The sequence below is a fragment of the Loxodonta africana genome, chromosome 21 (genome assembly GCF_030014295.1).
Source record: "Loxodonta africana isolate mLoxAfr1 chromosome 21, mLoxAfr1.hap2, whole genome shotgun sequence".
Lineage (NCBI taxonomy): Eukaryota > Metazoa > Chordata > Mammalia > Proboscidea > Elephantidae > Loxodonta > Loxodonta africana.
Window position 1 is genome coordinate 21,660,221 of NC_087362.1, and position 72,089 is coordinate 21,732,309.

Consider the following 72,089-nt stretch of genomic DNA (forward strand, 5'->3'; position numbering starts at 1 on the left):
CATTTTCTCTTCACATTTTAACACATGCTGATTTCACTATCTTTGTGTAAACTTAACTATGCCTTTATATGGATATTCTTTTAATACTTTATACTGGTATTATGTAATATGAACACCGAAGACTTTTGTGATAATCTAGCATATCACCAAAAACAAAATTCTGCAATTTAATTTTGAATGCAGTGTATTAATCACCTAGTCTTCAACCTGCTTGTCAGTTTAGCATACTGGGGTGGCTTGTATGTTGCTATGATGCTGGAAGCGATGCCACCAGTGTTTCAAATATCAGCAGTGCCACCCATGGTGGTCAGGTTTCGGTGAAGTTTCCAGAACAAGACCAAGGTAGGCTAGAAAGAAAGTCAAACTACTTCTAAAAATGAACTAATGAAAACGTTATGGATCACAACAGAACACTGTCCAATTGGCTTCCTTTGGACATGTTATCACGACGGATCAATTACTAGAGGACGATATCATGTTTGGTTAAATAGAGGGTCAATAAGTGTGTGGGAAACTCTCAGTGAGACAAATTGGCACAATAGCCGGAATAATGGACTTGAAAATGCTGGCAATTATGAGGATGACACAGGTCCAGCAGATGTTCTGTTGTTAGGCAACTGAAACAACATTCTTCAGTAAACACCACCTTACATTAGATCCCTTATATCACTAAACTGTTTGTAACTACGTGTTTGTCTCCTCCACTCTGCTGAAATGTAAGCAATTTAGCTGTAGGGTCTTTTTTTTCTTGTTCACTATTTGACACTCAGCCTTCAGAAGAGTGAGTGGCACATAATAGATAATTTGTATGGATTTATTGAGTGTCACAGATTAAATTATGTACCCCCAAAAATATGTATAACGTATGGGCTGGGCCATGATTCCTGGTATTGTGTGATTTTCCTATATGTTGTAAATCATGCCTCTATGATGTTAATGAGAGAGAATGGGCAGAAGCTGTGTTAGTGAGGCAGGACTCAATCTACAAGATTGGACTGTGTCCTGAGGCAATCTCTTGAGATATAAAAGAGAGAAGCAAGCAGAGAGACAGGGGGACCTCATACCACCCATAAAGCAGAACTGGGAACAAAGCCCATCATTTGGACCTGAGATTCCTGCCCTGAGGTGCTCCCAGACCAAGAGAAGATGGATGACGAGGAGATTCCTACAGAGCTGACAGAGAGAGAAGGCCTTCCTCTGGAACTGATGCCCTGAATTTGGACTTCTAGCTGACTAGACTGGAGAAAATAAATTTCTCTTTGTTAAAGCCATCCACTTGTGGTATTTCTGTTATAGCAGCACTAGATGACAAAGACATTAAGAGAATTAATACTGAATTGAATTCAGAAACTTCTTTTTAATTTAGTAATTTTCATACACTGACACCATTGTTAAATGTTTACCCCAGCTGTATCAGTGAATTAAACGCAAGTTTTCAAATATAAAATATCTTTTATGCTGAAACAATAAAGAGACAGACAGTGACAGAATGGATAAAAAAACATGATTCGTCTACATGCTGCCTACAAGAGAAACACCTTAGACTTAAAGATACAAACAAACTATAGCTCAAAGGATGGAAAAAATGTATCAAGAAAACAACCAAAAAAGTGCTGGAGTGGCAATATTAATTTCTGACAAAATAGACTTTAAAGTAAAATCCACCACAAATGATATGGAAGGGCACTATATAGTGATTAAAGGGTCAATATACCAGGAGGACATAATCATGACAAATATTTATGCACCCAATGACAGGGCTCCAAATTACATAAAACTAACTCTAACTGCATTGAAAAGAGATATGGACAGCTCCACAATAATAGTAGAAGACTTCAACACATCACTTTTGGTGAAGGGCAGAACATCCAGAAAGAAGCTCAATAAAGACACAGAAGATCTAAATGCCACAATCAACCAACTTGACCTCACAGACATATACAGAACACTCCACCCAACAGCAGCCAAGTAGACTTTCTTTTCCAACGCACTTTGAACATTCTCCAGAATAGACTGCATATTAGGCCATAAAGCAAGCCTTGACAGGATCCAAAACATCAAAATATGACAAAGCATCTTTTTCCAACCATAAAGCCATAAAATTAGAAATCAATAAGAGTCAAGGCAAAGAAAAAAAAAATATTAAACACATGGAAACTGAACAACACCTTGCTCAAAAACTACTGGGTTATAGAAGAAATTAAGGACAGAATAAAGAAATTCATAGAATCAAATGAGAATGAAAACACACCCTACCAGAAACTTTGGGACATAGCAAAAGCAGTGCTCAGAGGTCAATTTATACCAATAAATGCACACATCCAAAAAGAACAAAGCTCCAAAATCACAGAATTAACCCTACAACTGGAACAAATAGAAAGAGAACAGCAAAAGGAGCCATCGGGCACCAGAAGAAAGCAAATAATAAAAATTAGAAGAGAATTAAATGAAATAGAGAATCGAAAAAAATCAAGAGTTAACAAGACCAAAAGATGATTCTTTAAAAAGATCAATAAAATCAATAAGCAACTGGCCAAAATGACAAAAGAAAAACAGGAGAAGCAGCAAATAACTTGAATAGGAATTGAGATGGGTGATATCAAAACACACCCAACTGAAATTAAAAGAATCATATCAGATTACTAAGAAAAATTATACTCTAACAAATTTAAAAACCTAGAGGAAGTGGACAAATTTCTAGAAACTCACTACCTACCTAAACTAACACAGAGGTAGAGGAAATAAATAAACCTATAACAAAAGAAGAGATTGAAAAGGTAATTTAAAAACTCCTAAAAAAAGAAAAAGCCTTGGCCCTGACCTCTTCACTGGAGAATTCTACCAAACTATCAGAGAAGAGATAATACCACTACTACTAAAGGTATCTCAGAGCATAGAAATGGATGGAATACTCCCAAATTCATTCTATGAAGTCAGGATAGCCCTTATACCAAACGAGGTAAAGACACCACAAAAAAAAAAGAAAGAAAATTACAGTCCAATATCCCTCATGAACTTATACGCAAAAATCCTCAACAAAATTCTAGCCAACAGAATTCAACAACATACCAAAAAAATAATTCACCATGACCAAGTGGGATTCATACCGGGTATTCAGGGATGATCCAACATTAGAAAAACAATCAATGTAATCCAACCACGTAAATAAAGCAAAAGAAAAGAAGCATGCGATCTTATCAATTGATGCAGAAAAGGCATTTGACAAAGTTCAACACCGATTCATGATAAAAACTCTCAGGAAAATAAGAATAGAAGGAAACTTCCTCAACACAATAAAGGGCATTTATACAAAGCCAACAGCCAACATCATCCTAAATGGAGAGAGTCTGAAAGCATTCCCCTTAAGATCAGAAACCTGACAAGGATACACTTCATCACCACTTTTATTCAATATTGTGCTTGTTTTCCTAGCCAGAGCAATTAGAATAGAAAAAGAAATAAAGGGCATACAAATTGGTAAGGAAGAAGTAAGAAGATCTCTTTTTGCAGATGATATGACCTCACACACAGAAAATCCTAAAGAAGCCACAGGAAAACTACTGGAACAAACAGATGATTTCAGCAAAATATCAGAATACAAGTTAAACATGCAAAAATCGGTTGGAATCCTCTACGCCAACAAAGAGAATGTTGAAGAGGAAATCACCAAATCAATACCATTTACAACAGCCCCTAAGAGGATAAAATACTTAGGAATAAATCTAACAAGAGACGTGAAAGACCTATACAAAGAAAACTACAATATACTACAGCAATAGACGAAAAGAGACCTATATAAATGGAAAAAACGTACCTTGCTCATTGATAGGAAGACTCAACATTGTGAAAATATCTATTCTACCCAAAGCGATCTAAGATACAATGCAATCTCGATCCAAATTCCAATGGCATTTTTTAATGAGATGGAGAAACAAATCACCAACTTTATATGGAAAGGGAAAAGACCTCGGATAAGTAAAGCATTATTGAAAAAGGACAAAGTGGGAGGCCTCGCACTACCTGATTTTAGACCCTATTATTTTTTATATTGCCACAGCAGTCAAAACAGCCTGGTACTTGTACAACAACAGGTACATAGACCAATGAAACAGAATTGAAAATCCAAACAAAAATTTATCCACCTATGAGCAGCTGATATTTGGCAAAAGCCCAAAGTCTGTTAAATGGGGAAAAAAAAGACAGTCTTTTTAACAAATGGTGCTGGCATAACTGGATATCCATCTGCAAAAAAATGAAATAGGAACCACACCTCAGAGCATGCACAAAAACTAACTCAAAATGGATCAAAGACCTAAACATAAAATCTAAAATGATACAGATCATGGAAGAAAAAATAGGGACAATGCTAGGAGCCCTAATACATGGCATAAACAGTATACAAAGCATTATTAACAGTGCACAAACACCAGGAGAGAAACTAGATAACTGGGAGCTCCAAAAGAATAGAAAGACAACCCACAGACTGGGAAAAAAAATTTTGGCTATGACAAATCGGATCAGTATCTAATCTGTAAAATCTACAAGGTACTGAAAAGTCTCAACAACAAAAAGACAAATAACCCAATTAAAAAGTGGGCAAAGAATATGGACAGGCACTTCACTAAAGAAGAATTCAGGCAGCTAACAGATACATGAGGAAAGGCTCATGATCATCAGCTATTAGAGAAATGCAAATCATAACTACAGTGAGACACCATCTCACGCCAACAAGGCTGGCATTAATCGAAAAACACGAAATAATAAATGTTGGAGAGGTTGTGGAGGGACTGGAACACTTATACTCTGCTGCTGGGAATGTAAAATGGTGCAACCACTTTGGAAATTGATTTAGTGCTTCCTTAAAAAGCTAGAAATAGGGAGCCAAAATGGGGGAATAGACAGATGCTTCCGGTAAGCACTCTTTACAATAACCCCCCCCCAAAAAAAGTCAAACAAGCATATTTGTGACAAGCTGGGAGCCCTGAGCTTTAAAGGCAAGCTTAGAAAATGAACTGAGGAGCAGGGAGAGGAGGAGACAGTTCAGAAGTGGAGAGGAGTTACCAGACCTGAATTGTGGGGAGCCCTCAGGCACCATTCCTGAAGCCGCGGCAGCGGACTTGTACTAGTGTTTGGCCACAGTTTCCTCAGGGAGAAGCAACCAACCACACAGCTTACTCGCACCTCTGGAACCTGAGAAGAACGGTGCTCTCGGCAAAAGCTAAGTACTTGCGTATATTTTACTGTGCTCCCCACCTCCAAGCTGGCTTCAGCAGCTGAATTCCCTGGGCCTGAGATAGGCCCTGTTGAACACCTAGATAAATCCTCCTGGCCTTCGAGAAGGAAAAAATTTGCAATTGCAGGAAAACATAATTTGCCAGCTCCACTAACCGAGGGAGCTCAGGACAGAAGCTTCTCCTGTCCAGAAATAAACGGTCCGTAGACTTTGAGCACCTTTCCCCTCTGCATGGACGTGTGGGCCTATTTCAAGAGAGTAGACCCTTGTTGGCAGACTCCCACCGTTTCAGCTGTGCAGTGGAGAGGTGGGTGTTTGATGTTTGACATTGCTTTGCCTATTAAACAAGGTCCTTACCTACACACATCGGGGACCCAAGGACTGATAGCTCCACTCAGGTTACCCAGCCACGTGCAACAGGAGTCCAAGGAAAACAGGTGCCTCCAAGTCCTTATAACCAAAAACATTGGGTGCTCATGGTCCGTCTGCAGAACCCACCCACGTGCAAGTTCTAGGGAACAGGGACGTGCTTTCCTCAGAGACAATTGGGAGTCAGTTCTTAGCCCCCTGCCTTGTTCAGAGCATGACCCCCTGCTGCAATCAGATACTGGTATGTATGCAAACAACCCCTGCCCCTCTAAGACTGTAGGACAGAGCCTGCACCACACACTTGATGGTCAGCTACCTGGACACCTGAGGTGAATTCATAAAGAAAAGTGAATGGACTCCTAGAGAGATATACCTGATAACAGCTCTAGACATCTGAGGACAGGGCGTCAGAGCTCCAAAGGTGAAAATAATCAAGCTAGCTCACTCAAGCAACCCATTTGAGTATATCAAAACAAAAAAAGCAAGAAGCTATGACACAGTAAGCAAGCATAAACTGATACAATAACTTATAGATGGCTCGGAGACAACAGTCAATATCAAGTCACATAAAGAAACAGACCATGACCACCTCAACAAGCTCTCAGAACAAAGAATCCAGGGATCGTCTAGATGAAAGTGCATTCCAGGAATTACCAGAGCCAGAGTATGAAAGATTAATATACACAACCCTTTAAGACATCAGGAAGGAAATGAGGCAATATGCAGAACAAGCCAAGGAACACACAGATAAAGCAATTGAAGAAATTAGAAAGATTATTCAAGAACATAATGAAAAAATTAATGAGCTGGAAAAATCCATAGACAGACAGCAATCAGAAATTCAGAAGATTAACAATAAAATTCAGAAGTAGACAACTCAATAGAAAGTCAGAGGAGCAGAACTGATAAATTAGAAGCTAGAATTTCTGAAATCAAAGATAAATCACTTGGCACTAATATATTTGAAGAAAAATCAGATTAGAAAAACGAAGAAACCTTAAGAATCATGTGGGACTCTACCAAAAGAAATAACCTATGAGTGATTGGAGTACCAGAACAGGGAGGGATAACAGAAAATACAGAGAGAATTGTTGAAGATCTGTTGGCAGAAAACTTCCTTAATATTGTGAAAGATGAGAAGATATCTATCCAAAATGCTCATCGAATTCCACACAAGGTAGGTGTTAAAAGAAAGTCACCAAGACATACTATAATCAACTTGCCAAAATCAAAGATAAAGAGAGAATTTTAAGAGCAGCTAGGGATAAATGAAAAGTCACCTACAAAGGAGAGCCAATAAGAATAAGCTTGGACTACTCGGCAGAAACCATGCAGGCAAGAAGGCAATGGGATGATATTCAAAAAATTGAAGGAAAAAAATTGCGATCCAAGAATCATATATCGAGTAAAACTGTCTCTTAAATATGAAGGTGAAATTAGGACATTTCCAGATAAACAGAAGTTTAGGGAATTTGTAAAAACCAAACCAAAACTCCAAGAAACACTAAAGGAAGTTCTTTGGTTAGAAAATCAATAATACCAGGTATCAACTCAAGACTAGAAAACTGGACAGAGCAATCAGAAGTCAACTCAGACAGGGAAATCAAAAAAACAAAGCAAGATTTAAAAAAAAAAGTTCAAAACAGGTTAACAATGATGTTATCATATAAAAGAAGACAACAATAAAACAATAAAGAGGGACTAAGAAATATAATTGTAGATCTTCCATATGGAGAGGAAGATACGAAGATACAAAGAAATAAAAGTTAGATTTAAATTTAGAAAGATAGGGGTAAATAATAAGGTAACCACAAAGGAGACAAACTATCTACACATCAAAACAAAACACAAGAAAAAAAATAGAGATTCAGCAGAAATAAAATCAACAACAACAAATATGAGGAAAGGACAATATATAAAGAAAATCTACTCAGCACATAAAATCAAGTGGGAAAAAGAAGCTGTCAACACACAAAAAAAGACATCAAAATGATAGCACTAAATTCATACCTATCCATAATTACCCTGAATGTAAATGGACTAAATGCACCAATAAAGAGACAGTGGCAGAGCTAATTAAAAAACAAGATCCGTCTATATGCTGCCTACAAGAGACACACCTTAGACTTAGATACACAAACAAAACTAAAATTCAAAGGATGGAAAAAACATATCAAGCAAACAACAATCAAAAAAAAGCAGGAGTAGCAATATTAATTTCTGACAAAATAGACTTGAAAGTTAAATCCATCAGAAAGGATAAGAAAGGACACTATATAATAATTAAAGGGACAATACACCAAGAAGATATAACCATATTAAATATTTATGCACCCAGTGACAGGGCTGCAAGATACATGAAACAAACTCTATCAGCAATGAAAAGTGAGATAGACAGGTCTGCAATAACAGTAGGAGACTTCAACACACCACTTTTGGTGAAGGACAGGACATCGAGAAAGAAGCTCAATAAAGACATGGAAGACCTAAATGCCGCAATCAACCAACTTGACCTCATAGTCATATACAGAACATTCCACCCAACAGCAACCAAGTACACCTTCTTTTCTAGTGTACATGGAACATTCTCTAGAATAGACCACATCCACATACTAGGGCATAAAGCAAGCCTTAGCAGACTCCAAAACATTGAAATATTTCAAAGCATCTTCTCTGACCATAAGACCATAAAAGTGGAAATCGATAACAGGAAAAGCAGGGGAAAATACCAAACACTTGGAAACTGAACAAAACCCTGCTCAAAAAAGACTGGATTATAGAAGACATTAAGGATGGAATAAAGAAATTCAGAGAATCCAATGAGAATGAAAATACTTCCTATCAGAACCTTCGGGACTCAGCAAAAGCAGTGCTCAGAGGCCAGTTCATATCAATAAAAGCACACATACAAAAAGAAGAAAGGGCCAAAATCAAACAATTATCCCTACAACTTGAACAGATAGAGAACAACAAAAGAAACCCTCAGGCACCAGAAGAAAACAAATAATAAAAATTAGAGCAGAATTAAATGAAATAGAGAGCACAAAAACAATTGAAAGAGTTAATAAGACCAAAAGCTGGTTCTTTGAAAAAATCAACAAAATTGATAAACCACTGGCCAAACTGACAAAAGAAAAACAGGAGAGGAAGCAAATAGCCCAAATAAGAAATGAGATGGGTACAACAGACCCAACTGAAATTAAAAGAATCATATCAGATTACTATGAAAAAATGTACTCGAACAAATCAGAAAGCCTAGAAGAAACGGCTGAATTTCTAGAAACACACTACCTACCTAAACTAACACAAACAGAGGTAGAACAACTAAATAGACCCATAACAAAAGAATGGACTGAAAAGGTAATCAAAAAACTCCCAGGAAAAAAAAGCCCTGGTCCAGATGGCTTCACTACAGAGTTCTATCAAACTTTCAGAGAAGAGTTAACACTACTACTAGTAAAGGTATTTCAGAGCACAGAAAAGGAAGGAATACTCCCAAACTCATTCTATCAATCCACCATATCCCTGATACCAAAACCAGGTAAAGACACCACAAAAAGGAAAATTATAGACCTATATCCCTCATGAACTTAGATGCAAAAATCCTCAACAAAATTCTAGCCGATAGAATTCAACAACATATCAAAGAAATAATTCACCATGACCAAGTTCAAATCCTCCAGACGCTCCTTGGAAACTCTATGGGGCAATTCTACTCTGTCCTATAGGGTTGCTATGAGTCAGAATCGACTCGACAGCACTGGGTTAAGGTGGATTTATACCAGCTATTGCAGGGATGGTTCAACATTAGAAAAACAATTAATGTAATCCATCAAATAAATAAAACAAAAGACAAGAACGACATGATTTTATCAATTGATACAGAAAAGGCAAAGACAAAGTTCAACACCCATTCATGATAAAAGCTCTCAGAAAAATAGGAATAAAAGGAAAATTCCTCAACCTAATAAAGGGCATTTAAACAAAGCCAACAGCCAACATCACCCTGAATGGAGAGAGCCTGAACGCATTCCCCTTGAGATCGGGAACCAAACAAGGATGTGCTTTATCACGACTCTTATTCAGCATTGTGTTGGAGGTCCTAGCCAGAGCAATTAGGCTAGATAAAGAAATAAAGGGCATCCAGATTGGCAAGGAAGAAGTAAAATTACCTTTTTTTGCAGACGACCCGATCTTATACACAGAAAATCCTAAGGAATCCTCCAGAAAACTATTGAAACTAATAGAAGAGTTCAGCAGAGTATCAGGATACAAGATAAACATACAAAAATCAGTTGGATTCCTCTACACCAACAAAAAGAACTTTGAAGAGGAAATCACCAAATCAATACCATTTACGGTAGCCCCCAAGAAGGTAAAAGACCTAGGAACAAATCTTAGCAGAGATGTAAAAGACTTATACAAAGAAAACTACAATACACTTCTGCAAGAAACCAAAAGAGACTTACATAAGTGGAATAACATACCTTACGGATAGAAAGACTTAACATTGTTAAAATGTCTATTCTACCAAAAGCGATCTATACATTTAATGCAATTCGATCCAAATTCCAACGACATTCTTTAATGATATGGAGAAACAAATCACCAACTTCATATGGAAGGGAAAGATGCTCCAGATAAGTAAGGCATTACTGAAAAAGAAGAACAAAGTGGGAGGCTTTACTTTACCTGATTTTAGAAGCTATTTTTTTTTTTTTATTATTATTATACTGCCACAGTAAGCAAAACAGCCTGGTACCGGTACAACAACAGATACATAGACCAATGGAACAGAATTGAGAATCCAGACAGAAACCCATCCACATACGAGCAGTTAATATTTGACAAAGGCCCCAAAACAGTTAAATGGGGAAAAGAGAGTCTTTTTAACAAATGGTACTGGCATAACTGGATATCCAACTGCAAAAAAAATGAGACAAGGCCCATACCTCACTCCATGCACAAAAATGAGATCAAATTTGATCATTAAAATCTAAAACAATAAAGATCATGGAAGAAAAAATAGGGACAACGTTAAGAGCCCTAGTACATGGCATAAACAGTATACAGAACATTATTAAGACTTCAGAAGAAAAACTAGATAACTGGGAGCGCCTAAAAATCAAACACCTATGCTCATCAAAAGACGTCACCAAAAGAGTTAAAAGACTACCTACAGACTGGGAAATGTTTTTAGCTATGACTTTTCTGATCAGCGCCTTACCTCTAAAATCTACATGATACTTCAAAAACTCAACTGCAAAAAGACAAATAAGCCAATTTAAAAATGGACAAAAGATATTAATAGACACTTCACTGAAGGAGACATTCAGGTAGCTAACAGATGCATAAGGAAATGCTCACGATCATTAGCCATTAGAGAAATGCAAATCAAAACACAGTGAGATTTCATCTCATTCCAACAAGGCTGGCATTAATCCAAAAAACACAAAAAAGTAAATGTTGGGGAGGCTGTGGAGAGACTGGAACAATTATATACTGCTGGTGGGAATGTAAAATGGTACAACCACTTTGGAAATCGATTTAGCGCTTCTTTAAAAAGCTAGAAATAAAATTACCATATGATCCAGCAATATATCCTAGAGAAATAAGAGCCTTTACATGAACAGATATATGCACACCCAGGTTCGTTGCAGCAGTGTTTACAATAGCAAAGAGATGGAAGCAATCAAGGTCCCCATCAAGAGATGAGTGGATAAATGAATCATGGTATATTCACACAATGGAATATTATGCATCGATAAAGAACAGTGATGAACTTGTGAAATGTTTCATAACATGGAAGAATCTGGAAGGCATTACACTGAGTGAAATTAGTCAGCTGCATAAGGACAAATATTGTATAAGACCACTATTATAAGAACTCAAGAAATAGTTTAAACTGAAAACATTCTTTTATGGTTATGAGACGGGGGAGGCAGAGAAGGTGGGAGGGGGTATTCACAATTAGATAGCAGATAAGAACTACTTTAAGTGAAGGGAAAGACAACACACAATACAGGGGAGGTCAGCACAACCGTACTAAACTGTACTAAACCGAAAGCAAAGAAGTTTTCTGAATAAACTGAATGCTTTGAAGGCCAGCGTAGCAGGGGCAGGGGTTTGGGGACCATGGTTTCAGGGGGCATCTAAGTCAATTGGCATAATAAAATCTATTAAGAAAACTTTGTGCATCCCACTTTGAAGAGTGGCATCTTGGGTCTTAAACACTAGCAAGCAGCCATCTAAGATGCATCAACCCACCCGGATCAAAGGAGAATGGAGAACACTGAGGACACAAGGTAATTATGAGCCCAAGAGACAGAAAGGGCCACATGAACCAGAAACTACATCATCCTGAGACCAGAAGAACTAGATGGTGCCTGGCTACAACCGATGACTGCCCTGACCGGGAACACTACACCCTAAGGGAGCAGGAGAGCAGTGTGATGCAGACCCCAAATTCTCATAAAAGGACCAGACTTAATGGTCTGACTGAGACTGAAAGGACCCTGGTGGTCATGGCGCCCAGACCTTCTGTTGGCCCAGGAAAGGAACCATTTCCAAAGACAACTTTTCAGACGTGGATTGGACTGGACAATGGGTAAGAGAGGGATGCTGGTGAGGAGTGAGCTTCTTGAATCAGGTGGACACATGAGACTGCGTTAACATATCCTCCCTAGAGGGGAGATGAGAGGGTGGGGGGGAGGTTAGAAGCTGGCGAAATGTACACGAAAAGGGAGAGTGGAGGGAGGGAGTGGGCTGTCTCATTAGGGGGAGAGTAATTGGGAGTATGTAAAAAAAATAGCAGGGTGTATATATGTTTTTGTGTGAGAGATTGACTTGATTTGTAAACTTTCACTTAAAGCACAATAAAAATTAAAAAAAAAAATCTAGAAATAGAATTACCTTGTGATCCAACAATCCCACTCCTTGGAAGGTATCCTAGAGAAATAAGAGCCCTGAACACGAATAGACATACACACACTCACGTTCATTGGAGCACTGTTTGCAATAGCAAAAAGATGGAAACAACCAAGATGCCCATCAATGGATGAATGAATAAAAAAATTATGGAATATTCACGCAATGGATTACTATGCAATGATAAAGAACAATGACAAATCTGTGAAACATCTCATAACATGGAGGAATCTGGAAGGCATTATGCTGAGTGAAATTAGTCAGTCGTAAAAGAACAAATGTATGAGACCACTGTTATAAGAACTCAAGAAAAGGTTTAAATACAGAAGAAAATATTCTTTGATGGCTAAGAAGGTGGGGAAGGAGAAAAAATACATATATCTTTTATGCTAAATCTTACTCTATTTACTAATTCTACATGGATTGATTTTCAGGTAAATAGATATGCAGTCTTACCTAAGATAATCCTTATTTTTATTTAAGTCTTTTAGACAGGGAAAAATTCATAAAAATGGTTTTTATATTTTATTATTTTATTCACAAAAAATTGTTTAAAAATCTTAGTAAAATAGCACTATAATAATCTATAGGCCTATACAGAATGATGGAAAGTACAAATTATCTTATTGGTTTAATTACTCATTTTCCCATGACAGAGTCATGCCCCCTGGGCTGTTCTTCTAGTACACTTTCACCTCCCTTCTCAATTATTAATTATTCACATCTGCCACAATCCATTTTCTCCATGATAACTCTTTCCTCATTAAACTTATTTTCAAAATCTTTTGCCAAAAAAATATGAAAACGCTATTATCTGAGCCAAGTTCATAAATAGAAGAAGAATCAAGTCCATGATTATGCATAGCTTATGAAGTAGGTTTAATCCAGGCTTCAACACTGGAAACTGTATGAAAGAAATCAGAACTTGAATAATCAGATAAAAGGAAAGATAGACGGATGGATGGATGGATGGATGGTTGGTTGGATGGATGGGCGGACGGATGGATGGATAGGTAGGTAGATAGATAAAAAGATAAAGAGAGAGATGTTCTGATGACATAATCTTTATTGCTGATCTCTAGTCTCAAGATTTGAATCTGATAAGCCCTCCAATGGGTACTGTCAGATTTAGGTCATAATTTAGTGGCAAATAATTAATTCCCCCTTTAATCATTTTACTTTAAGAAAATCAGAAATTCTCAAGACAGAACTGCCATCATATCTGTAAAGAATTTTGAATGCTTTACATAGGAGATGAATGTAAATATTGCAACAAATTGCCAGCTCTTAATCTGCAGGCCAGCCCTCTCACCTGGCTTTAAAAAAAAAAAAAAAATGTGTATATAACTCACTTCTGACATCGCTAATAACATGTTCATCAAGCTCCTAACATATTCAACAGACTCTCAGTATTTAACGACTGTACCTCTTCCCCTCCATATAAAATATCTGGTTCTTCTATATGCCATCTTGATATCCTTTCCTTACCACCACTCTTTGAGTGCTTTCAATTGCCAACTCCTACCCATTCTATCCCTCATGTGTCTGTCAGTTTGTCGTACTGTAGGGGCTTGTGTGTTGCTGTGGTGCTGGAAGCTATGCCACCGGTATTCAAATACCAGCAGGGTCACCCATGGAGGACAGGTTTCAGCTGAGCTTCCAGACTAAGACAGACTAGGAAGAAGGACCCGGTAGTCTACTTCTGAAAAGCATTAGCCAGTAAAAACCTTATGAATAGCAGCGGAACACTGTCTGATACAGTGCTGGAAGATGAGCCCCCCAGGTTGGAAGGCACTGAAAAGATGACTGGGGAAGAGCTGCCTCCTCAAAGTAAAGTCAACCTTAATGACATGGATGGAGTAAAGCTTTCGGGACCTTCATTTGCTGATGTGGCACAACTCAAAATGAGAAGAAACAGCTGCAAACATCCATTAATAATCGGAACCTGGAAAGTACGAAGTATGAACCTAGGAAAACTGGAAATCATCAAAAATTAAATGGAATGCATAAACGTCGATATCAACAATGAACTCAAGCATAACAATGATTGTCTCTCTCTCCTGACTCATTAATTTCTCTCTTTCAATAAGGTCTTTGGTATCAGTATACAAACATACTGTAATATCTCGATCCCATAATTCCCTCCAACTTTCCCTCAATTTCTATGCTCCTCTTTATAGTAAGGATGGCACAGAACCGGGCAGTGTTTCATTCTGTTGTGCATAGGGTTGCTATGAGTTGGAACCGACTCGACGACACCTAACAACAACAACCCATTCTACGGAGCCCTGGTGGCACAGTGGTTAAGTGCTCAGGCTGCTAACCAAAGTGTTGGCAGATCATATCCACCAGCAGCTCCTTGGAAACCCTATGGGGCAGCTCTGCTTTGTCCTATAGAGTCACCATGAGTCAGAATCTGCTTGAAGGCAATGCGTTTGGTTTGGCTACTCAGTCTACATCTTATTATCACTTGTTACTTCAAATCTTTGTCATTTCTAATGTCACTGCCTTAGTTAAATCATCATTGTTTATTACCTTCTTAAAGCCAAATGATCTATGTCATTCCCCTGCTTAAAACTCTTCACGGCAGTTTCTGTGAAGTCCTTTTTGATCCAGACTACATAAAGCTATTGCTTACATGTGTAAAGTCCCAACAGTCTGGAACCATGTTGAGATTATAAGAATTACCATTGTTGTGTTGTAGGTTCCGTTGAGTCAATTCTGACTCACAGCAACCCCATGTCATGGAGTAGAACTCTGCCATAGGGTTTCATTGGCTATAATCTTTTAGAAGCAGATTACCAGGTCTTTCTCCTGTGAAGATGCTGGCTGGGTTTGAACCATCAACCTTTTGCTTAGCAAAGAGGTCAAAACTGTATTTTGTGCCATCAGGACTCCCTTAGAATAACAATACCAAAACCTCACTGCCGTCAAGTTGATTCTGACTCTTGGTGACCCTATAGGACAGAATAGAACTGCCCACATAGGGTTTCCAAGGAGTGGCTCATGGATTCAAACTATAACCTTTGGGTTAGCAGCCTGAGCTCTTAACCACTGCTCCACCAGGGCTTCAGGAATGACAATACTGTCTCTAAATCCTGACCTTGATGTATTTTGCTCCCTCCATCCTGAGGCTTCTCCTTTACTCTCCAGAAGAGAGTCCTGATTTTTCTCAAACCAAAGATCAGGTCATATGTTCTTCAAAAGCACATTTATATATATATATTTTAAATAAAACCCAGTGTAGTCATTATTACAGTGCCGTAAATGACTGTTGTCTTTTCTACTTCACTCTAAGCAGGCCACTTAATTAGTAAACAATCAACAAAAAAACCTAGATTTCTTATCGATACAGATTGTTGCATATTATTTGGAACTAACACTAGTTTTTTTTTTTTAATTTTTATTGTGCTTTAAATGAAAGTTTACAAATCAAGTCAGTCTCTCATACAATAATTTATATACACCTTGCTTTATACTCCTAGTTGCTTCCCCCCTAATGAGACAGCACACTCCGTCTCTCCACCCTTTATTTCCGTGTTCATTCAACCAGCTTCTGGCCCCCTCTGCGTTCTCATCTCCCCTCCAGACAGAAGCTGCCCACATAGTCTCATGTGTCTACTTGATCCAAGGAGCTCACTCCTCACCACTACCATTTTCTATCCTACAGTCCAGTCCAATCCCTGTCTGAAGGGTTGATTTTGGGAATGGTTCCTGCCTTGAGCTAACAGAAGGTCTGGGGACCATGACTTCCAGGGTTCTTCTAGTCTCAGACCATTAAGTCTGGTCTTTTTATGAGAATTTGGGGTCTGCATCCCACTGCTCTCCTGCTCCCTCAGGAGTTCTCTTGTGTACAGAACTAATAATAGTTTTTAAAAGGTTGAAAGTAGCCAGTTTGACGCACCAGCCCAGGGGCAAGGACTAGAAGGCAGGAGGGAACAGGAAAGCTGGTAATAGAGAGCCCAGGGTGAGAAGGGAGAGAGTTGACATGCCGTGGTGTTGTTAATCAATGTCATAAAACAATATGTGTACTAACTGCTTAATGAGAAACTAGTTAGTCCTGTAAACCTTCATCTAAAGAAAAGAAAATGTACACGATAAATTATGAGTCCCTGCAAATTGAAAAAAAAGTAGCCAGTCTGAAATGGGCCCAGAGCACTCTGTTCTCCTTAGCAAGTCTGTCCTCAGTCGAAACTGCGTTGCCAGAGGCCAATGTTTTTTTTTCAAGTTTTACCTAAACCTAACCAAAGTGAGGGAAGGAAAATACCCAGCTCCAACCCTCTGTAGCATTGGGAGAAAAATAAAAAATTAAAACACTGAGACACACTGGTGAAAGCCACAGCCCAAGGGCTTAAGCCCACTAAAAGACTAAAAGACTGAGACCTGATTTTTTTTTTTTTTTAGACAAGCCACCTGCAGCAAGTAGGGACTATAGCTGTAGTTTCATCAGTACTATGAGAAAATATTAGAAAATCCAGCCTCAATATGAGGTCCAAGATCTAGAAACCTAAAATGCCCTAAGAAAACCATTGTTAGAAACATCATATTGATGCAACCTTATTTAACTTAGTTAGTTATTAAAAAGCATGAAATATTTTTAATAAGGTGAAGACTCTAACCATGCTGGGTTTTGTGGTGATTTTAAAATGTCACTGGAAATTGATACTACACCACCGGAGAAGAAAGATCCATATGTCCACCCCTCGTATCTTTTAACTCTTTTGACAAATAGAGTATGACATAAGCAACACTGTGCGCCTTCTAAGAATAAGTTATAAAAGGTCTTTTTCACTAAAATATGAGTTTTTAAAGTACAAAGCCTCCAAGTAAGAAGCCTGTTTCCACAAAGGTCCTCTTGCTGGGAGAAAGCTCAGTCTGTATGGAAGGCCACGGTAGGAATTCTGGGTGACAGGCTCAATTAACACAGTTTACAAGTCATCCCATTCCAGATACCAGGCTTGTAACTGAAAAAGTCTCCATATAAACTTCTGGTTTCTGGTCTGATATGTATGTAATGAGCTTGGAACTTGCCCATCCTCACAATAAGAAAAAAGCTGAAAATCAACAACTCTTCTTAGATTCATCAGAGGATTTGTGTCATAGGACAAGCTACCTTCCTGAAAGTTGGAGACATAGGTGAATATGGAAAATCATATTTTACCAGTAACAGAAACCCAGGAGCAGAAGTTCATTGCTAGAACCAGTTCTAGTAGGAACACTGAAACTATGATTGATGAATTATTGGTGGCTCAGTGTGAATGAGACTGAAAGTTAAAAATTCTGGAAGATCTAGTCTTTCATGAGTTTTATCTTCAAGAGACCCACCACACTGTTAGAGTGAAGACCGGAGAAAAATAAGAGACAAAAAAACAGAGTCAGAAGAGACAAAGCAGGGATCCGAGCCAGACTCAGATATGACAGAGATTTTAGAATTATCAAACCAAGAACTTAAAATAACTATGATTAATATGCTAAGGGCTGTAATGGTAAAAGTGGACAGCATACAGGAACAAATGGGTAATGTTAGCCGTGAGGAAAACCCTAAGTAAGAATTAGAAAAGAATGCTAGAAATAATAAAAAAAAAAAAAACTGTAACAGAAATGAAGACTGTCTTCGGTGGGCTCAGCAGCAGACTAGAGACTGGTCATATCCAAGAAAAGCATCAGTGAGCTTGAAGATATGTTAACAAGAAGCTTTCCAAACTGAAAAGGAAGGAGAAAAAAGGGATGGGGGGAAAAAAAGAACAAAATAGTCAAGAACTATATGACAATTACATGTAGCATACATGTAATGGGGATATTAGAAAATGAAGAAAGAAATAAATGAACAAAAGAAATATTTGAAGTAATAATGGTTAAAATTTTCCAAAATTCACAATAGACACCAAATCACTGAACCGGGAACTTCAGAGAGTACCAAGCAAGCTAACTATCAGAAAAATTAGATCTAGACCAAAAAAACCAAATCCATTGTCTAGTTGATACTTACTCATAGTGACCCCTACAGGACAGGGCAGTACTGCCCTATATGGTTTCAAAGGCTGTAAATCTTTATGGAAGCAGACTGTCACATCTTTCTTCTGTGGGGTGGGTTCAAATGCTGATCTTTCAGTTAGCATTTAACCATTGTGCTGCTAAAATTATACCTAGGCGTATCATATTTAAACGGCACAAAAACAAAGACAGAGAGAAAATATTGGAAGAAGTCAGAAAAAAAAAATCAATGTAGAGGAACAAGAATAAAATTTTGCAAGCAAGAAGAGAATAGAATAAAATATTCAAAGTATTGAAAGAAAGGAAATCACCAACTTAGAATTCTGTTTCTACCAACATGCTTCAAAAGTGAAAAAGAGATAATGATTTAGTCAGACAAAAAAAATTGAGGGAATTTGTCACTAGTAGAGGCCAAAGGATTACAGTCTTCAGTATGGATTACATCTGAACATGAAGAAAACAAAAATAGTCAAACTAGAACAATAAAAGCATCATGGTAAATGGAAAAAATGAATCTGTCAATGATTTCATTCTACGTGGATCAACAACCAATTTTCATAGAAGTGGTAGTCAAGAAATCAAATGACAAATTGCATTGGGAAAATTTGCTGTAAGAGTTCTCTTTAAAGTAAACTGCGGTTAAAAAACTAAAAGGGAAGAACATGCTCAGCATTTCTTAAACTGAAAGAAGTGAAGAAAAAATTTAAGCCTCAAGTTGCTATATTGAAGGATTCAACAGGGAAAATATTGAAGGACACAGGAAGCATCAAGAGAAGATGGAAGGAATACACAGAGGCACTGCACAGAAAAGAGCTGGTTGACAGTCAACCATTTCAGGAGGTAGCATATGATCAAGAACTGAGGATATTGAAGGAAGAGGCCCAAGCTGCACTGAAGGCATTGGTGAAAAACAGAGCTCCAGGAATTGACAGAATACCAATTGAGATGTTTCAACAAATGGTTGCAATGCTGGGAGAACTCACTTGTCTATGCCAAGAAATTTGGAAGATGGCTACCTGGCCAAGTGCCAGGAAGAGATCCAAATTTGTGCCCATGCCAAAGAAAAGTGATCAAACAGAATGCAGAAACCGTTGAACGATGTCATTGATATCACATGCAAGTAAAATTTAACTTAAAGTAATTCAAAAACAGTTGCAGCAGTACATCAACAAGGAACTGCTATAAATTCAAACTGAATTCAGAGGAGGACATGAAACAAGGGATATCACTGCTGATGTCAGATGGATCTTAGTTGAAAGCAGAGAATACCAGAAAGATGTTTCCGTGTGTTTTATTGGCTATACAAAGGCATTTGACTGTGTGGACCGTTACAAATTATTAATAACATTGCTAAGAAAGGGAATTCCAGAACACTCAATTGTGCTCATGAGGAACAAGTACATAGACCAAGAACCTATATATAGTCATTCAAAAAGAACAAGAGGATACTACCTGGTTTCAAATAAGAAAGGTGTGTGTCAGGGTTGTATCCTTTCACCATACTTATTCAATCTGTATGCTGAGCAAATATTCCAAGAAGCTGGATTATATGAAGAAGAACATGACATCAGACTTGGAGGGAGACTCATTAACAACCTGTGATATGCAGATGACACAACCTTACTTGCAGAAAGCAAAGAGGACTTGGAGCACTTACTAACGATCAAAGACTACAAACTTCAGTATGGCTCACACTTCAACATAAAGAAAACAAAAATCCTCACAACTGGACCAAGCAGTCACATCATTAAAAATGGAGAAAAGATTGAAGTTTTCAAGGATTTCATTTTACTTGGATCCACAATAAATGCCCATGGAAGCAGCAGTCAGGAAATCAAATGATGTATTACATTGGGCAAATCTGCTGCAAGAGAACTCTTCAAAGTTTTAAAAAGCAAAAGGTCACCTTGAGGACTAAGGTTTGCCTGACCCATGCCTTGGTATATTCAATCACCTTATATCCTTGTGAAAACTGAACAATGAATAAGGAGGACCGAACATGAATTGGTGCCTTGGAATTGTGGTGTTGACAAAGAATATTGAATATACCATGGACTGCCAGAAGAACAAACAAATCTGTGTTGAGAGAAGTACAGCCAAAATGCTCCTTAGAAGCAAGGATGGTGAGACTTTGTCTCAAGTACTTTGGACATGTTATCAGGAGGGGCCAGTCACTGGAGAAAGATATCATGCCTGGTAAAGTATAGGGTCAGCGAAAGAGAAGAAAACCATCAGTGAGATGGATTGGCACAGTGGCTGCAGCAATGGACTCAAACATAGAAATGATTGTGAGGATGGCACAGGACCAGGCAGTATTTCAGCCTGTTGTGCATAGTGTCACTATGAGTCAGAACTGACTGGATGGTTAAAAAGTAAAGATATCACTGTGATGGTTAAGGAGCTCCTTACCCAAGCCTAGTCTTTTCATTTGCCTGAAGTGCATGCAAAAGGTGGACAAAGAAAAAGGAAGATAGAAAAAGAAATGATACATTTGAGTTGTGGTGTTGGTGAAGATCACTAAATATTCTGTGGACTGCCAAAAGAATGAGGGAATCAATCTTAGAGGAAATACAACCAGAAAGTTAATTAGATGAGAGGATGATGAGTCTTCAACTTCTTCACTTTGGACAAGTTATCAGGAAAAAGTAATCACTTAAAAAAGGACATCAGGAGCGAGGCCAAGATGGTGGAATAGACAGACGCTTCAGGCAAGCTCTTACAACAAAGACCCAAAAAAACAAGTGAAATGAGTATATTTATAACAAGCTAGGGTCCCTGAACATCAAAGGGAAGGTTAGAAAATGAACTGAGGGGCAGGGGGAGGAAAAGACAGCTCAGAAGCAGAGGAGTTACTGGACCTGAATCGCTGGGAGCCCTCAGGCACCATTCCTGGAGCGGCTGAGGCAGGCTGGTACTAGCGTTTGTCTTCAGGTTCCTCAGGGAGAAGCAGCCAGCCACACAGCCTACTCACACCTCCGGAACCAGAGAAGAACGGAGCTCTCGTCAAAAGCTAAGTATTTGCAAATATTTTACCTCACTCACCCCTCTCCTAAGCTGGCTTCAACGGCTGACTTCCCCGGGCCTCAGATAGGACCTGTTGAGTACCTAGAGCTATCCTCCTGGCCTTGAAGACAGAAAAAATTTGCAACTGGGGGAAAAGATAATATGCCAGCTCTACTAACAGGAGGAGCTCAGGACAGAAAAGGCTCCAGTCCAGGCATAAATGCTCCATGGACTTTGAGTACCTTTCCCCTCTGCATGGACCTGTGTGGGCCTATTTCAGGAGAATAGGCCCTTGTTGGCAGACTACAAATGTTTCAGCTGTGCAGTAGAGAGGTGGGTGTTTGATGTTTGACACTGCTTTGCCTATTACACAGAGTCCTCACCTACCTACATCAGGGGTCTAGGACTGGTGGCTCCACTCAGGTCACCCAGCCACCCGCAACAGGGGTCCAAGGAAAATTGGTACCTCCCAGTCTTTACAACCAAAAACACTGTGTGCCCATGGTCTATCTGGAAAACCCACCCACCAGCATGCTCTAGGGAACAGGGACACGCTTCCCTCAGAAACACTTGGTGGGCGAATCTCAGCCCCCTGCACTGGGTTTTTTGACAGGGAAACAGCGATGTTATCATGTAAAAGAAGACAACATTAAAACAATAAAGAGGGACTAAGAAATATAATCATAGATCTTCCATACGGAGACACAAGGTGATAGAAAGAAATAAAAGTTAGGTTTAAATTTAGAGAAATAGTGGTAAATAATAAGGTAATCACAAAGGAGACAAACTATCCTACCGATCAAAATAAAATAGATGAAAAAATTAGGCTCAGAAGAAACAAAATCAACAACAACAAATATGAGGAAAGGGCAATATATAAAGATAATCTACTCAGCACATAAAATCAAGTGGGAAAAAGAAACTGTCAACAACACACAAAAAAAGACATCAAAATGATAGCACTAAATTCATACCTATCCATAATTATGCTGAATGTAAATGGACTAAATGCACCAATAAAGAGACAAAGAGTGGCAGAATGGATTAAAAAACAAGATCCGTCTATATGCTGCCTACAAGAGACACACCTTAGACTTAGAAACACAAACAAACCAAAACTCAAAGGATGGAAAAAATATATCAAGCAAACAACAATCAAAGAAGAACAGGAGTGGCAATATTAATTTCTGACAAAGTAGACTTTAAAGTCAAATCCATCAGAAAGGATAAGGGAAGACACTATATAATGATTAAGGGGATAATATGCCGAGAAGATATAACCATATTAAATATTTATGCACCCAGTGACAGTGCTGCAAGAAACATAAAACAAACTCTATTAGCATTGAAAATTGAGATAGTAGGATATCCACAATAATAGTAGGAGACTTCAACACACCACTTTCATTGAAGGAGAAAACATCCAGAAAGGAGCTCAATAAAGACACGGAAGATCTAAATCCCACAATCAAACAACTTGACCTCATAGATATATACAGAACACTCCACCCAACAGCAGCCAAGTATACTTTCTTTTCTAGTGCACACAGAACATTCTCTAGAATAGACCACATATTAGGGCATAAAGCAAACCTCAGCAGAATCCAAAACATTGAAATATTTCAAGGCATCTTCTCTGATCATAAGGCCATAAAAGTGGAAATCAATAACAGGAAAAGCAGGAAAAAATACCAAACACTTGGAAATCGAACAATACCCCGCTCAAAAAGGACTGAATTATAGAAGACATTAAGGATGGAATAAAGAAATTCAGAGTCCAATGAGAATGAAAACACTTCCTATCAGAATCTTTGGGACACAGCAAAAGCAGGGGTCAGAGGCCAATTTATATTGATAAATGCACACGTAGAAAAAGAAGAAAGGGGGGCGGGACCAAGATGGCTGACTAGGTAGACGTTACCTTGGATCCCTCTTGCAACAAAGACTTGGAAAAACAAGTGAATCGATCACATACAAGACAATCTATGAACCATGACCAACAAACACAGATTTAAAGAGTTGACCTGAGTGACAGAGACTGAGAACGAACAACCACGGGGAAGTACGACTGTTTTCGGAGCCTGGAGCCAGTGTCCCAGTCAGGAAACCTTGGCACCGGGCTTTGGACTGGGCGCAGGGGAACTAAGCATGGCATCCTGAGACGGCGCAAAAACGGGGCACAGCCTTAGCCTCCTGAACTGACCTCGGGGGAAGTCCAGCCGTTGCACGCAGGTGCTGGGCTTTGGACTGGGAGCGAGGAACTAACCGCGGCTTCTGAGACAGCACAAGCACGGGACATGGGCCTGACCATTGGGGACAATCTCTACTCAGCCAGCGCACACAGTCCTGGCCTGAGAGAAGCAACTACAAAAAACCCAGGGACCAAAAATCCTTCCCTAATTGGACTAAAAACACAGAACCAGCTCCAGCCAAGCATATGTGATCCATAGTCCTGGGCTTTCATCCCTACAGGGAACAAGGTGGCTATTATAATGCAAAGGCATTTCTGATAGGGATCTGACTGTAATTGTTTTAGCGGATTTACTGGAAAGACAAGTTTCCCAGGTCTGACATCTCTGCATATTCAACAGAGCCCTCACTTAACCACAATAGGGAACTGAAGGCTGAAGCTCCCCCCAGACCACCTAGCCTCCTGCCTTAGGGGTCTAAGGAGGGTGACACCTACCAATCTGTAGAGGTACTTGCATTGGGGGCCTAAGGTACAGCTGCAGAGCCCACCCACCAAGGTGCTTTAGGAATAGAGACACACCTACCTCACTGACACTTGGGGGAAGCCTGTCAGCATCCTGCCCCCCCCTGGAGTGTGAACCCCAGCTGCTACTAGAATCTGGTGCACACAACTATCACCACTGCTTCTTCAGGTGGATAGGTGACAGTCTGCATCGCACACTTGATGGCCCAAAATCAGATTCTACTCAAGAATAGTGAATGGACTCTTAGGCTTATACATCTGGTAACAGCCCAAACCAGCTGGTAATAGAACATAAGTGAGTCAAGGGCTACAACAATCAAGACAGCGCAATCTAGTAGCCCATCTACGTATATTGAAAGAAAACAAAACAAGATAAGACTCAGTGAGCAAATATACAATAAATCAGTACAATATCTTAGTGATGGCTTGGAGACAGCAGTCGATATCAAACCACATAAAGAAGCAGACCATGACTGCTTCTACAACTCCCCAAACTAAAGAATCAAAATCTTTCCCAAATGAAGATACAATCCTGGAATTGCCAGATGCAGAATATAAAAAACTAATTTACAGAATGCTTCAAGACAACAGGGATGACCTCAGAAATGAAATAAGGCAATCTACAGAAAAAGCCAAGGAACACACTGATAAAGCAGTTGAAGAACTCAAAAAGATTATTCAAGAACATAGTGGAAAAATTAATAAGTTGCAAGAATCCATAGAGAGACAGCATTCAGAAATCCAAAAGATTAACAATAAAATTACAGAATTAAACAACGCAATAGGAAGTCAGAGGAGCAGACTCGAGCAATTAGAATGCAGACTGGGACATCTGGAGGACCAGGGAATTAACACCAATATAGCTGAAAAAAAATCAGATAAAAGAAATTTAAAAAAATGAAGAAACCCCAAGAATCATTTGGGACTCTATCAAGAAGAATAACTTGCATGTGATTGGAGTCCCTGAACAGGGAGGGACAACCGAAAACACAGAGAGAATAGTTGAAGATCTCTTGGCAGAAAACTTTCCTGACATCATGAAAGACGAAAGGATATCTATCCAAGATGCTCATCAAACCCCATTTAAGACTGATCCAAAAAGAAAACCACCAAGACATATTATCATCAAACTTGCCAAAACCAAAGATAAAGAGAAAATTTTAAAAGCAGCCAGGGATAAAAGAAACGTCTCCTACAATGGAGAATCAATAAGAATAAGTTCAGACTACTCAGCAGAAACCATGCAGGCAAGAAGCCAATGGGATGACATACACAGAGCACTGAAGGAGAAAAACTGCCAGCCAAGGATCATATATCCAGCAAAACTCTCTCTGAAATATGAAGGTGAAATTAAGGCATTTACAGATAAACACAAGCTTAGAGACTTTGCAAAAACCAAGCCAAAGCTACAAGAAATACTAAAGGAAATTGTTTGGTCAGAAAACCAATAATATCAGATACCAGCACAACACAAGGTCACAAAATAGAGCCTTCTGATATCAACTCAAATAGGGAAATCACAAAGACAAATAAAGATTAATTAAAAAAAAAAAACTCTCAAAACAGGGATTCATTGAAGCCAATACGGAAAAGGTCACAATAATCAAAAAGAGGGACTAAATACAGGTGGCATAGAACTGCCATATGGAGAGGGATACAAGGCGATATAGGACAATGCAAGTTAGGTTTTTGCTTAGAAAAATACGGGTAAATATTAAGGTAACTACAAAGAGGTATAACAACTCCATAACTCAAAATAAAAACCAAGAAACGCGTAATGACTCAGCAAACATAAAGTCAAATACTATGAAAATGAGGAACACACAATTTACAAATAAAAACGTCTCAGCACAAAAAAGTACGTGGAAAAATGAAATTGTCAACAGCACACTTAAAAAGGCATCAAAATGACAACACTAAACACATACTTATCTATAATTACACTGAATGTAAATGGACTAAATGCACCAATAAAGAGACAGAGATTCTCAGACTGGATAAAGAAACACGATCCGTCTATATGCTGCCTACAAGAGACACACCTTAGACTTAGAGACACAAACAAACTAAAACTCAAAGGATGGAAAAAATATATCAAGCAAATAACCAAAAAAGAGCAGGAGTAGCAATATTAATTTCTGACAAAATAGACTTTAAAGTTAAAACACCACAAAGGATAAAGAAGGACACTACATAATGATAAAAGGGACAATTGAACAGGAAGATATAACCATATTAAATATTTATGCACCCAATGACAGGGCTGCAAGATACATAAAACAAATTTCAATAGAAATGAAAAGTGAGATAGACACCTCCACATTTATAGTAGACTTCAACACACCACTTTCGGAGAAGGACAGGGCATCCAGTAAGAAGCTCAATAGAGACATGGAAGACCTAATTACTACAATCAACCAACTTGACCTCTTGACTTATGCAGATCTCTCCGCCTAACTGCTGCAAAGTATACTTTTTTTCTAGCGCACATGGAATATTCTCTAAAACAGACCACATATTAGGTCATAAAACAAACCTTTGCCGAATCCAAAATGTCAAAATATTACAAAGCATCTTCTCAGACCACAAGGCCATAAACGTGGAAATCAATAACAGAAAAATTAGGGAAAAGAAATCAAATACTTGGAAACTGAACAATACCCTCCTGAAAAAAGACTGGGTTATAGAAGAGGTTAAGGAGGGAATAAAGAAATTCATAGAATGCAACGAGAATGAAAATACTTCCTATCAAAACCTCTGAGACACAGCAAAAAGCAGTGCTCAGAGGCCAATTTATATTGATAAATGCACACATACAAAAAGAAGAAAGAGCCAAAATCAGAGAACTGTCCCTACAATTTGAACAAATAGAAAGTGAGCAACAAAAGAATCCATCAGGCACCAGAAGAAAACAAATAATAAAAATTAGAGCTGAACTAAATGAATTAGAGAACAGAAAAACAATTGAAAGAATTAACAAAGCCAAAAGTTGGTTCTTTGAAAAAATTAACAAAATTGATAAACCATTGGCCAGACTGACTAAAGAAATACAGGAAAGGAAACAAATAACCCGAACAAGAAACGAGAAGGACCACATCACAACAGAACCAACTGAAATTAGAAGAATCATATCAGATTATTATGAAAAATTATACTCTAACAAATTTGCAAACCAAGAAGAAATGGATGAATTCCTGGAAAAACACCTGAACTAACACAATCAGAAGTAGAACAACTAAATAGACCCATAACAAAAAAAGAGATTGAAACAGTAATCAAAAAACTCCCAACAAAAAAAAAAAGCCCTGGCCCGGATGGCTTTACTGCAGAATTCTATCAAACTTTCAGAGAAGAGTTAACACCACTACTAGTAAAGGTATTTCAAAGCATAGAAAATGACAGAATACTGCCTAACTCATTCTATGAAGCCACCATATCCCTGATACCAAAACCAGGTAAAGACATCACAAAAAAAGAAAATTACAGACCTATATCCCTCATGAACATAGATGCAAAAATCCTCAACAAAATTCTAGCCAAAGCAATTCAGCAACACATCAAAAAAAAATAATCCACCACGACCAAGTGGGATTTATACCAGGTACTCAAGGCTGGTTTAATACTAGAAAAACCATTATTCTAATCCACCATATAAATAAAACAAAAGACAAAAACCACATGATCTTATCAATTGATGCAGAAAAGGCATTTGACAAAGTCCAACACCCGTTTATGATAAAAACTCTCAGCAAAATAGGAATTGAAGGAAAATTCCTCAACATAATAAAGGGCATCTATACAAAGCCAACAGCCAACATCACTCTAAATGGAGAGAGCCTGAAAGCATTTCCCTTGAGAACGGGAACCAGACAAGGATGCCCTTTATCACCGCTCTTATTCAACATTGTGCTAGAGGTCCTAGCCAGAACAATTAGGCTAGACAAAGAAATAAAGGGCGTCCGGATTGGCAAGGAGGAAGTAAAATTAACTCTATTTGCAGATGACATGATCTTATACACAGAAAACCCTAAGGAATCCTCCAGAAAACTACTGAAACTAATAGAAGAGTTTGGCAGAGTCTCAGGTTATAAGATAAATATACAAAAATCACTTGGCTTCCTCTACATCAACAAAAAGAACATCGAAGAGGAAATCACCAAATCAACACCATTCACAGTAGCCCCCAAGAAGATAAAATACTTCGGAATAAATCTTACCAAAGTTGTAAAAGACCTATACAAAGAAAACTACAAAGTACTGCTGCAAGAAACTAAAAAGGACCTACTTAAGTGGAAAAACATACCTTGCTCATGGATAGGAAGACTTAACATAGTAAAAATGTCTATTCTACCAAAAGCCATCTATACATACAATGCACTTCCAATCCAAATTCCAATGACATTTTTTAATGTGCTGGAGAAACAAATCACCAACTTCATATGGAAGGGAAAGAAGCCTCAGATAAGTAAGCATTACTGAAAAAGAAGAAGAAAGTGGGAGACCTCACTCTACCTGATTTTAGAACCTATTATACAGCCACAGTAGTCAAAACAGTCTGGTACTGGTACAACAACAGGCACATAGACGAATGGAACAGAATTGAGAACCCAGATATAAATCCATCCATATATGAGCAGCTGATATTTGACAAAGGCCCAGTGTCAGTTAATTGGGGAAAAGATAGTCTTTTTAACAAATGGTGCTGGCATAACTGGATATCCATTTGCAAAAAAATGAAACAGGACCCATACCTCACGCCATGTACAAAAACTAACTCCAAGTGGATCAAAGACCTAAACGTAAAGACTAATATGATAAAGTTCATGGAAGAAAAAATAGGGACAACGTTAGGAGCCCTGATTCAAGGCATAAACAGAATACAAAACATTACCAAAAATGATGAAAAGAAACCAGATAACTGGGAGCTCCTAAAAATCAAACACCTATGCTCATCTAAAGACTTCACCAAAAGAGTAAAAAGACCACTTACAGACTGGGAAAGAATTTTCAGCTATGACATCTCTGACCAGCGCCTGATCTCTAAAATCTACATGATTCTGTCAAAACTCAACCACAAAAAGACAAACAACCCAATCAAGAAGTGGGCAAAGGATATGAACACGCAATTCACTAAAGAAGATATTCAGGCAGCTAACAGATACATGAGAAAATGCTCTCGATCATTAGCCATTAGAGAAATGCAAATTAAAACTACGATGAGATTCCATCTCACACCAACAAGGCTGGCATTAATCCAAAAAACACAAAATAATAAATGTTGGAGAGGCTGCGGAGAGATTGGAACTCTTATACACTGCTGGTGGGAATGTCAAATGGTACAACCACTTTGGAAATCTATCTGGCATTACCTTAAACAGTTAGAAATAGAACTACCATGCAATCCAGAAATCCCACTCCTCAGAATATACCCTAGAGAAATAAGAGCCTTCACACGAACAGATATATGCACACCCGTGTTTATTGCAGCTCTGTTTACAATAGCAAAAAGCTGGAAGCAACCAAGGTGTCCATCAACGGAAGAATGGTTAAATAAATTGTGATATATTCACACAATGGAATACTACGCATCGATAAAGAACAGTGACGAATCTGTGAAACATTTCATAACATGGAGGAACCTGGAAGGCATTATGCTGAGTGAAATTAGTCAGAGGCAAACGGACAAATATTGTATAAGACCACTATTATAAGATCTTGAGAAATAGTAAAAACTGAGAAGAACACATACTTTTGTGGTTATGAGGTGGGGAGGGAGGGAGGGTAGGAGAGGGTTTTTTACTGATTAGTTAGTAGATAAGAACTACTTTAGGTGAAGGGAAGGACAATACTCAATACAAGGAAGGTCAGCTCAACTGGACTGAACCAAAAGCAAAGAAGTTTCCGGGATAAACTGAATGCTTCAAAGGTCAGCGGAGCAAGGGCAGAGGTTCGGGGACCATGGCTTAAGGGGACTTCTAAGTCAATTGGCAAAATAATTTTATTATGAAAACATTCTGCATCCCACTTTGAAATGTGGGGTCTGGGGTCTTAAATGCTAACAAGCGGCCATCTAAGATGCATCAATTGGTCTCAACCCACCTGGAGCAAAGGAAAATGAAGAACACCAAGGTCACACAATAACTAAGAGCCCAAGAGACAGAAAGGGCCACATGAACCAGAGACCTACATCATCCTGAGACCAGAAGAACTAGTTGGTGCCCGGCCACAACAGATGAGTGCCCTGACAGGGAGCACAACAGAGAACCCCTGAGGGAGCAGGAGATCAGTGGGATGCAGACCCCAAATTCTCATAAAAAGACCAGACTTAATGGTCTGACTGAGACTAGAGGAATCCCGGCGGTCATGATCCCCAAACCTTCTGTTGGTCCAGGACAGGAACCATTCCCGAAGACAACTCATCAGACATGGAAGGGACTGGACAATTGGTAGGAGAGAGATGATGATGAAGAGTGAGCTACTTGTATCAGGTGGACACTTGAGACTGTGTTGGCATCTCCTGTCTGGAGGGGAGATAGGAGGGTAGAGAGGGTTAGAAACTGGCAAAATTGTCATGAAAGGATAGACTGGAAGGGCTGACTCATTAGGGGGAGGGTAAGTGGGAGTATGGAGTAAGGTGTATATAAGCTTATATGTGACAGACTGACTTTATTTGTAAACGTTCACTTAAAGCTCAATAAAAATTATTAAAAAAAAAAAGAAATGTGAGTCTTCTAAATCTGTTTTTTTTTTTTTTTTGGTTTATCCGTCATGAACTTAGATGCAAAAATCCTCAACAAAATTCTAGCCAAAGCAAATCAACAACACATCAAAAGAATAATTCACCATGACCAAGTGGGATTCATAGCAGGTATGCGGGAATGGTTCAACATTAGAAAAACAATTAATGTAATCCATCATATAAATAAAACAAAAGACAAGAACCAAATGATTTTATCATTTGATGCAGAAAAGTCATTTGACAAAGTTCAATACCCATTTGTGATAAAAACTCTCAGCAAAATAGGAATAGAAGGAAAATTCCTCAGCATAATAAAGCCAACAGCCAACATCACCCTAAATGGAGAGACACTGAAAACATTCCCATTGAGTTCAGGAACCAGACAAGGATGCCCTTTATCACCGCCCTTATTCAACATTGTGCTGGAGGTCCTAGCCAGAGCAATTAGGCCACATAAAGAAATACAGGGCATTCAGATTGGCAAGAAAGAAGTAAAAGTATCCCTATTTGCAGATGACATGGTCTTATACACAGAAAACCCTAAGAAATCCTCAAGAAAACTACTGAAACTAATAGAAGAGTTCAGCAGAGTATCAGGATACAAGATAAACATACAAAAATCAGTTGGATTCCTCTACACCAACAAAAAGAACTTTGAAGAGGAAATCACCAAATCAATACCATTTACGGTAGCCCCCAAGAAGGTAAAAGACCTAGGAACAAATCTTAGCAGAGATGTAAAAGACTTATACAAAGAAAACTACAAAACACTTCTGCAAGAAACAAAATGAGACCTATACAAGTGGAAAAACATACCTTACTCATGGATAGGAAGACTTAACATTATAAAAATGTCTGTTCTACCGAAAGTGATCTATAGATTTAATGCAATTCTGATCCAAATTCCAAGGACATTTTTTGAGGAGATGGAGCAACAAATCACCAACTTCATATGGAAGGGAAAGAGGCCCCAGATAAGTAAAGCATTACTGAAAAAGAAGAAGAAAGTGGGAGGCCTCACACTACGTGATTTTAGAACCTATTATACCACCACAGTAGTCAAAACAGCCTGGTACTGGTACAACAACAGATACATAGACCAATGGACCAGAATTGAGAATCCAGACATAAATCCATCCACATACGAGCAGTTGATATTTGACAAAGGCCCAGAGCACTTAAATGGGGAAAAGGCAGTCTTTTTAACAAATGGTGCTGGCATAACTGGTTATCCCTCTGCAAAAGAAAATGAAACAAGATCCATACCTCACTCTGTGCACAAAACTGAACTCAAAATGGATCAAAGACCTAAACATAAAGACTAAAATGATAAAGATCACGGAAGAAAAAACAGGGACAACGTTAGGAGCCCTAATACACGGCATAAACAGTACACAAAACACTACTAATGGTGCAGAAAAACAACTAGATAACTGGAAGTGCCTAAAAATCAAACACCTATGCTCATGCAAAGACTTCAACAAAAGAGTACAAAGATTACCTAAAGACTGGGAAAAAATTTTTAGCTGTGACATTTCCGATCAGCACCTGATCTCTAAAATCTACATGATACTGCTAAAACTCAACTGCAAAAGGACAAATTACCCAATTAAAAAATAGGCAAAAGATATGAACAGACACTTCACTAAAGAAGGCATTCAGGCCGTAAAGAGATACATAAGGGAACGCTCACTATCATTAGCCATTAGAGAAATGCAAATCAAAACTACAATGAGATTCCATCTCACAACAATGCTGGCATTAATCCAAAAAACACAAAATAATAAATGTTGCAGAGGTTGTGGAGAGATTGGAACACTTATACACTGCTGGTGGGAATGTAAAATGGTACAACCACTTTGGAAATCGATTTGGTCCTTCCTTAAAAAGCTAAACATAGAACTATCATACAATCCAGCTATCCCAATCCTTGGAATATAAACCCAACCCCAGGGCCTTTGAGTCAATTTCGACTCATAGCGACCCTATGGAAATAAGAGCCTTTACATGAACAGATATATGCACACCCATGTTCATTGTAGTACTGTTTACCATAGCCAAGAGATGGAAGCAACCAAGGTGCCCATCAACAGATGAATGGATAAATTACGGTATATTCATACAATGGAATACTACACATTGATAAAGAACAGTGATGAATCTGTGAAACATTTCATAACATGGAGGAATCTGGAAGATATTATGCTGAGTGAAATTAGTCAGTTGCAAAAGGACAAATATTGTATAAGACCACTATTATAAGAACCGAAGAAATAGTTTAAACAAAGAATAAAACATTCTTTGATGGATACGAGATGGGGCAGGGAGGGAGTGTAGGAGAGGGGTATTCACTAATTAGGTAGTAGATAAAGACTACTTTAGGTGATGGGAAAGGCAACACACAATACAGGCAAGGTCAGCACAACTGGACTAAACCAAAAGCAGTTTCCTGAATAAATAATGCTTCGAAGGCCAGTGTAGCAGGGGCGGGGGTTTGGGGACCATGGTTTCAGGGGACAACTGAGTGAGTTGGCATAATAAAATCTATTAAGAAAATATTCTGCATCTCAGTTTGGAGAGCAACGTCTGGGGTCTTAAATGTTACCAAGTGGCCATCTAAGATGCATCAGTTGATCTCAACCCACCTGGATCAAAGGAGAATGAAGAACACCAAGGACACAAGGAAATTACAAGCCCAAGAGACAGGAAGGGACACATAAACCAGAGACTACATCAGCCTGAGACCAGAAGAGCTAGATGGTGCCCAGCTACAACCAATGACTGCCCTGACAGGGAACACAACATATAATCTTGGAGGGAGCAGGAGAGCAGTGGGATGCAGACCCCAAATTTTCATAAAAAGACGAGACTTAATGGTCTGACTGAGACTAGAAGGACCCCGGTGGTCATGGCCCCCAGATCTTTTGTTGGCCCTGACAGGAACCATTCCCAGGGACTGGACTGGACAATGGGATGGAGAGGGATGATGGTAAGGAGTGAGCTTCTTGGATCAGGTGGACACTTGAAACTATGTTGGCATCTCCTGTCTTGAGGGGAAATGAGAGAGTAGAGGGGGTTAGAAGCCGGGAGAATGGATATGAAAAGGGAGAGTGGAGGGAGGGAGTGGGCTGTCTTATCAGGGAGAGAGAAATTGGGAGTACGTAGCAAGGTGTATATAAGTTTTTGTGTGAGAGACAGGCTTGATTTGTAAACTTTCACTTACAGCACAATAAAAAATAAAAAATAAATTTATCATGTTTAGTAAAGTGTATGATTTTAGCCCTCAGATGTTCAAGTTACCCCAGCCATTTGAAACAGCCAATCTAAAGCTCCAGGAACTAAACACACAAATCTAAGAGGCCAGAATATATGAGCATAATACAATGGTTTTTGCTTAATAACCATAAAATTTTTGGCAACTTTAATGCAGCAGTAGATAACTGAAATATATATATATATTCATTTCTTTATAGGCAGATATATGGATAAAAAAATTAAACATAAATAGAGATATAGCTATAATGCATACATACGATTCTTACGTATGTAAATATTCATTTTATATACCCATACATATCCATCCCTACATCTATATATAGGGATGTTGTTGTTAGGTGCCATCTAGTTGGTTCTGACTCGCAGCGACCCTGTGTACAACAGAAAGAAACAGCGCCTGGTCCTGCACCATTCTCATAATCACTGTTATGCTTGAGCCCATTGTCATAGCCACAGTGTCAACCAATCTGTTTGAGGACCTTCCTCTTTTTTACTATCATCTACTTTACCAACCATGATGTCCTTTTCCAGGGACTGCCTGACAACGTGTCCAAAGTATGTGAGAAGTAATCTTACCGTTCTTGCTTCTAAGGTGTATTCTGGCTGTACTTCTTCCAAGACAGATTTGTTCGTTCTTTTGGCAGTCCATGGTATACTGAATATTCTTTGCCAACACCATAATTCAAAGGCATCGGTTTGTCTTCGTTTTTCCTCATTCATCTTCCAGCTTTCAAATGCATATGAGACGATTGAAAACACCATGACTTGGGTCAAGAATACATCAGTCTTCAAGGTGACATTTTTACTTTCTAACACTTTAAAGAAGTCTTTTACAGTAAATTTGCCCAACGCAATGCATCTTTTGATTTCTTTACTGCTGCTTCCATAGGTGTTGACTGTGGATCCAAGTAAAATGAAATCCTTGACAACTTCAATGTTTTCTCCATTTATCACGATGTGGCTTATTGGTCCAGTTGTGAGGATTTTTGTTTTCTTTATAGAAATATAAATAGATAAACACACACATCTATCTATCTTTGGTGCAAGTGGTTTGCGACTGGCTGGTAACCTAAAGTTGGCGGTTCGAACCCATCTAGTAGTGCCACAAAAGAAAGGCCTGGAATCTGCTTCCATAAAGATTACAACCAAGAAAGCCCTATGGAGCAGTTCTACTCTGTAACACACGGGTTCTTCATGAGTAATAATCTATACGATGGCAAGTTTTTTCTTTTCCTTTTTTAAAATATATCTTTAATACACACATATACAGAGCCAAGCAATTAAAAAATATTGGCAGGTGATATCATAAAAAGTAAGAATTAAGTTGGCCTGACAGAGACTGGAGAAAGCTTGAGACTATGGCTCCTTGACACCCTTTTAGCTCAGTAATGAAGTCTGTCCTGAAGTTCAGCCTTGAGCCAAAAATTAGACAGGTCCATAAAACAAAATGAGACTAAATGGGCACACCGACCCAGAGGCAAGGACTAGAAGGCAGGAGGGATCAGGAAAGCTGGTGATGGGAACCCAAGGTCGAGAAGGGGAGAATGTTGACATGTTGTGTGGTTGGCAACCAATGACACAAAACAATAAGTGTACTAATTATTTAATGAGAAGCAAGTATATTCTGTAACCCTTCATCTTCAGTACAATTTAAAAAAAGAGTCACACTGGTGAAGAAATTGCAAGAAAACAAAAAAAAAGTAAGAGTTAACTGATCTAGGTTGCCTTCCCAGTTGTGCGCAAGTTCCTTGTAGCTGTCAGCAAGTCAATTAACCTCTTAAAATCAAGTTTCAATTTTTTAAAATAGGGGAAACAGTGTTTCTGCAAAGCTTCTATATTGTCAGCCTGAAACATATGGTAAGAAATCGTGTTGTAAATGACAAAAATCCATAAAAAGGTATATACCTTCCATGTGAAGGACACAAGTAATAAAAAAAGAAAAAAAATGGCAGCTCTCAGGCATGTGTTAAAATAGTGCCCTATAATAATGATTTCTATACATTAACTGTACTTATTTGTGATTTTTTTTTACAGATTAAAAAAATGCATGCAGTGTTATGGCCAATGATTATAGTCTGCTAGTGAAACACCCTGCCAGGAACTCTAAGATCCTAACCAAATGTGCAAGCTTCTTGTGCCTAAGGTGAACATTTGAGAACTAGAAACATATGGACCTTAATGTGAGTACTATTAGAAAATAGAAACATTCTGCTTTTTCCGAGACAGTTTTTTCAAGAGAAATCTCCATGTGCTCGATGTAAGCCTATCACTCCTCTGGCCTCCAATCCTCACCTGCAGAAGTCAAGAGGGGGTCTGGAATATCACCCTTTTCTATCTCAAGATATTTATCATTCTATCGCTATCTGTCTTGAGACTACCAAGCCAATATATCCCCCAACTTAGTATTCCTGCAGTCGTCCTTGTCTCAGTTAATAGAAAAACCCATCCTTCTTTTGAGCAAAACTTAGAGTCATCCATGGATATTTTCTTTCATTAAAAAAGAACAACCCACATGTATTCCTTCAGTAAAGTCACCTGCAAATATATCCAGTACCCAACCACTTCTTACTATTTCTAGTGATATTACTTTGGTTCAAGCCACCATCTTCTCTTGACTGAATTTTGCAACAGCCAACTAATTATCTTCCCTTCTTCTACACTTGCCTAAATGATTGCTTTAAAAAAGCAGTCATAGTGAGATGTCAGATTACATTACTCTCTTCTGAAAATCTCCAATGCCTACCCATCCAACTCGTAGTGAAATTCTTACACTCAGCTACACAATCTGGCTCCCTGTTTTCCTACATGTCATCTCCTAATATTCTCGAACTTACTCTACTCTAGCAACACTGGCTTCTTGCTATTTCCTGAACTTTCCAGGCATGCAGACATTTCAGCAGTTTGTAATTGCTATTCTTTCTTCTGGGTCCCTCAATTCTTTCAGTTCTTTATTCTAATGTTACCTTCTCAGAGAAGTCGTTTACGAACACTGTTTTATGTAGCTTATTATTAAAATTTTAAAACATTTACAAAAGTAGAGAAAAGAGTATCATGAGTGCCCATGTACATAATACCTGTTGGGTTGATTTTGTTAGATGCCATCAAGTTGATTTTGACTCATAGTGACCCTACGCACATCAGAATGAAATACTGCCCTATCCCGTGCCATCCTCTCAGTCCTTGCTATGTTTGAGCCCATCGTTGCAGCCACTGTGTCAATCCATCTCGTTGAGGATCTTCCTCTTTTACACTGACCCTCTACTTTACCAAGCTTGATGTCCTTCTCCAGGGACTGGTCCCTCTTGACAACATGTCCAAAATATGTGAGACGATGTCTGCCATCCTTGCATCCAGGGAGTATTCTGGCTGTACTTCTTCAAAGACAGATTTGTTCATTACGTATTATCTAGGTACAAAAATTACCATCTCATGATCAATCTTATTCCATTATCTCCACTTCTATTTCCTCACTCTAAACCACATATCGGTTTCAAGAAAATGCCAGATATTATATCATTTCATTCATAAATATGACCACAGTATTTAAATGTGTACATCCTACCCCAGGCAACACCCATCTCTCTTCCTTGCTTTATTTTTCTCTCTACCTCTTATCATTATCTAATAGTCTATATCATTTTCTTATTTGGTTTATTTTTCTCTCTCCAATCTCCATTAGAATGTAAGCTCCATGACAGCAGGGCATTCTGTATATTTTATTCATTGCTATATCTACAGTAGTTGCTAAGATAGTACTGCACAGTGTAGGTGCTTTGAATGAATAAGAATGAATGAGAAAAGTTATTTTCTGACTCTGAAAAATACAATATTTATATGAGTTGCCTTTACTAAGCATGTGCCATACCTCATAGCTACATAGATATCAGAAAAAGAAAATGTACTCCCAAGTGCTAAATCTGGAGCTCGGAGGATAAAATAACACACCAGCAAAGAGAGGGGTTTATTTTGCATTTCCCACACAAAGGGTTTGAATCACACAACACTCATTCCCTACTTTTTTAAGAAGGTGAGTTTAAAATTCTTTAAAACAAAAATTCAATGTACACTGCAGAAAAGGGACAATCACATATTCACTCTAACAATACCCTCACACACCTGCCAAACAGACAAAAGCTTTCATTAAACCTATAGAGGAATGTATGTACGTGGCAACAATGCTGCATTCATATCACCAGAAAAAGGGATTTTTTTTTTTTGTAAAATGTGCTCATTGTTATTAGCACTGAATACTAATAACACATCAGTACCCCGAAGTGACTATATTTTTTTTACTCCAAAGTGACTAAATATATGCCAAAGTGTGCGTGCAGTTTCAATCATTTTAAATCCTTTCAACAAATACAAGTATTTCATAATTCTTCATTCATCCAGAGGTATGCCGCACATTCTCCTCAGGGATTCATTTAAAGTCGGGTTTTCTCTATTAGACTTTGTATGTAGCCCTGGGCTTATTGTGAATTTTCATGGTTGATTTTATTTTATATGAATCCCAGCATCATATACTTTCATTTCAATTCATTATTCCTGGCCTTAGCACGACCTTTTGGTTTTATTTTTATTGCCCTTTTCTCAGCCATCAACAATCCTGGTTTTATTGCAATAGAGCAGTAATGTTACTGGCTTTGGAAAAATAAGGGAATTGAGACTTGCTTTAGTTTCAACATAAGTACTTTGAACCACCAACTTAATGCACTTTTCAAAACCTATGGAGTCAATGGTCATATATGGAAATGAGTCTGTCAAATGACATGGGTCTAGAAGACAGAAATCTAGGCAATATTATTACCCCTGTCCTATGTTTCTGTTTAACTTCCTTCTGTGATTAACAGCATTTTCCATTCTCTGAGTCCTCTGTTTTCAAGGAAGAAGATAGGGACCAAATCCTTTGATTACTTTCCTTATAAATATTTATATATAGCAGAATTAATCATTAGATTATTGTCATAAAATTCATTTCTCTAAAAAAACTTCATTAATATTTTTCTTACGATAAGGAATGTGAAGAAACAAGAGAGAGAAAAAAAATGTGCATGTTATTTGCCTAAAATATGGTACTTAGTTCTTTCTTGTGGAAACTTATCTTTTTATCCTTGATGATCTTTTTATCCTTGATGATTAGTCATGTATAAAGATTTGTATCTCTTTTCTTTATATTGCTTGGTATGATCTTTTGTTGTTGCTGTTAGTTGCCATCGAGTTGGTTCCAACTCATAGCGACCCTATGCACAACAGAATGAAACACTGCCCACTCCTACGCCATCCTTACAATTGTTGTTATGCTTGAGCTCATTGTTGCAACCACTGTGTGAATCCACTTCATTGAGGGTCTTCCTCTTTTCCGCTGACCCTCTACTTTGCCAAGCATGATGCCCTTCTCCAGGGACTGATTCCTCCTGACAACATGTCCACAGTATGTAAGACACAGTCTTGCCATCCTTGCTTTTACGGAGCATTCTGGTTGTACTTCCTCCAAGACAGATTTGTTCCTTCTTTTGGCAGTCCATGATATATTCAATATTCTTTGCCAACACCACAATTCAAATTCTTATTGTCCAGCTTTCGCATGCATATGATGAGATTGAAAATACCATGGCTTGGGTCAGGCGTAACTTAGTCTTCAAGGTAACATTTTTGATTTTCAACTCTTTAAAGTGGTCTTTTGAAGCAGATTTGCCCAATGCAATATGTCGTTTGATTTTTTGACTGCTGCTTGCATGGGTGTTGATTGTAGATCCAAGGAAAATGAAATCCTTGACAACTTCAATCTTTTCTCCATTTATCATGATGTTGCTTACTGGTCCAGTTGTGAGGATTTTTGTTTTCTTTATGTTGCGGTGCAATCTACACAAAAGGCTGTCATCTTTGATCTTCATTAGTAAGTGCTTCAAGGCCTTTTCACTTTCAACAATCAAGATTGTATCATCTGCATAACGCATTTGTTAATGAGTCTTTCTCCAATCATGATGCCCCGTTCTTCTTCATATAGTCCAGCTTCTTGGATTATTTGCTCAGCATACAGATTGAATAGGTATGGTGAAGGGATACAACCCTGATGCACACTTTTCCTGACTTTAAACCACTCAGTATCCCCTTGTTCTGTCCAAACAACTGCCTCTTGATCTATGTAAAAGTTCATCATGAGCACAATTAAGTGTTCCGGAATTCCCATTCTTTGCAATGTTGTCCATAATTTGTTATGATCCACACAGAAGAACACCTTTGCATAGTCAATAAAATACAGGTAAACGTCCTTCTGGTATTCTCTGCTTTCAGCCAGGATCCATCTGACATCAGCAATGATATCCCTGCTTCCATGCATTCTTCCGAAACCAGCCTGAATTTCTGGCAGTTCCCTGTCGATATACTGCTGCAGCCATTTTTGAATGATCTTCAGTAAAATTTTGCTTGCGTGTGGTATTAATGATCTTGTTCTGTAATTTCTGCATTCGGTTGGATCACCTTTCTTGGGTGGCATAAATATGGATCTCTTCCAGTCAGTTGGCCAGGAAGCTGTCTTACATATTCCTTGGCAAAGACAAGTGAGCTCTTCCAGTGCTGCATCCGTGTGTCGAAACATCTCAGTTGATATTCCATCAATTCTTGGAGACTTGTTTTTTGCCAGTGCCTTTTTTTTTTTTTCAGTGCAGCTTGGATCTCTTCCTTCAGCACCATCGGTTCCTGATCATATGCTCCCTCTTGAAATGATTGAACACTGACTAGCTCTTTTTGGTATTATGTCTCTGTGTATTCTTTCCATCTTCTTTTGATGCTTCCTGCGTTGTTTAATATTTTCCCCATAGAATCCTTCACTATTGCAACTCGAGGCTTGAATTTTTCCTTCAGTTCTTTCAGCTTGATAAATGCTGAGTGTGTTCTTCCCTTTTGGTTTTCCATTTCCAGCTCTTTGCACATGTCCTTATACTTTACTTGTCTTCTTGAGCTGCCCTTTGAAATCGTCTATTCAGTTCTTTCACTTCATTGTTTCTTCCCTTTGCTTTAGCTGCCCGACATTTGTGAGTAAGTTTCAGAGTCTCCTCTGACATCCACCTTGGTCTTTTCTTTCTATCCTGTCTTTTCAATGACATCTTGCTTTCTTCATGTATGATATCCTTGATATCATTCCACAGCTCATCTGGTCTTCTGTCACTGGTGTTCAATGCATCAAATCCATTCTTGAGATGGTCTCTAAATTCAGGTGGGATATACTCAAGGTTGTATTTCAGCTCTCGTGGACTTGCTCTGATTTTCTTCAGTTTCAGCTTGAACTTGCATATGAGCAATTGATGGTCTGTTCCACAGTCGGCCCTTGGCTTTGTTCTGACTGATGATATTGAGCTTTTCTATCATCTCTTTCCACAGATGTAGTCAATTTGATTCCTCTGTGTTCCATCTGGTGAGGTCCATGTGTATAGTCAGCGTTGGTGACTATACACATGGTGTATAGAAGGTATTTGCAATGAAGAAGTTGTTGGTTTTGCAAAACTCTACCATTTGATCACTGGCTTTGTTTCTATCACCAAGGCCATATTTTTCAACTACCAGTCCTTCTTCTTTGTTTCCAACTTATGATGTAATTATCAATGCATTCTGATTGCATGTTCTTTCAATTTCAGGTTGCAGCAGCTGATAAAAGTCTTCAATTTCTTCATCTTTGGCCTTAGTGGATGGTGCATAAATTTGAATAATATTCGTATTAATTGATCTTCCTTGTAGGTGTGTGGATATTATCCTATCACTGACAGTGCTGTACTTCAGGATTGATCTGGAAATGTTCTTTTTGATGATGAATGCAATACCATTCCGCTTCGAGTTGTCATTCTCGGTATAGTGGACTATATGATTGTCTGATTCAAAATGGCCAATGCCAGCCCATTCCAGCTCACTAATGCCTAGGATACTAATGTTTATGTGTTTAATTTCATTTTTGATGATTTCCAATTTTCCTAGATTCATACTTCATACATTCCAGGTTCCAATTATTAATGGATATTTGCAGCTGTTTTTTCTCATTTTGAGTCATGCCACATCAGCAATTAAGGCCCTGAAAGCTTTACTCCATCCACGTCATTAAAGTCGACTCTACTTTGAGGAGGAAGCTCTTCCCCAGTCATCTTTAGAGTGCCTTCCGACCTGGGAGGCTTATTTCCCAGCACTGTAGCAGACAATGTTGCTCTGCTATTCATAAGGTTTTCACTGGCTAATGCTTTTCAGAAGTAGACTGCCGGGTCCTTCTTCCTATTCTGTCTTAGTCTGGAAGCTCAGCTGAAACCTGCCCTCCACGGGCGACCTATTGGTGTCTGAATACCAGTTGCATAGCTTCCAGCATCACAGCAACACGCAAGCCCCCACAGTACGACAAACTGACAGACCTTTTAAGTGACCTTTAGTTCAGAGAAATATTAAAATAATTTCTTACATGATTACTTCTTCATCACTTTATATCTTTCTATTACTTCTTATATTTAAAAAATAGTTCTCTGGAATGTGTCTTTGAATTTATTAATTGCTTTTCACTCTGTTTACAGCTCTTTCCATCTTTTCACTGAGTTATGACATGTTTTTCCACTTCAGCATGTTGCTTGGTTTTATTTTGTTATTGATGTCATCAGGGGTCTTTTGGGCTCAAATTGAGCCTCTGAAAAAACGTTTTTGTTTATGTTTTCATCTCTGGCTTCCTTTATTTTTGCTTGAGTAGCAGCCTTCTTTGTTAATTTTCAGCTTTGTTTTCCTCATCCCCTTTACTCGATCTCTTTAAATAAGAGATTATGTGGTCCTACTTATTGATGGATGTTTTTCTTCAACATCCATACAAGTTAGGAGTTGGGCTTCTTTGGGACACTGACAAATATGCTGTGCTGTGGACACAATCAAAGATTTTAATAAATTGCTGCCTATCTGCAGAGGAATTGGTAGGAGGCTTCTGATTCTATAGTTCTCACAGACAAACTAGAGCTCTCTATCACTGCAAGAAAGGGTAGCAACTCACCCCTACCCCCTCAATGATGTTTCTTTTGGTCTTCCTGATCAATAAGATCTAAAGCCACTCCACAGTCTACCTAGAGCAAGAAGTCTTTGTCCCTGGCTTTGGTAAGGACAAGGCTTTTCCTTTACAGTCGTTCCTCATTTATCACTTGGAGCCTGGAATAACTCACTTTTCTATCCATTCTTGGCCTTGGAGAATCTGTCAGAACTCAACTTTCTCAGATGACCCTTCAAGCCTCACCTTCTATAATGGCTTAAATATACTGAACTTCCTCAACTGGTGGCTCGGGAAGAACAGAAACTAAAGTCACATTCTTTCTAAATAATAAAGTTAAAAATTAGTATACGTTTCAATTCCTTTTCCTTCCCTCTTTGCGAGGATTAAGCAGGAAATGAGAAAATGAGTTCTGCTATGGAAGGGACAGTCTCGAAGACTGGATCTAATGGCTCAGATTGAAGAAATCTCTCTGACAGTGGTTATTGTCTGAGAGAAGTCAGCTGCCTATAATGATAACCAAGGTGGTAAGAGCTGAAGTCAACTAACTTTCTCAGCTTTGTAACACGTCTCATTAACGTAATTAATAATTGAAGCTGTTCTCAACTAAATTAAACCAAGAAATCAATTCCAATGCTCAATAATGAGCACAAAGGAAGTCCAATCCAAATTCAATATTTTTATTTCTGTTCCTGTGAGTCTACACTGCAACCCCACTTATATCACTTAATGAAGAGTAACACAGAACCAAATCAAATTCTTTCTTTCAAAATACTGTTTTTCATATTAGGGTTTCTATCTGTCAACAAAGATAAGATTACTTACACTTTTTATTATTATCTCAAGTTATTACTTTTGTCCTTTTTTATTATTATAACGGTTTTGTGATTTTATTCAACAAAAACAACCAAAAAAAAAAAAAAACCAAAAGAATGCATGATTACATTATTTAGCTAGAAATGAAACTAAATGGCTTTTATAAATAGAGTATTAATCAAAATGGGAACAACAATCAAAATGAGAATGACTTATATTGGAAAAATAACAACTAAAATATAAACTAGTTTGTGCAACTTAAAATATTCTGGTTATATGAAAATCAAAAAAAAAAAAAGGAATATAATGAAGGCCCAAGCAGGTTAGCAGCTTCTTATTTCAAAAAGATTGACATTAAGTTTTATGTTTCTATTTAACAAACCACATAAATATTTACATACATGTCTATTAATATTCTTATAAGATTTTTAAAGTTGAAGAATTTTCTTGATTTTGTATGAAACAAATAATGTGGATAAAAATATACGATATGTATATATACACATTTTTTTAATATGCATATATATATTTTTTTAAGGTCTGAAATGGGCATTGAGAGACTAAGTAAAATATTCATAATGAAAATGTTAAGTGTACAAGAGATTTTATGTAGTAACTTTCCCTGGAGGCAATTATGTGGAATGTCTTTGTTGACTGTTGAAATCTGAGTAAATGATTGTTTAAAGATCTGCATTTACTCAAAGTGGTATTTTGACCAGTAAGCACATATGCGGCAGGAAATGTATTTTTCTGTAAACTATAATTTTTCTGTAGTATTTCATCACTACACCACTCGGATATGATATTGATCAATGTATAATATAAAACAAGATAAAAAAAAGAAAATATAGCTAGTTCACTTATGACCTATAAATTATCCTGCCCTCTAATAACTAGCCTTTATAAAAGGCACTGTTCACAATTACTACAATATATTTTATATCTTATATATCAAATTATATTTTAGTATATTCTAGAGTATTTGGTTAGTAATCTCATAATATCAGTAGCCATGTATTTAAATTTTACTTTTTCAGAATAAGTTGAAGTACTGTAAAATCATGGATAACTCCTGGATATAATACAATAAATATGAAACCAGCACCTTTAAACATTGAGTCATATTTTGGAGACTCTGAACTGTGGGGCATAGATGTAATAAAACATTCAACATTTGAACCAAGAACCCAACTCTCTGCCCTTACACAGATCCTTAAGGGCAATTTTTGTTTATGAGTTTGGGCCTAGAGAAGAAATATGACCCCGTAATACAAAATAAGATCCTGCAAAACAACTGAAGAAGTTCAGGTGCAGAAGTAAATGTCAAGAACACAACGCAGCACAACTTGGAGTGGCATGACGCATTTCTGAAACTCAGCTACAAAGCACAGCAACAGATTAAAAAGTCCTCAATGCTGCAGTCAGAAGGGAGGGTGGTTGAAGTGAAAAGAAACAGGAAGAAAACAAGGTTTGAGCATTAGTGTCCAAGGGTGAACGGAAGCCCTTTCTAATGCTGGCAGCCCTGGCCAAAAACCCAAAACCAGACCCCTTGCCATTGAGTCAATTCCGACTCATAGCAACCCTATAGTGTACACAACATTTTCCTTTAGAATAGACAGGCTTGCAGAAACATGTTAGCTGTAATGTGTGCAAATGATAATACAGTTTAGAATACTAGTGTGTTCAATTGTTGCAATGCTTTTCTTTGTCAATATATATTGCCTGTCTCTTTAAACTAACCCAAAACTACGCATTTTAAAATATAAGTTAAAAAATACAGCATCCGTGCACATACCTACCAAAATCTAGTTTTATGATTACATCTAAATAATTACATAATAGAAAATAATCCCAAATATCCAAAGATTTCTGGTTTTACCCCCTTAGCTTATATAAAATTTTTATATTGTTTCAAAATCTAGGCGCAAGACATACAGATACATGGTTTACCTTGTTTTTTCTTTTCTTTTTTTTTTTTTGAGACTAATATTCTAAAAAATAAAAAACACCCATGAAAATCTCCATCCCAGAAAATCATCAAAATAGTATTTAAATGTAAAATTTTATTTTGGAATACTTATATTGAAATGGAGAGGGAATAAATATAACTACTCCTGGCACTACTGATTGAACATTTTTTAAACAAAATAATATTTTGTAATAGCTCTCGAATTGCTGCAATTATTTGCAAAATATAATGCATGACAAATACTTGTTTAAAGAGCTTACTAATAAAAAATTATTATGTTCCGCATAAAACAAATACATTATTTTACTTAAAATGTGCCTAAAGTAATCATTTTGAAGTGCTAAAGTTAGTATAATGTTATATCACATCAAAATTATTGTATTTACTTAATTTTACACATAATTAAATGCTTAGCTCCAACAGATATAGAGCTTGGAAGTTGTCACTCCTGTCCTTACAACAAGAAACAGCTGAACAAAATAAAAAACTTCTTGGACCCATTCAAGAGCTAAAGTTACATCAAAACCAACAGACTAAAATCCGGAAATATATATGAATCTAGGGAGTCACAGCTGAGATCTGCTTACCTGGATCAAGAGCCACTGGGAACCATGAACAAGTAGGAATCTTTAAATGGTAATTTTGATAAAACGACAGGATGCTGAGTGTGGATTAGCTTATGAGTGAGCAAATCCTGGTGCCCACACTCTTAAGGAAGCCCCTACACTGTCACGAGTTTTAACTCCAAAAACTCCATAGATTCTAATGGTGAAGATACGAGGAAGCTTCTCTTTTGCCTCTGGCAGGTGGAAGGTAAGAGTAACCCTTGTGAAATACACCAAGAACATTCTCTCTAATAAAGACCTACTATCCAGGGGAAAATATTTAACAGAACCTTTTTTTTTTTTTTATCCTACCAGGGGAAGTACGGTATTTCTTTCATTTTATTTCTCTCTAGCATTATTAATGTCTTAAGAAAGAGGGTAGAAAAGCTTTAAAAAAAAAGAAAGAAAGAAAAGAAGTACTGTGAAGGTTATAGCCCTAGGACACAGATTCACTAAAAGACTTAGATTTATTTAATCATAAAATTATAGAATGCTTTCCTCCTCCACACCTTACCACGACATAAATAAAACTCCAGTGAATTACAGCTGCAAGGGCTACATGACGAGGACTCCTGCTCAATGAGGACTCTCAATGAGGAGGAGTACTTAGGGAAGCCCCAAAACTGTAGAGACAAAAACAGGAACACCAGGAAAGTCTGAAATCTCCGATACCTACATTTATAATAAGCATTAAATACAGCAACAACCGCTATCAAGATTAACATAAAACCACATATGAAAGGCCTATTTCCCTCAGCTCCAACTACCTTATAAATGATATCTGGCTTTTAACAAGAAGCTGCAAGGCATGCTAAAAGACAAAAAATAAATAAATAAAAACACAGTCTAAGGAGACAAATCCACATCAGAACCAGACTCAGATATGCCACAGAGACAGCATTAACAGAAAAAGAGTTTAAAATAACTATAACTAGTATTTTTTTAGTATGTTAAGAACTCTAAGGGAAAAAGAATGAACAAATATGTATTTGAAGAAGTACAGCTAGAATTCTCCTTAGAAGCAAGAATGGTGAGATTTTGTTTCACGTACTTTGGGCATGTTATCAGGAGTGACCAGTCCCTGTAGAAGGACATCATGTTTGGTAAAGTAGAGAGGATCAGCAAAAGAGAGGAAGACCTTCAGTGAGATGGACTGACACAGTGGCAGCAACAGTGGGCTCAAGCATAGCAACGATTGTGAGGATGGCACAGGAAAAGTAGTGTTTCATTCTGTTGTACATAGGGCCTCTATGAGTTGGAACTCACTTGATGGCACCTCACAACAAAAGAAAAAGTAAACAACATTCAAGAATGAGTGAATAACGCAAACACAGAGGTGGAAACTTTGAAAAGATCAATAGGGAATAGTAGAAATAAAAAAATATTGTAACAGAAATGGAGAATGCCTTTGATGGGTTCATCAGAAAATTGGACACAATCAAGAAAATGATGAGTGAGCTTAAAGATAACACAATAAAAAGTTCACAAACTGAAATGCAAGGGGGGAATAAAACAGTGGGGCAATGGACTATCAAAAGGTAAAGATAGAATATAGTAGAAGAATATTTGAAGTAAAACTGGCCGAGAATTTTCCAAAAGTAGCGGCAAACACCAAATCACAGACACAGGAAGCTCAAAGAACACCAACAAATCTATGCCTATGCATGTATTCAAACTGCACGAAGGCAAAGGCAAAGAACAAAGTTTGAAAAATTTATTGAATTTCTTGTATAAAACCATCAGCTAAAAGAGAATGGGATGAAATATTTTTAAAATTCTAAAAGAAAATTGCCATCAAGCTAGAATTCCATGTCCAGCAAAAGGAGAAATAAAGATTTTCTCAGACAAACAAAAACTGAGGGAATTCATCACCAGCAGATCTTCCCTGCAAGAAATGTTAAAAGAAGTTCTTCAAGAGCAAGGAAAATGATACAGATCAGAAATGTGGAGCTCCTTAAAGAAAAGGAGAGCACTGGAGATGGAATATATGAAGGTAAAATTAAATCCTTTAGTTTTCTAATTATTAATTGTTCTAAAAGATAACAGTTTAAAGTAATAATGTATTGAGTGATTATAGCCTATAGTTAGAAGAAATGACTGACAATAATGTCATAAGGAATGACAGGGAGGAATTGGAAATACTCTGAGGTATCTACACTACATGTGAAACAGTATAGTGTTATTTAAAGAAGGATCTGACTAGTTAAAAATATATACTGCAAATTCTGCCACAACCTGCTAAATATTTTTTTTAAAGAAGCATAACTGATATCCTGACAGAGGAGACAAAATAGAAATATATCAAATGTTTAATTAAAACTATTGTTGCTGCTCTCATGTTGGCTTCAATTCATGGTGACCCTCTGTATAATAAAATGAAATGTTGCCCCATCCTGTGCCATGTTCGTGATTGTTGGTATGTTTGAGTCCATTGTAGTCACTATTGTGTGAATTTATTTCATGGAGGGTTGCATTCATTTCTGCTGACCCTGTACTTTACCAAAGGTGATGTCCTTTTCTAGTGATTGTTCTTTCTTGATGAGTGAGTCCAAAGTAAGCTAGCAAAATCTCATCATTCTCACTTCTAGGGAACATTGTAGCTATACTTCTTCTAAGACTGATTTTTTCACTTCTTTGGCAGTTCATGGTACATTCAATATTCTTCGCCATATCCAAAATTCAAAAACACAATTTCTTCTGTCTCCTTTTCTCATTGTTGAGCTGTGGCATGCATGTGAGATAACTGAAGGACCATGGTTTGGATCAGGCTCACCTTAGTCATCAAAGTGGCATCATTGCTTTTTGATGTTTTAAAAAGGTCAATTGTAGCAGATTTTCCCAATTCAATAGGTCATTTGATTTCTTGACTGCTGCTTCCATAGAGGTTAATTGCTGATCCAAGAATTATACATCTTGACCAAGTTTGATTTATTCCAGGTATATAAAATTGATTAACATTCAAAAATGGACCCCCCCATATCAACGAGATAAAGAAGAAAAATCATACGACCATATTAATTGATACAGAAAAAAAGTTTAACAAAATCCATCACCCATTCATGTTAAAAATTCTCAGCAAACTTGGAACAGAGGCAAACTTCTTCAATTTCGTATTCATAAACACAAGCTTTTTTCTTCAAATTAAGTTAACTAGTGTTAAGTTCACCTTACCTTGTAGAACTTGTCATCTACACACTCGCACTGATAAAATGTAATCCATGCCAAATAACTGTTTATATGCAGGTATCATATACTTAAGCATGTATTATTCACATTTGTTGGTTTCTTTATCAGGATATAGTCCTCTCTTTCTTATTCCAATATACCTTAATTTGTGTGTGTGTGTGTGTGTATGGGGGGGGGGGAATTTTGCCCTTTCCAGGGAGATGTGGTTATATAAAGGTTAGCCCTGGCTCTGGGTCCATCTCAAAGGCTGAACTCTGCAGAATATTTATATGCCACTTGTAGACTTGAGGAGTTGGGAAAAATGGGCCAATTTATGCCAATGAAAATGCATAGTATGATGTAAAGCTCTAAATTCTAAGACTGCTGCAACTATTTTCCTGATGAAAAGGTGAGAACTTCCAGCTGCTACTGGCAATGAAATAAAGCCAATGGATAAAAATCGACATCGGTGAAGTATGAAGAGAAAGCAGGTTTTTGGTGAAATATCTTGATTTACTGGTTGGAACAAGCTTCGCTTGAACTCAGGTATATATCTGGGATTCCCAGTTATGGGAGATATCTGTTTTTACTCTTCCTAGATGCCATATTGGCTTGAGTTTTCCCATAGTTTCATAATGGAGTCTTATACAATCCTCTTCATATAGTTTTATAACTTAATCAGGGAATATATTCTTAAATATTTATTGAGACACCTGATAAAAATTATTCAAAATAGACACAATAGCACAAAGGCCTCCTTTTATGTGACAACTTAAGGTGTCTAAGTTAAGAAGGGTAGAAAAAAACTTCACTGAAATACTTAGCATAATCTAATCTTATAAAAGAAGTATTAATGATATTAGACATCTTTTTAAATCAAGTAATACATAATAACAGTAATAAATTAGCTAATATACATGAGTAGTTATTTTTATAAGAGCTTTTCTAGGGGATTTATTTTCAGGGTGTTCATATAATTTATTTCAGAGAGTAAAAATATTGCTTTTAAAATTTACACCGGAAAAAAAAAATGTAAACTGAAACTGTAACTGGAAATTTGTATTTTTAGCCATTGTTTCATTTAATCTTTACAAAATCTACATGACAAATGGACTATAATTACCTTCATTTTACTGACGAGAAGACTGAGGCAAGTGGGAATCTAAGTAAATTGTTAAAGGTCACAAAACTGGCTAGTGATAACACCCAGCTTTTTATAGACTTTATGGGCTTACATATTCAGGTTGTACCTGGGACACGTATGCTGAGTACACACTAAAGGAGGAAAACCTTCATATGCAACACTCCTTAGCGAAAATACACATAGATTTTCTTGCTCTGTGTACATGAAAGCATATTACAGAAATGTTTTCTATTTCTACTATAATCTCTTTCTGTCTTTACTATTGTATTAAATTGAAAATTAAAACTTCTACAAGTGCTATTAAATTGATCTCTGTGAAAGGTTAAAAAAAAGTGGCAAAAGTTTAATAAGCAACACAATACGTGGTTAATCATTAAAGAGATAAAGAATTCTTACCCATGTATCTCCAAGTGTTCCAGGTTTCATTTCCTTTATTACACAAGTGAAATACTCTAGAAGCTGTAGGAAGTTCAGCATGCAGCCTCTTGTACTCTTCCTCCTTCAATAATCACCTTCCACTTGTGTAAGAAACAGTTTTGTCTCTGGTTCACCTTTGAATCGTTCCAACCTGAAATTAATTTCTTGACTATTGCCTGGTAACAATCCATCTCTTACTTCTTAACCTGTTTTTGTGTGCACGTTGGATATCAACCCTTTCTTTACTCTTCATAGTGCCAGGGATAAGATCATTATATTCAATATATTTTAACTGTACCTTGTCAAGGGAAATTTCATCTAATAGATGGAAATTTTATTGGACTGGGTACCATTTGTGCCTTGCTTCTTAGTCTCAAAATCTTCCTTCTCTGGGACCACTTTTTTTTCTAGTTATCAGATTTCTTACCTGGTTTCACTAATATTGCTGTTCTCAATTCCTAAATTCTCATTACTTATTATACACAATAATTTAGTTCTTTGTCTAAACCTTTCATCTCTGAGCTAGTTTTCCTCCTTCTTCTCTAAACTAAAAACTTTAATATTTTCCCAAACAATCAAGCCATGTCTTAAATAAATGATATCCCCTGCCTTGGAATACAGAACAAATCATTTGTACCATCTTATTGGCTATTTTTTTCTTCTCATTGCAATTATTTGGAGGAAAACAGTGTATAATAACAGAATGTACCTCTATGTGCTTTAGACAATGAAAAGATCAGGTACAGTATTTGAGTGTTAGAAAAAAATAAGCTTCATTACAAAACATTTGTCTATGATATTACCCAAGTTAGAACTCCTTAACATTAGGAAAATAATAACACAGAAAGACATCATTTTCTTAATTATTGATTAGCATTATTGTAACTGTAAATAAAGGGTGGACTATGCCACAGAGTTGAGGGCATTCCTCGTTCCGTGGTAGGATTCTTGCCCTCCATGCCTGAGACCTGATTTTGATTCCCGGCCAAAGCACGTTAAGCACAGCCACCACCCATCTTTCAGTGGAGGCTTGTGTGTTGCTGTGATGCTGAAGAGGTTTCTATGCAGCTTCCAGACTAAGACTAGTAATAAATGCCTGGGGAATCCACTTCTGAAAATTAGCCAGTAAAAATCCTGTGGATCACAATGGTTCAATTCTGTTTTTTTAGGACCACCTAGACGGTAGTAAACAACAACATGCCCCAGAGTCAGCTCTGTAACATCAATAAACAAAGATTTATTTCTGGCTAAACGTCGGTCAGGAGGCTCTATTTGACAGCTTTCCTCTAACCCTGGAATCCTGCTTATAGTTCTACAGAAGAGAACTCCATTTGCAGCCAAGAGAAAAAGAATATGTTGGAAACTCACACCAACTTTTAACTGAGAAGTCCTCAGTCATGTGATTCCAACTTAACTACAAGAGAGGCTGGCAAAATCCTTTTGTTGATATCCAGGAGAAAAACATGGCTCAGAAAGTGGCACTGGCTCTTCTACAATTCCGATTTCTAACAAATGAATTTCCCAACCTTTACGAATTGTGCCCCTCTAAAATATGAGTTGCAATTCCTAACCTCTATGCCTGTGGTTATAATCCCATTTAGGAATGGGTTGTCCTTATTACATTAATAAGGTAGAATTAGTGTATCTCGAGTCAATCTTTTTTGTGACATACAAGAGATTAAACAAGCAAGCTAAGCAGCAGAGATGGGAGAAGAGAGATGCCAAGCCACATGAAGATTACCTAGGAGCAAACGCTCAGAAGAGAAAAGGACCTTCCTCCAGAGCTGACAAAGAGAGAAAGCCTACCCCTAGAGCCAGCACCTTGAATGCAGATTTCTAGCCTCCGAAACTGTGAAAAATAAATTTCTGTTCGTTAAAGCCATCCACTTGTGGTATTTCTCTTATAGCAACTCTAGATAACAAAGACAAAATTTGGTACCAGGAGTGGGTTGCTTCAGTAACAGATAATCTAAAATGTGGAAGCAGTTTTGGGATTGAGTAATGGGTAGAGGTTTGAAGAGCTTTAACGTGCCTAATAATAAAACCTAGATTGCCTTGAAGAGAATGTTGATAGAATTATCAACATCAAAGGCAATTCCGGAGAGGGCTCAGAGGAAGTGAGGAGAGCTATACAGAATGTCATTATCGTCTTAGAGAATACATATGGCACTGTGAACATAATGTTGCTAGAAACTGGATGTTAAATGTGCTTCTGGTGAGGCTTTAAAAGAAAATGGTGAACGTGTGATTGCACAAAGAACTTGTCTGAATTATGTTCAAATGTTTAGTGGAAGATAGAACTTATAAGCAATGAACTTAGATATTTACCTGAGGATCTTTCTAACCAAGATCTTAAAGGGGCCATGTGGTTTCTCCTTGCCACTTATAGTAAAACTCAAGAGGAAAGAGATGGATTTAAGAATGAACCGTGCAAAATGGAAAAAAAAAAAATTAAAGATTTGAAAAATTCTGTTGTACAAACTAAGGCCACATGTTCAGAATTTTCACCAAAGACGTGTCTACAAAAACTTTTGTCAGAGATTAAGTCTGTGACTGATGGATTTGACCAACTACCACAGCAGAAAACCTATCAGCTTAGACTGAAAGGGACACAGAATGAAACAAAAGAATGCTGTCTGCCTCTTTGAATTCTTCTTGCAAGAAACAGGCCAAAGGAACTACGTCTGTTGTCCTTAGAAAAGAAAAGAAAAGAAAAAAGAAAAGAAAAGAAAAGAAAAGAAAAGAAAAGGACCAACCGTTGGGGCAGCTCGGAGATCAGCAGAACTGTTGGAAAGAGCACAGGAAGCAAGGCCTTCTCATTTTCAAAGGATGGGGCTGTGGTCTCCTGGATCTCAAAGGCTGGGGCCACAGTTTCCTAGGTTTCAAAGTGTTGGATTTTCCCCCAATTGATTCTGGAGTGTGGGGCTGCCATTAAAGTGTGCTGGGGGGTGGAGATGCCACCTAAAGCTGAGGGGGTTAGATGCGATGCCAAGGGGCAGAAGAACAGAATCTACCAGGGCCAAGGGGGTGGAGTCGCCACTGGGACTAGGAAAATGGGGCCACTAAAAGCTAAGGGAGAAGAGCTGCCATCCCATGGGCTTGGAAGATGGAACTGAAGCCCGGGGTCAAGGGGCTTCCACCCAGAATCCAGAGGGTGTGGCAAACACCCAGGGTCTGGATGGCAGAGCCGTTGCCCACATGTTCCCAAAGAACAGAGGATTATTTTCAAGACTTGAGAGGTAATGTAAATTGTTCTGCTAGGTTTTGTACTTGCTGAGTACCCATTATTCCTTCTTTCCCTCCAATTTCTCCTGTTGGTAATGAAAATGTCTACTTTTTTCCATGTTCCACCATTGTACTTTGGAAACAGACAATTTGTAGTCTAGATTTCACAAGTTCACAGATGAAGAGAAATTTTGTCCCAGGATGAAGTACACCTAAAATCTCACCCATGTTTGATTTAGATACTTTAGAAGATGAGATTTTAGACTTGGAGTTCATTTACGATTTTGGGATGATGTGGTGGAGTTAATGTGTTTCACACATGGCAAGAACAAAAATTCTGGGGGCTAAAGGCTGAGATGTTATGGATTGAATTCTGTTTCCCCAAAATATGTGTTATAATTCCTAACCCCTATACCAGTTGTTATAATCCCATTTGGGAATGGATTGTCTTTGTTATGTTAATGAAGCAGGATTAGTGTAGGATGTGTCTTTAGTAAATCTCTTTTGAGATATAAAAGATTAAACTGAAAGCGAGCAGAGGAGAGATGGGGTAAGATAGATGCCAAGATTCATGGAGATCTCCAAGGAACCAGGAAGCAGAAGCTGAAGAGACAAGGACCTTCTTCCAGAGCTAACTGAGAGAAAAAGCCTTCCCCTAGAGACAGTCCTCTGAATTTGGACTTGCAGCCTCCTTAACTGTGAGAAAATAAATTTGTTTTTAAAGCCACCCACTTGCGATATTTTTGTTATAGCAGCATGAAATAACTAAGACACCAACTGACTATGAAATATTTTAATATTTCAGTTGTTTTACTCAGTGACACTTAATATGAAGTTTCAAAGTGTTAAGGTGTAAAATCTAAGTAAACCATACTCTACAGCTATGAGACTAAATTTAGAGTGATTTCAACACTATTACCTGAAAGGTATTATTTTTTCAAACCAGTGACTATGACAGAGTGTATAAACAGAATGTTACTTCATAACCGAACATTTCATGGCATATAAAGTACTCATCAAGAATTTTTTTACTAACTATAAATTTTAGAGTTCCTGAAAGTCTATGCAATTATTCTTTTTACCCTTCAGCAATTTGTATATATCAGATATTAAAGCCAGCCTCAGCATATTGCATTTTTATAGGTTTCAGCAACTGAATCACCTTCATTAAATTCATCTTCCTAGGCATTTTCATATTTGATGACCCTTTATACAGAAACACAAAGCTTCTCAGTTTATCAGACTTTTCACATTATCTTTCACATCTATAATTGTCCGACTTTCCCTGATATTTTTTTCTTTCTTTTTTTGGCTGTTGTTTGATCACCAAATGGCTTTTTTCTTAAGAAATAAAATATCTTTTCCTCCTTATAAGAAAACATAACAGACTAGGGAAGAAAAATCTTCATTATCTCTGATCTATGACACAGAAATATCCAGTATTATCATTTTGTATGTATACTAACACACACACATTCATTTTTGATTCTGTAAAAGTTTAGTAATAATTCCAAATGCCTTTCTTCAAAAGCATAGCGTTGAAACACAAAATAGCCAGGAAAAAAAGGAGAAGGGAGAATGAAAGTGGTAAGTTTAAACAATCATTCAAATAGACAATGCTCAGTTCAACATATATAGGCAATATTCTTTGAAGATAATAAAAGAAGGGACATTTAAATTTATTTGGGCACACATAAAATAGAGGTCAAAGGAAGTAATCACAGAAACTGGGAATTGAAAGCCACCGGAAAAAGTCACTGAATGTATTCATTTTCATGAGAGAATTTTTATCTAACTTAATCTGCAAACACCAAAACCTCTTTGGAATCCTTCTGTCACCACCCTTTCAAATCCTTGGCAAAAAATCAATTGTGCATCTTCTATTAACGAATTTTCTAGAGGCTGACCAGACAACCAACATAATTCCATTTTGCACCTTTCTAACTTTGTTGGTGTGTTAACGATTCTTAGAGAAAAGGGCATTAAATACATTGTCTTAGCTTCCTAGTTCTGCCGTAACAGAAATACCACAAGTATGTGGTTTTGAAGAACAAAAATTGATTTTCTTAACAGTTTAGGAGGCTAGAAGTCTGAATTCAGGGCACCAGCTATAGCGCAAGGCTCTCTCTCTGTCTGGTCTGGGGAAAGATCCTTGTCTCAGCTTCTGTAGCCCCAGTGTTCCTTAATTCTTTGGCTCTCTTTACATGCTATCTATCTCCTCCATCCCATTTCAGTCAGCCCCCACCCCCCGCCCCCATTAGTTCTTGCTCATCTCTGTGACTCTGCTGCTCCTTATGACCCAGGGGTGATTAGGTTTATGACATACCCTACAGTGATAGGGCCTCCCTAACATAACAAGGAAAATCTTATTTCCAGACAGGATTGCATTCCCGCATATATTTGGGGGGGCATACAATTTAATCCATAACATGCATAGAGTTGATTTTGTTTTAAAATCCTGCTAGTTTTAAATATTGTCACAACATTCCAGTTATACCCTGCTAATTTTTCATTAGTTTCACTAATTTTTTAACACATATATGTAATACCCATAACCCCGTTACTGTCGAGTGGATTCTGACTCATAGCAACCCTATAGGACAGAGCAGAACTGCCCCAAAGAGTTTCCAAGGAGTGCCTGGTGGATTCAAACTGCTGACCTTTTGATTAGCAGCTGTAGCACTTAACCACTACGCCACCAGGGTTTCCATATGTAATACATATATAACAACAGCAACAAAACACCCAAACCTGTTGCCATCGAGTTGTTGACATTTCATAGCAACCCTACAGGACAGATTAGAACGTCCCAGTTTCCAAACAGCAGCTGGTGGATTTGAACTGCCAACCTTTTTGGTTAGCAACCAAGCTCTTAACCACTGCACCACCAGGGCTCCGTATAACAAATAGCGTATTATATATACACACATTATAACACATATGTAATTTGCATTGCATACATATGTAATATATATTTTCACATACATATACATATTTGGTTTGTATAATTGTAAATTCAACTAATAGTATAAGTAGCTAAGTATAGCATAAAAAATTAGGCTACTTGGCATTCAAATCCTAGTTCTACAGCCAACTTGCTTGGTATCCCTAAACAAAAGACTTTGTTGTTGCCAAAATTTCAGAGAACTTATATGTCTCAGATGTTCCCTTTGTCTAGGAGATATTTTTATGTTTTATTATTTGAACATTTAAGCGAATACTTTGTGTAAATCTCATGTTGTTTACAATGCAGTTGAAGACTATAAAAATTGATACTTTTTCTATCTCTATTTGCTGTGAGAAATGTCTGTTTTAAATCAGATTTTTATAGATCCAACCATGAATTGAAATCATTCTACTTTATTCATGCCCGCCTGGGACAGCAATTATTCACAAATTGTATCACCAGCTGTGTTGGACAAGATTTTCTGTTCTGTTGTGTAACTTTTAATCGTGTCCTGGCAGATACAAGGTCCGTGATCCACATAAACCATATTGTCTACTGTACCCTTAATTTAGTTATTTCAACTCCTCATTTTTTTTTTCCTAATTTCCTTATGATCACTAATTCAGAACACAATATGATCGTTTTCATATGGGAACATTTAACTCATGCCATCAGCAACACTGAAGCTCAATTTATTTATTCCTTTCTTTCTTCATTCAAGAGGCCTTTCCTCTCTTTTCTAAGAATTAGGGCCTTGGTTGTTTGAAAGCCATTTTCCCAAATTAATATTAACATACGCTTTCTCCCCACTATTCTCTGCACTGCAAATATATTTTGCATTTTCTTCAAATATACAAAAGTTAAGCTTTCTTATATTTTTTCATTTTCCTAAACAAAGAAACAACCCATTCTCACCCTAGTTCTGTACTATACAGTATGACACTCAGGGCATACCGAGTAGAAAAATACTTTTTTAAAGTAGGAAATATTCTATAGTAATTGGTCAGTTTCATTAAAATATTAAAAGTCAGATTCAAGTTTGCAATCTGATTCTCGCTACCTTACTAAGAATTATATTTGTTGGAAATTTCTGATAGTCATCAAACAACAACTTGAACCATTTTTTCATCTCTTTTCATTCAATTAACAATTAACACTCTCTAACCATGAACTAATTTGTTAACAACACAAAGATTTTTAATAGAGTAATAAAACACATGCTACCTGTCTTCAAGAGAATCTAGCGAATGAAATGATTGAGTACTTTAGTGATTGATCAGAAAGTTTTTCCCAAGTAAAAATGGCACATACTTTCTTTTATATTTTCGGTGTGAAAATGAACATTTTGGTTACATTTTGACTTCTTGACCCTGCTATTCTTTCCCTATTTCTTACTGTAATTTTATTACTAAAACTCTTCCAATAGAGTTTGCAAGGGGCAATAAGATGGAAATATTCCAGGGCCAAGAAATTTAAAATACCTTATATATTTAATGAAAGATAATTCTTCTTTTAGGAATTGACTCAATGTTTCTTCTTTATAAAACCAACAAATAGTTCTGGACATAGGAAAGCAGGCCAAACATTCTCTGGTATGTATTTCTGTATTCAAATAGTAGCATAATATCAACCCTGAATTATTAACGACAACAAATTCATTGAGCAATTATATCCAACCCCCTTATTCATCTTTGAAGAAATGGGAAGATTTAGTTCTCAATGAACTATAAGATTTTTTCATTGCAGAGATCTCTGATATCAAACTCTCTGTCTTGTCTCTTATTTCTTTCTGATTCCTGGATTTCTCTGTTTTAATAGTTTACATTAAAATATCAAAAAAAGAAAAAAACTGTACTATCTTACTCCCATAGTAAGGAGCCCTGATGCCCCAGTGGTTAAGCACTCAGCTGCTAACAGAAATGTTGGTGGTTTGAACCCACCAACAGTTTTACAGGAGAAAAGATGTGGCTTTCTGCTTCTGTAAAGATTACAACATTGGAAACCCTGTGGGGCAGTCCTACAGGGTTGATATGAGTTGAAATTGAGTCACAACTACAGATACTTCCGAGCTGCAATTCCTCTTTTTATTTCCTCAATTCTAATAGCACCATATGTTCTTCACTGGCATTAAAATACCAGTTATCCTCTGGCACTATATAGCCAAGTCTCACTCACTCGTGGCATATTTCAGCTGTTTTTTTTTTTTCTTATCTATTTCCATAACTACACCCTTAGCCCTAATTACACTGACCATCCATCTATTCCATCATCGTGTTAATTCATCTAACAAAATTTCCTTTGAAGTCCATTTAACCCATAAAGAAGCAAAACCATCAAGTTCTATTAGCAAAACAATGCAATTTGTCTTAAATTTTCTCACATAAAATTGAAATATCAAAATTCCAGTAAACTCAGAATTAAATATAATTTTTCAAAACGCAGGTGAAATACTTCAATGTCAACCCTGAATATAAAGCTTAGTTCTTTGCAAAAAAAAAAAAAAAATCCTGACTCTACACCTCCTAGGCTCTTCCTACACCTTCACATTTGTGCCACACCACTCTCTTCTAAGTGCACCAGACTTCAGATGTACCAAGATCTCTGTACCTCTTCCAATGTACTTGCTACTTTGCACAGACTTTTACTTGTTCTGAAACTAGCCTCTTCTTCATCTCGGCTGATTCCTATGGAGTCTTCAAGATCCAATTTATACCACCTCTTATTTGAAGGCTTCTCTGACTCTTAGATCCCTTGCTACATGCTTTTGCTTCTTCCCCACATAGCAACAACTAAACTCTTTTGCCTGTGTTGAAATCATTGCTTGACTCTGGTTCCAACATGTATTGCAATCTGCTTCGTCTACGGAAAAAAAAAAAAAAAAAACTGTTTCTCATAGCCATTTCTTCAGAGGCTGCGTAGTGCACATATATTAAAAAAAAAAAAAAAACTGTCGATGTCGTGTCCATAGCGACCCTATAGGACAGAGTAGGACTCCCCCAGAGGGTTTCCAAAGAGTGGATGGTGGGTTAGAACTGCCAATCTTTGGTTAGCAGCTGGAGCTCTTGACCACAGCACCACCAGGGCTCCAGGCACACATATACATTGTACTTGATACTTAGTAAGTCTTTAAAGAAACGGTGATAAATTATTATTCAGAGTAAGCCACAATTGCCTAAAAAAAAAAGGAACCCTCAAACTTCTTCACCAGTGGCTCTTATTGGTCAGATTCTAATTCAATTTAAGGAGGCCTGGTGGCCAGTGGTTAAAGCACTTAGTTGTTACCGGAAAGTGCGGGGGAAGCCACCATCTTCTTCACCGGAGAAATATGTGGCAGTCCGCTTCCGTAAAATTACAACCTTGGAAACCCTAACGGACAGTTCTGCTCAGCTCCGTAGGGGTCGCTATGAGTTGGAATCGACTGGACTCCAACAGGTTTGATTTGGCTTAGCTCAATTTATTTCATTTTATCAGTCCCTGCAAAGTAATCTGCTTCTCCAAATAGCTCCTTCCTAGTCTGGCTTTGTGTTTGTATTTACTTAAATACATTCTCACTCATTAAAACTATTTCTTTCTCCCATATTCTAACTAAAGCTAGCCTAACAGTGGTTAAGATCTATGGCTCCTAACCAAAAGGTTGGCAGTTCAAATCCACCAGTCACTCCTTGGAAACCCTATAGGGCAGCTGTACTCTGTCATACAGGGTTGCTATGAGTTGGAATCCACTCAACAGCAACAGGCTTGATTTTTTTTACTGGTTTTGAACTGACCAATTAGATCATGGTACGTAGACTTAACACCTGATGTAACTTAAAATTTTCATTTTTCTTATTGAAATTCTTGTTATTTTACTTGTATTTAAACTAATTAAAGTCAACTTTTCTCAAGAGAAGTGTCCAGAAATCTATACTCCACAAGCCACAGTGGAACATTTTAAATGAGTGTGAAGCTTTGTTTTAATAGTGCATTCTAATTTTTCGTTATTTTAATGTTACTATTGTATACAGTTCTAAAGCAGTGAAGGATTACTTTGGTATTACACATATGAGTCAAACCTATTCTTTGTCAAACTAAATGAAGAACTACATCAGGACCAGAAGAGACTAATTTTTATGATGACACTTGGTTGCTTACAACATTTCCCTACTTTGGTATTGAATAGGAAGTTTAATCCTTCCTCATTCCTGCAATGCTATACTCACAGCTGACCTCTTTAAATTATTAAAAAAGCAAAGATGTCACCTTGAGGACTAAGGTGCGCCTGCCCCAAACCGTGTTATTTTCAATCACTTCATATGGATGCGAAAGCTGAACAATGAATAAGGAAGACGGAAGAAGAACTGAGGCATTTGAATTATGATGTTGGTGAAGAATATTGAATGATCTACCAGAAGAATGAATAAATCTGTCTTGGGAGTAGTACAGCCAGAATGTCTCTTAGACTCAAAGATAGTGAGACTTCATCTCACTTACTTTGGACATGTTATCAGGAGGAACCAGTCCCTGGAGAAGGATATCATACTTGGTAAACTAGAAGGTTAGTGAAAAAGAAGACCCTCAATGAGATGGGTTGACACAGTGACTACAATAGGCTCAGACATAGCAATGACTATGAGGATGTCGCAGGGCCTGGCATCATTTCATTCTGTTTTACATAGGGTCGCTATGAGTTGGAGCCAACTTGACAGCACTTAAACAACAACAATACTCACAGTCAAAAAGTATTATCTGAAGTGCTAACTGCCGGCATTGCGTATGAGATCACAAGCAGAGAAAACACTTCATTTAATCAAAGAATGACTAAAGATATTCTTACTCTTATATTTGTAACAATGATTGTTCAGCATTTAGTGATAATTTGTGTTTGATCACATGTTATCACACAAGGCCATGAGTAGTCTAATTAGTCGATTAATGATTGTCCTTTCACTGACAAAAAGTTGTCACATCTGTACAAGGTAATGTAAGGATGAAAACTGTGAAGGGGCTGTTAGGAAGATTAAATGACATAATTAGCTTAATGCTTCAAATAAAAGGCTGAGTTTCAATATGTGGTCAATTCAACTATTGTCAGTATTTTTATTACTATGAGCAGGAGCAGTAGGCAGTATTATAAGAGCATTAATAAATATTTTTCCAAACTTTGTCTCAGTAAAAATCTATTGGCCATTTATTTTCGGAGGGTTCATGTTTTTTTCCATTGAATTCAGACTTAAAATATAATCATCATACTGGAGAAATTTAAGTTCAATAGGCCATTTTCTCCGACAAAACTCTGAAATTCCTGATGTTACCTTTATATATATCACCATTGGCAAAATCAAATCCATACAACTTTTTTGTATAAAGTGCAGTGTTCGATTAAGCAGAGCAGTTCTGGAAATTCAGCATTCCAGTTGCCAGAGGAAAGATGGGATTCATCTTGTTAAACTGGTAAAAATCCAGGCGCGAGTATTGACTCTCATCTATGATCAACACAACTTAGGTCTTGGCCACAGTTTTCGGTGCTTGATGTTTACAAAGACATCAATCTTTTTTTTCTTTCATTGATGTTCTTATTACCCAAAATGGAGCACTAGTGGTGCAGTGGTTAAGAACTCAGCTGCTAGCCAAAAGGTCGACAGTTCAAATCCACCAGCCACTCCTTGGAACCTCTATGGGGACAGTTCTACTCTATCCTATAGGGTCCTCGTGAGTTGGAATTGACTCACGGCACCGGGTTTTTTTTTTTTTTTTTTGGTATTTCCAGAAATATTTTGATTTATGATTCCCCAAATGTTGAATTAAAATGCAAAGAATAAATAAAAATAGACATGTTATTAAAGAACATAACAAAAATATTAAAATTTATTTATCCTTTTAAATTTTATTTTATTTTTTCTAATAACAGAGAAAGTCTCAGTGTATTACTTGTCTTAAACATGTACTGCTTGCTAATATTCTTTTTAACAGGGACAAAGTTGCCTTCATTCTCAGAATGTCTAGCTAAAATAAAATAATACTGATTTGTTTCACTATTCCATTATTTAGTAGTCATTTCTGTTTGTTACAATTCATCCTGGTTTTCCTTTATGGACATATTATAAAGTTTACTGCATAAATAAATTCATTCAACAATAAAGGAAATCTAATAAAAAGCAAATTATTAAGTAAATAATTGTAGCGGTGATACCTAGAGATGGTACAAATTGTGACAATTTCATACTAACGGTGTTGAATACTGTTATAAGGAGAAGGCAGAATACTGGATATTTTAGTGAATAACAGGAGTCAAAAATGAGGCAGAATATTTACATTTGAGCAGATGAGCCATTGTTTTGATGAGGAAAATGAGCCCTGTTTTTAAACACTTATATTTGTTAGAATTCTAGTATCATACGATGACAGCATGTTCCATTTAGCAAGAAAACATTTCAGTCATCTTGACTGGTGTAAGTAAACCCTGGGCTAAACAAGCACTCTATTTTCAGAGAAATCAACTTACTTTGTGGAACAATTTCTGCCATAATAGGCCTCCAAATAGGGATTGCAGTGGTTTTTTACTTTCTTTTGAATGCATAAAATAAACGTATTTATTTCATCGCGATTTCAGGTACGAAATTGATAAATATGCAGATAAATATGAAGAACTTAATTTCTTTTTTAGAAATAGTGAATGAAATTGGTTGTAAAAACTGAATTTTTAATATATCCCATTAATATAAAAAATGTAGTTACCACATCAGTACACTCATCTAACTACTGAAAAGCATGACTTGAAGCTAGAATTATTAAGCTTTAAGGCTCTTTGCTTGGACTGCAATTTATAGAAATAATTCAGTCATCAAACAATAATGTATGATTTATTGCTGAGAAATCAGTCATTTAAAAAGATCTAGATCTAGTAATTATCAGTGAAATTAAAAAAAAAAGTAAGATAAATCCACAAATAATTGAAACTGAAGGAAATGAGTTGAAATGTTATTTTTGGCAACACTAATATGTGCTATAGGGGATGTATTATACCCTGCTTTCATGGTGTTGGCTTCTTTTGTTTAAAGATTTGCTCATTTACATTTCAGTTGTACTCAGGGACAAGTATTTTTTTTTTCTCTTCTTTCTTTCAGTATTGAAAGCTCTATCAATAATTCTTAAATTAGTATGCAAATACTCGGATACGAGCATAGCGCTGCAACAGAAGATTCTTCCCTACAAAATATTTCCACTTCATATCAAATCAAAGGATTTCGTTTATTATATTGCTGGTAGATATAATGAAGTAACTTTACATAGGATAAATGAGTGAAAGACTACTGTGTGAAACACTTTAAATAAGTCATACCTTTTTACATAATATCTGTTTCATGGCTAGAAATGCATGAACATAAACTCTGTTTCTTCTGCCCCCGTACTGTCAACTCACCTATGTCATGAGGGAGTAAGCTTTATTAGTGTTAATCGAAGGTATGAAAGGACAAAGGTGATGAGTGTGTAAAATTAGAGATAATAAAAACAATACTGAATCTTAATTAATGAAAGGAGTCAGCATTTATTCATTGATTCCTCTAAATTCATTGATAAGTAGGCATTTTTAAGTGACAATATCTAATTTAATCTTTTCAGCAACCCTTAGAGATGGCCATAAATGTTGCCATTTTACATTTATGAAAAGGTGAGATTAATGCGGATTAGTGTCTTGACAAGATCACAGAACTAGTAAGTGGCCAATCAAAGACCTGAATTTGAATCATACAACTTCAAATTCTGTGCAATTTTTGTCAGTCTCTCTCTTAATTTCGGTTTATTACTCAGCTGTTTTTGTTTTGTTTTGTTTTTCTGTTTATAGTTGACTGTGATGTTTTTTCTGGGATATACTAAGTATCAAGCAGTATAGAGTACAATTTAACAAATAATCACAGAGAAGTAAGAACCTTTTCACTGAGTTAAAGGAGTCCCTGGGCGGCACAGTTAAACTCTTTACTAACCAAAATGTTGGCAGGTCAAACCCACCCACCTGCACCTCAGAAGAAAGGCTTGGTGGTCAGTTCCAGGAAGGTCATAGCCATGAAAACTCTACAGAGCACTGTTGTACTCTGAAACACGTGGGGTCGCCATGAGTCAAAATCGACTCCACAGCGACTGATTTCATCCAGCTGAGATTGGAACTCAAGTCAAACAATTTTTTATCTCAAAAGGCTAAATCTGTATGAGAAACACCCAGTTTATGCTATCTTCAGACAAAGAATCTATCTTAAGGTTCCTATTCTACAGTTCTTCTAGAGAGCCCCAGGGTGAGATTATGCAAACATCTGTCAAAGTTTCTGGTCTTAAAACCAAAAAAGAAATCTGCTGCCATCAAGTTGATTCCAACTCATAGTGACGCTATAGGACAGAGTACATCTGCCCCGTGGAGTTTCCTAGGCTGTAATCTTTATGGAAGCAGACTGCCTACTGTTGGTTAGCAGCCATAGCTCGCTGTAGCTCTTAACCACTGTGCCACCAGGGCTGAAATTTCCCCCACAAGACTCACTTTTTATTGGGCCAGAACATAAAAACCTGGCTTCACTGGAGTGGTTTATTTCTAAACAGATATGAAGGTCATTAATATAAAGAGGCACCTTAGGCAGTTGACAGCCTGCTGTTGTAATTTGCATGAGGATGGTTTTGTATATTTCCTTACAATAGGTTAGAAATCATCCCTGGTAGAGATACCACAGAGCGGCCTGCTAAGTCCTTGTCAAGCAGCTAATATCCAGACTGCCCTACTCTCTCATCTATTAACCTCTCTCCTACTCTATGAATCAATGAAATCAGGGGCCTAGAATTTCAGACGCAGAATTTCAGATGCAAAATGCCAATTTATAGAAGTGATGCAGAACCTTCCCTAGCAAGTTCACACTCCAAAACCAAAAAACCAAATCCCTTGCCGTCATATTCATCCTGACTCATAGTGACCCTGTAGTACAGAGTAGAACTGCCCCATGGAGTTTCCTAGGCTATAATCTTTACAGAAGCAGACTACCACATCTTTCTTCCGTGAAGCACCTGGTGGGTTTCAACCACTGACTTTTCAGTTTTAGCAGCCTAACTCTTAACCACTGAGTTGTCAGGGTCTGAGAGCAGCTCGGAACAGATATGCGTCTACAGCCCATAACCTGACTTCTCTGGACCCTTATATCAGCTGAGCCAGGAAAGGCTACAGTTCATCCTATCATCACGGTCAGAGCTAACATCTCTCTACTCTTTACATTCCAATTCACCTCCAATGGGGCCTTGTAATTATGCTTCCCTCTCACTGACATCGCTGGCATGGTACTATTTTGGATTGGTTTATGGGTGATGACCTTAACTTAGGCTCACAACGTTTACTCCAACCTTCTCCAGTATTCACCAAGATAACATTAGTGTGAAGTCTCCACTGATATTTTCTCTCCCTTTAGTAGGTAATTTTCAGGAAGTGCCTCTAGATAATCCAACATTTTAGCTTCTCATAAAAAAATTTTTTTTTCTCATAGCTGAAGTCAATTTGCCATTATTTCCCAAATCTTATATTAAAACACATCTCATATCTTTTTTTCACCATAAGACCTTTCCCCTGTGTGTTGACATTGATCTGTTTCTATTGATTTTCATTCATTAATCAAACTCATAATTTTCTGTTTGCCTCTGAAAATACATTCTGAGGAGAGCAACTCATTCTTAGAATACAGCTTCCTTTTAAATTCAAAGAGTATGATCCTATTTTGCAATTGGTCTTATTTCTTACTTTCCTTGCAAATGCCCTGGTTTTCTCCAAATTAACATCCCTACATGGTTAGCCCTTATCTGTATTAGAAGTTGTACTTTGAAAGTACATCATGGTTGAAAAAAAACCTGGCAAAGTATATGAAGGTCTCATTGAAAAGGAGGACCAGAATGCAACAAAATCATTCAATGTAACATAATACATGACTTTTTTTTTTAATGTTGTGGACTGTCCAGGAATATGCTTAAAATCAGTCTCTTCCAAAACCTAGCTGAAATGATTGTATAGTGTGCACAAATGTCATAGTTACCTAGCGCTGCTATAACAGAAATACCACAGTGGCTTTAATGAAGAGAAGCTTATTTTCTCACAGTTTAGGATCTAGAAGGGTAAATTCAGGGCACTGGCTCTAGCGGAAACCTCTCTCTCTCTGCGGGCTCTTGGGAAAGGCCCTTGTTTCTTTTCAGCTTCTATCCTAGGTTCCTTGCAATTATGTAGCATGTATCTACCTCGCCATTGGTGCTTGCTTTCTTGCTTAAGTTACTCTTTTATACCTCAGAAGAGATTGGCTTAAAACACACCCTATGTGAATCCTGTCTCATTAGCATAACAAAGAAAACCCATTTCCAAATGGGATTATAACCACAGGTATAAGGGTTAGGATTTACAACACGTATTTGGGGGGATATAATTCAATCCATAACATCAACCAGCAAGGCCAAGGGGAATAGGAAAGGATACAATGGCATCAATAGTTTGAAAGCTGAAAGCAGTTGTAAATGATATGCAGTTGAGGAGATAAGAGCATCAATATTTTGGAAGCTGAAAGCAGGTGTAACTCATATATAACAGCAGAGAGCATTGAAGCATGTTCTAGGAGTATGTGAAGCCCGGAAGCAATACAGTTGGTGTAGGAGATTACCCTAGGTCTCAGAATCTAGAAGCATCAATTAATTCTCAAATGAGGTGATAGGTGGGGTTCTAGAAGAAACAGCGTTATCTTTGTTTCTCCAAGATTCTCTTTCCTTCCCAGTGCAGATGGGCAGTCTCCTGCCTTCCTCTTTTCAAAAATCCCAGTAGGGGGATAAAAGTTGTATTTCTTGGAGAAGTTGATCCACTGCAGGTGGTGGCACCTGGGCTGAAAGTGGGGTATAAAGTATGAGTACACTTATGTAACAGTGAGATTCCTGTACTCAAACCTTTGCTTGGTTCCAACAAATTTTGGCAGCCTGGATTACAACCCATAACCTGGCAATCGAAGGCTTTCTCTCCAGCATAATTGGCTAACCTAAGAAATGAAGCCCAGAACCAATGTAAGATCATATATTCCTTAAAACAGCAGGGCAATCTGGTCACACCAGAGTGCAGCCCACCAATAGACATGGAGCGCCAATAAAAATGGAACTAATAATACTTAATGTATTTGCTGTTAAGGTCATCCCCCAGAAACAAATGAATGCGGCAACTTTCATTTCATCTTTCTATTGCCTGAAGCAAAGATAGAGGCTATAAAAGTCAATATAAAGAGAGGAGACAAATGAAATAATCATGGATTTTAATTTTCACATGCAAATATAAACCACATTATTTCAAAATCAAATTTGGTAAAATTGATGTTGGAGTTTACTAGTCTTTACGAGTGTCTGTGGCTTTTATTTCCATTAGTTCTTTTTTTTTTTTTTTTGTCTTGCCATGGTCACTTCTCTATGATGATTGTTATTTCAAAATGTTCTTAATCTTCTCACAAATCAAAATAAGTATTACTGTTAAGGATTGAATTGCGTCTTCAAAAAATACGTCTTGGAATCTTAACCTCTATGGCTGTGGAAAGGAGACCTGGTGGTGCAGTGGTTAAGCACTCAACTGTGAACCCAAAGGTCAACGTTTTGAATCCACCAGCTGCTCCATTGGAGAAAGATGTGACAGTCTACTTCCACAGACATTTACAGCCTTGAAAACCCTATGGGGCAGATCTAATCTATCCTACAGGGTTGCTATGAGTCAAAGTTGACTTGATGGCCCACAACAACAACAATATACCTGTGGATGTAATTTCATTTGAGAAAAAGGTTTCATGTTAATGAGGCATGTCAGTGTAAGTTGCACCCTAAATCTAATCATTTCTGAGTTATAATAAGCAGCATAGTCACGGAGACCAGTGAGAACAAATGGGGGATGAGGGGAGATAGATGTCGCATGACGATGGCCAGGAAACTGGGAGACACCTGGACTACAGAAGCTGAGACAAGGATTTTCCCCCAGAACTGACCCAGAAATAGCATTTCCTTATGTCTGTTCCCCCTTTGGACTTCCAGACTCTTAAACTGAGAAAATAAATTTCAGTTTTTCAAAACCATCCACATCTCGTATTTCTTTTTCAGCACCATAGGTAACTAAGACAATTACCTTTTCCCAAAAAGTTCACTAATATTTGAATTACTATAATCAGACCATTTATTTTAACAAGTCACAGGAAACTAACATTTTCAAAACCTCAAGATAGTTATTAGTGAATGCAATAATTAGGTTCTTTTGAGAAAAGTTAAGGGCTTAATATAACAGCTTATTACTACCCACAAATTTTCTATCAATGTTTACTTTGCCCTCATGAAATTGCTAGCCACATGGTCCATTCAAACATTTCAAAAAGAAAAAGAAAAGATAAAGCTAAGTGGGTAAAGATGCTGAAATCTATTGTTCTTTGACCCAGAAAACAAACAAAAAAAAGCTTGACTTCAAATATCTCTAGCTACAGTGCTGCATTCCCAGCCCAAATATTTATTTATAACTTCAGATTTCAAAAATAGAACATTTTTCTCCTTTTCCTACCATGTATGAGCCAAGGATTGTTCTTTCCAAACCTGTCTAAAAATGCTTAGTAGTACCTTTATGATTTGATGTTAAGCCTTATTTTCTCAGTAAGTTGTATACGACTGAAGATTTTCAGTGGTTTTCTATAGTTAAGCTTAAAGAAAAAAAAACAAAAATATTTTCCACTTCTAAAATGTGTATAGGAACAAGCACAATAAATGGAATTTTAAGTACTATTTAGTGAAAAGGTATTTTACAAAAAATGTAAAAACTGAATTCATTCTTTGGTAACAGATGTCCTCTTTTCAGATATAGAACTTGGTTTTTCAGGCTGTTGTTTGAACACTCTCTCCTACCAACCCACCATATATTTTCTTTGTGCCACATCAGACTTTGCTCATCCTGACATACCTATAATACGACTTTACCTTTTAGATGGTCATTAATTTCAATATTTAATCATGAACACTCTAAGAAATGTGGTAGACTCTTTCCACAAAACAACTCTCTCCCATGAATCTCATAGCACTTTTTATCAATGCAGCTCAGTATTTTCTGGTGACTTTAAACAATAGAACGCTGGTTCCAGATTATTGCCATCCTTCCATGGTGAACAGGCAGTCACCCATCAAGCTTTATTCCCTAACGAAATGTCCTGGGATCAGGCTTGGCCTAGCAGAGGAATGCCTCTGAGAGAAAAGAAAAGCAGCATATATTTTAGCAGTCATATTTAGCAGGGCTGAATTGAACAATCAAGGAGTCCCGGAAACACAGCTGATTTCCCCCCAGGATCTATTTACTCAATTATAAAATTTGCTAAGAAGCTATAGTGCTGAGCAGAAGCTGAAAAGGAGTGTGAACCCCCCCTGCAATTTCATAGTTTCCAAAAGGAAACATCCCATTAGAGAGGCGGAGTCTAACACAAAGACTAGACTCCCCTCAAAGCATTTCCCAGATTATGAAGTAATATGGGGTTAGATGCTAAAGAGCTAAACTTGAAACCTCTGAAGAGTATAACTTGTTCTCCCACACTACAACCTTTAAAGACAGAGGGCACAGAAGCTAACCAGGCCCGCAACGAAGTCTACGAGATGGGTAGAGGTCTTATTTTCCATGTATATTGGTTGGCGCAGTGGTTAAGAACTAAGCTGCTAACCAAAAGGTCTGCAGTTCATTCAAATACACCAGCCACTCCTTGAAAACCCTGTGGGGCAGTTCTACTCTGTCGTATAGGGTCGCTGTGAGTCAGAATCGACTCAATGGCAATGGGTTTTGGATTGAGTAAATCTAAAACAAGACAGAGTTCTGCATCAATTTTATTTTTATTTTTCATCTTTATAAGATGAAATTGCAAAGGTATGTTGTCCACATAGATAAGTAGATCAGAATGGAAGGCAATTTTGGTGTAACTATGCCACTAAATGCTTTGACCCCATTCTGATACATTTTCCGAAAATCAAATAGGAATCTGATATCAAATACTATTTTTTTATGTTCTGTCAGTTGTAAACTTTTTTTTATTAACTTTTATTAAGCTTCAAGTGAACGTTTACAAATCCAATCAGTCTGTCACATATAAGTGTACGTACATCTTACTCCGTACTCCCACTTGCTCTCCCCCTATTGAGTCAACCCTTTCAGTCTCTCCTTTCGTGACAATTTTGCCAGCTTCTCTCTCTCTCTATCCTCCCATCCCCCCTCCAGACAAGAGATGCCAACACAATCTCAAGTGTCCACCTGATATAATTAGCTCACTCTTCATCAGCATCTCTCTCCCACCCCCTGACCAGTCCCTTTCGTGTCTGATGAGTTGTCTTCGGGGATGGTTCCTGTCCTGTGCCAACAGAAGGTCTGGGGACCATGGCCGCCGGGATTCCTCTAGTCTCAGTCAGACCAGTAAGTTTGGTCTTCTTATGAGAATTTGGGGTCTGCATCCCACTGATCTCCTGTTCCCTCAGGAGTTCTCTGTTGTGCTCCCTGTCAGGGCAGTCATCGATTGTGGCCGGGCACCAACTAG